We start from the raw sequence: 62352 nt of genomic DNA, 5'->3' as shown, positions 1-62352 counted from the left end.
CTGGCCACAGGTGCCCACCAAGTTGCTCCAGCACTCCCCAGCAGGATGGGGTGGGAGAAAATAAGATGCAAAAAGCCCATAGATCAACATAAAGACAGTTGAATAAAGCAGAGACTGCGTATGGAAGCCAAGGAAAACAGATTTACTCTCTGTTTGCCATCAGCAGGCAATGTCCAGCCAGTTCCCGGGAAGCAGTACACATAGCAGTTGCTCTGGAAGACAAATGTCATAACAAATGCCTTCCCTCCCCACCCTTGCCTCTCCTTTTTCTTGGCCTTTGTTGCTGTGCAGAAAATATTTGTGCAGAAAAATTGCTTACAGAATATCCCTTTGGATAGTTTGGGTCAGCTGTCCTGGCTGTGTCCTGTCCCAAGATCTCGCCCACCCTCAGCCCACTGGTGAGAGGGGGATGCTGGAGGTACAGCTGTGATGCTGTCCCAGCAAACACCAACGTGTTACCAACTCCTTTACAGCTACCAGTACAGAGCACAGCACTGAGGGCTGCTCTGGGGAGAACTTATTTCACCTCAGCCAGACCCAAGGGGCCAAAAGGCATACAAACTTGGGGAGGTAGCAATTGAAACAGCCACTAGATTATTCAGAACAAGTAGGCAAACTGTGCGTAAGAAAGCCAGCAACTCCTGTTGTATCCACAGGCCCATCAGCACAGGAATTCAGTGTCAGCTGCTTGGTGCCATAAGACTGCTTTAGGGAGCATTGGATTCCAAAACTCAAGATGCTCTGTGCAAAGCACAGTCAAACAGAGGCTCTGGTAACCTGAACATGGGAATTACTCCTCTTCATCCTGTAGAAGTGAGAGCTGTAAAATGTAATGACAGCAATATGAAGTAAACATTAACTATTCCAGCAGTGATTATTATTGCAAACACCAAGATATTTATCTAATTATGGTCATTGTGTGAACAGAATTACATCTCTTATCAGATCTCTGGACATGCCTTTCTACCTTCATCTGGAATTGAGATTATTGGGGTGTTTTGTAGTAGCTTTGAACGCTTTCTCCAAAATCTCACATTACCAACACCTGCTATGACAGTCATGAGGACAGACAAAAGAGTCCCAGCAGCTCATAAGGAGTTTACTTCCAAAAACCACATTAGTACAGGTCAGTGGTTCAGCAACCAGAAGCCACCAATCTAAATTCATTGCAGAGGACTGAATGGCTTTCCTTATATAATAGATACGTATATAATATTTGGTTACCCTTTAGAAATGCTTTTGTACTTGTGGCTATTAAAATGATTAAACCTTGTCCAAATGATAAATGCTTTTTTCTTCTTTTAAAAATATTGCTTATTAGAGTGTCCAAAGGGGGCAAAAAAAGATGGTGAAGTGTCTGGAAGCCTTATGAGGAGTGACTGAGGTCACCTGGTCAGCCTGGAGGACACAGAGGGGAGACCTCATTGGGATCTTCAGCATTGTCACAAGGGAAGCAGAAGCACAGCCACTGATCTTTTCTCTCTGGTGACCAGTGACAGGAGTTGAGGAAGCAACAAGAAGCTGAGTCAGGAGAGCTGTAGGTTAGGTAGGAGAAGGTTTTTCACCCAGAGAGTGGTTGAGCACTGGAACAGCCTCCCCGGGGAAGTGTCACAGCACCAAGCCTGAGGAAGCGTTTGGACAATGCTCTTGGGCACATGGTGTGACTCTTGGGGTGTTCTGTGCAGAGCCAGGAGCTGGACTGGAGGATTCTGATGAGTCCCTTCCCACTCAGCATATTCTATGATTCTGTATTTGGTCTGAGCTGTCTCAACACAGGTTAAGGGTTGATTTTGTGTCCAAATCCTTCAGAACTCGGGAGCCTTCAGTTCATGATGAATGTGGGGATCTTCTTAATGTTGTGGGGTACTGAAATGTTTGGAAAAAGACCATACAAGACTTTTTTTTTATCAGAAATGGTGTGGCCAGCAGGACTAGAGCAGCGACCACCCCCCTCTGCTCACACTGGTGAGGTTGCACAGTGAATCCTGTGCTCAGTTTTGGGCCCTTCACAGCAAGAAGGGCATTGCAGAAGTGTGTCCAGAGAAGGGCAGTGGAGTCGATCAAGGGCAGGGGAGCATAAGTCTTGTAAGGAGCATCTGCGGGAGTGTTCAGCCTGGAGAAAAGGAGGCCCAGGAGGGACATTATTGCTTTCTACAAATGCCCCAAAGGAGGGTGTATCCAGGTGGGAGTTGGTATCTTCTCCCATGAACAAGTGATAGGGTGATAGGAAACGGCCTGAACTTGCACCAGAGGAGGTTTAGATTGGATATCAGGAAAAATTTCTTCACGGACCGCGTTGTCAGTCACTGGCACAGGCTGCACGGGGAACTGGTGGCGTCACCATTGCAGGAGAGATTTAAATAAAAGACGTTAACATGGCCCTTGGGGACTTGGCTTAGTTGTGTACTTAGCAGTTCTACATTAAAGGGTGGACTTGAAGCTCTCAGACGCCTTTCCCAACCATCCCAGTGGGGGATTTCCCAGTCCCAGCACTGTTTCTGTGATGCAGTGTCTCAGCGAGGGCGGCCATGGCGGCCGGGCCGTCCCCGCGTCGCCACGGCAACGCACACAGCCTCGGCGCGCGCGCCCTCCCCCGGCCGCGGGCGGCGCTCTCGCGAGAGTTGTCGCGGCGCGGCGCGGCCAGGCCGAGGCGGTCGGGGCCCGTTTCAAACCGGCGGTCGCTGGGCCGCGGCCCGGCACGAGATGGCGGAGAGCGACAGGGCGGAGGCGGCCGCGCCGCGCCGAGCCGAGGAGGCGGCCGGACAGGCGCCCCAGCCCCCGCCGCAGCAGCAACAGCAGCAGCCGGCACCGCAACAACAGACGCCGCAACAGCCGCCGCAGGATGAGGAGGCGGCGGCGGCGGCCGCGGCACCCGGTAGCGGCGCGGGCAGCGCAAATGGCGTCAAAATGTGTGTGAGGGCAGGGCCGGGAGCGCGGCGAGGGCAGCGCGGCCGGGGGGGCGGCGGGAGGAGGCGGCCGGACCCCCCCCGCCCCCGTGGCTCCTCCTCCACGGGGCCGGGGCTCGGCGGGGCCCGGGCTCGGGGCGGGCGGCGGTTCTCGGGCAGCGGCGGCTCCGAGCCGGGCCGGGCCGGGCCGGGCTGAGCCGGGCTGTGCGGGGCCGCCCCGCGGGCAGGGCCGGACTCCCAGCCCCGGGCACCTGGCGGACCGGTTCCCACGGGATACTCCTCCGGAGTGTTCCCCATCGCTTCTGGTGCCGTTTCCGCTTCTTGCCGAAACGGTGTTATTTGTAAAGCCGTTGAACTAGTCTTTGCTTACGTGAGAATGGTAAGACAGCCCCTATAGTAGTTTACTTTCTGAAAACAAACCACGCACATGTGCACGAAGTTTACTTGGAAACTAACATTTTCATACACGGAGTACGTAAAATTGTGCCTTGTATAGTAGGTCTAAAAGGAACTTAATACAAGGGAGCTGGAACTACCAGCTCTCTGGAACAATACCATGAATAACTTCGGGTGCGTGGTTGTTCTTGATGTCAGGCTTTGAAGGTTGTCACTCTTTACATGAATTAAGTTATGGCCTCACATCGATGGAATTTCAATATCTCTTCCAATCTCATTTAGATCTTGGAGGGAAAATACATTTACAGTAGAGTTACAGTACATCAAAGCTGTTGGTGTCTGTGAAGTTTTGACATGTTCTAAGCAGCCCTGCTCTGATACTGTTGTGTTTAAAAAAATGCATGTGAGATCATCTTCAATATAAAGCTGGAGGAATAAAGATGTACTTCATGCCTTTACTTGACTCCCTGTAAAATTTAGTTTAGTTTACAAGCTATAAATTCCACTTTACTGTAAAATAGAATTTGTGGATTTGATTTTTTCCCCCTTGTCTGGCCCTCAGCTTCTAAACTGCACAGATTAGAATTGAATTTTCACAGGATGATTATCACCCTTTTGCCCCTTTTAGGTGTATAAATTTTTATTGCCTTTTGAGGTTGCTACTGTTGAAATGAAGTATTTTCTCTGTATCCTTTATGTCAACAATATCTTCTTTTCCCTCCAAAACCTCACAGGCAAATGAAAAATCCCAGTCATTTGTAGGCTCTGTGGTAGAAATCACAACTTGAAGTTTGAAAGTAATGGGGGGTTCTTGGTAACAGAGATACAAATCTTATTCTTTCACATATGTTTTTTAATTTTCCCCCAAACGGGTGTACAAAGGATTAAGCTGTGAGTCTGTAGGCGAAATGTGTTACTTAAAATATATATATATTTCACTGAGCTGGTTTGCTTAGCATTCATTAAACTGGACAGGAATCCTGCCTCAGTTTGAACACTTCCCTGAGTGTTTTGTATTGGGCCGTGGAACTGTTGAGCACAACAAAGCTAAAGTGATCTGTGTGCTTTGGAATCACATGCTGTGAACTTCTTCCATTTCTGTCTGTGCTTATCTTATTGTGGACACCTATGAGGAGAGGAGTAGAAGTTTGTTTTAAAAAAATCAAGTTTTAGGACTTTCATGTTGATGGATCTTGTGCTTATTATTTTTAGGCTTCTAGTTTTGCATGTGGAAAGCTTGTCTTTTGTCTTCAAAACTTTATAGAAAGTTCAAAAGCTTTTTTTTTTTTTTTTTTTTTTTTTTTTTTTTTTTTTTTTTTTTTTTTCCCAAAAGGTATAATTGGTCTGTCAAATCAATGAGCATATGCACTTTTTTTTTTAAGAACTAGTTGTACACATCTTTTCTCCAGTCCAAGGAATGGTGGTGGTCTGTGATTTCACAGGCAAATATTAGTGTATGAAGTGTGTAGCTCATACAAAAGGTAAAGATAAGAAATTACTATTGTTTTTCTCCCATGAAAAATGTCAGTTCATAATTTCTGAGTCTGTCTTTTCTGTGGTCTGTGGGTGACTAATGTGACATTGCTTTGAATGTATTATTTGATTGAAATTATTTTTAATATTCAGAGAGGAGGTAAGAGTTGTAAAAGGATCTCTGCCTCTGGCCTGTTCACTGGCCTGTGTTGGTTTTGGCAGATGAGTTTTGCAAGAAGGATTGTTTCTTTAATTAATCCTCAATTTTCAGCAGCCTGGCTGTGATTCCCAGAGCAAGTGCAGTGTTGCTTTGTTTCCCAGATTTAGAAGTTTATGCCAGGCTTGTATCTTCTGTGCTCTCTACTGATCTGTACAGCCAGGTCTTGCAGAGCCTGGATTCCATATTTGGAGACCTGTCTCATCCTGTGCTCTACACTGAGCACCAAGGGGCTGTTTCATAATCCTTTAAGCAGGAAAGAGCTTAAAAGGCTGAAGAGAATCCATTGCTCTAATCTTAAAACTTAAGGAAGAACTCAGATTTTTACTGGGAGTCTCGCTGGGCAGGAGTTAGTTTTGCATTTGCAGATGGGGTTGGATTGGAAGGAACTGATCTGAGTGGAAGACGTGATACTCTGCTCTTTGCCTCCTCCCCGAATCCCTCCAGTTCCCGCATTGTTCCCTCCATTTCGGTTCATTACACAGCCACACAAGAGTTGTGTTCTCACACAGACGGGGTGGTGTGGAGGAGGGATGAGATGCCGAGGGAGGGACGTTGGAGGATGCTTGAACCAGATAACATGTTGTTGACTTGAGATGTTTTAAATTTTACAAATACTTGCCCCAGGGGAGTATCCATGCATTTCCCAGTTGCTAATCCACTCTTAATCCACATGTAAATGCAAGGACTGTGAAGTTAATACCATATGAGTATTTCAGAATTGGGGAAAAAGTCATGGGAGAAATACGGATGTATTTGAATGTTCTCCTCCCTGAGAAGTGTCCAGGCTTGAGTAGATAATACATTTGACTTCATAAAAAGCTCCTTGTGCTTTTGGGTGCAGGACTGCCACTTATTGTTTTGTTAAACAGTGTAGAGAGCTGAAAATTTATCAGTTAGTCAAAATCACTGGTTTTGCCATATGTTGTGGCTGTAAAACTGAAATCCTGAAACCTTCCGAAGTGTCTAAATGAAAGAAAATGAAACCTTCTGAAATGTGGGAAATATAGTAAAGATTGTGATGTAATTTAAGAAGGAGGATTTACAATCATTCACTTCTGTCAGTCATGTAGGACATCACCTTCTAATTGTTCTAACTCAAGATGCTAATTCTGGCTTTTTAAATTACATGTTTCTGCAAAAGTACTTTTTAAGTTTCTCTTTAAGCAGACAGTGATGTGTAGTTAAAGATGTTAAGTAGCATCTGTTTAGTGGATCACATTTGTGTGGCTTTATTCAGTGGATTCTTTCAGTTCAGCAGTTCTCCTTTTTAAAAGTAACAATTCCAGCACCTTGAGCCTCTCTGTTAGCACGCTAAATGACCTTGTGATTGTAACAATATCAGGAGTGCTGAAGAGTTACAGATATTTCTCCTAATTCTGTAAAAGGTGTATTGTATTACTAAAGTTGAGATTTGGACTGCCTTAAAAGAGAAGCAGCCAATTTTCTTGCATTTTCATCTAAAAAATAAAAATATTTTAAAAGGAGAATTTTGGTGCTATTGGTGAAGTTTTGAAAGACCAAGGGCCAGGCATCTGTTTTGTTGTTTTTAATGGATAATACCTAGTTACTTAATTAATCTTATATTCATAGCATGGCTTAATATAGCTGTTTCCTATGCACTTAGCAAGTTTTCAAGTTCTATTGGTGTTAAGCAGTGAAACTGAAAAAATATTTGTTGTTCTTAGTTGAATTTTAATTTCTGTCTAACAATAGTCTGGCACAAATTGTGAATAAAAATTATTTATGGGGTAGATAAAACATAATTTGATATAAACCCTATTTGAGTTGATTTTGATATATTATTATTTCATTGAATGAAGTATCCTGAGCTGTTTCAGCTCTCAAGCTTAGACTGTTTCTACTCCCACTTCTGTGGTGAATATCCTGTAGCTTGTCCAAGTGAAGTGTGAAAATTTCCAAAGCACCAAGGCATGGGCACTGTAGCTGATTTTTTACTCTTTGTGTTTTGGTCTTTGTAGTAGTTTCATAGTTCCATCTTTCTGAGTCTTGACAGACAGGATGTGCTGGCACAGGTTGCACAGAGTTGTGGATGCCCCATCCCTGGAGGTGTTAAAAGTTGGATGGAGCCCTGAGTGAGGTGATCTAGTGAAAGGTGTTCCTGCCCATGGCAGGGGGCTTGGAATTAGGTGATCTTTAAGGTCCTTTCCAACCCAAACCATTCTATGATGAAATGGAATGTAAGTGAATTAGTAAGATGTACTTTCTTAATATTGTAACAATTTTTTGTTCTTGATAAAACAGTGTATTTCAGAATTACTCTGGTACCATGAATTTATTTTCCCTAATTTGAAAAGCAGCAGTTGACATCCCAGGAATTCCAATAGCATAGGAAATACTCAGTTATATAGGTAGGAAGTGGGATAGTCTAATGATCCAACACAAGACTAATAGTGTTTTTGTTTGGATTTTTGTTTTTTATGTAGGGATAATGATGAGACAGCAAAAGAAGGGAAAGCACCTGTGAAAGAGAAGTTGGTTGCAAAAGCAAAGGCAATCCCTTCTCTTGGAAACAAGAACAGATTCCACCCCTATGCAAAGGAGAAGAATGCCAGCTCTGGAGACAAGAAGGCTGTTAATCGCAATAGAGTCTTTATTAGCAACATCCCTTATGACATGAAATGGCAAGCTATTAAAGACCTGATGAGAGAGAAAGGTAACTTACTCCTTGTAATACACTTCACACACAGACTGGTAGGGCTTAAATGCCACTGATGTGTCCTTTGAGCCACACAGATTTGATTTGACTTTTTTTGTTTTGGCCTTTACTTGGTGCATCTATCTCCCTTCCCCCTCTTTCATCCGAGACAATTGCATTGCAGGGTAGGCTGGGTAAATGAAGTGCTCACAATCTTCTGCCATTCTGGTGTGACAGTAGAGAGTACATGCATGACCTCATGAGTTCTTAAAGAGATTGTGTTTTGTCTAGTTGTAGTTCTCGTAGATTTTTTTTTTCTCTAAGGGCTATTGTATTTAAGCAACACATGAAGTGTGTTAACTTGAATAATAAGGGATGTCTTTCAAAAGTTGTTTTGTATTTCTTTGGTGGAATCTGGCTGTGGCATTAACTTTGTTTGCATTGTCACTACTGCCATGACTTTGTCTGGAACTTTGTATTAAAAGCTTGTTACTATTGTTGCAGTTCTGATAGAGAAATCTGACTACCCCAAAATTTTTATTTTATATTTGGGGTAAAATAATGATATTATATAGATTTTGTAAAAAGTTAGTTCTGTGTTTTCCTTGAAAATTTGATTCTTCGAAAGTAATGCAAAGCACACTTGGCTTTTAGGCTGTGAAAAATGCCAGACCCCCCTTCTGTAACTGCTGGTTTATCTGTTGTAAGGTGACGTGACTATTTGATTGGTTTATTTACTTAAACTTCCTACTTTAGAAAGTGAGTCGCTTGCTGTGAAATATTTGATGTGTAAATTTGGTTATTACTGAAGGCAAACTTTTGATTGAAGATATTCAGGTAGAAAGTCACCTTAAAACAGGTGTTGTGAGTAGGATGATAAATGTAACACTTTTCAGTGAACGTTGACGTTTCATTTGTTAGGTTAAGGGACTGTGTATATCTGAATTTGTTCACCAACTATATCATACTGGCCAAAATATGATCTGTAGTATGAATTAGGTTAAATATAGTTGTTTGTTTTTAGCTTTTGAGAATGTGGCTGCTGCATATTTCTGAAAACTAGCTAAATTATATAGCCATTGACAGGAGGTATGCTGGTCTGGTTTTGATTGTTGGTGAATAATAGGTGATTCTCTGTAGACTTGTGCACAGGGGCACAGTAAAGAAAGATACTGGTGTTTAAATGCATTGTCTCTTGGTATTTTCCCTTTGTATGTCTTATGTAGTTGGTGAGGTTACATACGTGGAGCTGTTTAAGGATGCTGAAGGAAAATCAAGGGTAAGTGCCGTGGGCAACAATCTGCTAGAGGTTTAAAAGTTCCTCAGCAGTTTTATTTTTGTATAATACCTGTACCAGTTATTGGAAAGTAAGTTTCATTTTTACACTGATTATCATTAAGGTAGCCTTGAGGATTCTGTATTAGAAGTAGTCTGACACCTTCATGCAACTCACAGTAGCTGGTTGTAAGGGACAAAGTACTTCTGTAAATGTTACCAAATGGCATTTACTTAATTCTTTTTAGCCAACAGTTTTGTCTTGATACAAATCTGTTTCATGTAAAGGATGTTCAATAAACCAATAATTTTATTTAAATTTTGTTAGTGTAGTATGCTCATCTTGGGGCTAATAAGTATAAAATGTTAGCTAAGAGTATACTGAATGAAGTGCCTGATTTCACAGCTTTGCAGGATTGGTATTTTAAACACTGGCTTAATGTATTTACTTTCTTAATATTAAATGGATGGAGATGGTTGATAGCCAACAGAGTGCCTGCAATGAGGCACTGATAGTGAAGATTGTTAAAGTTTTGATTGTTAAAGATTGTTAAAGTCTTTTTAATAATAGTCAAAAGTTTGGCCAATAGCAGCTCCAGACCTGCAGTGAGAATGTGAGAAATGCAGGTTTGAGTCTTAATGAGGTTGTATCAATTGTGGTAAATTACTTTCTTTAACACTTGTTAAAACTAAAACATGCTGTCAGCTTTGCTATACTTAAAGAAATCCTCAACTCTTTGCTTTATTAGAAGGATGCTGGTGCAGTCATTAAGGTTATTTTCTTATTAGGTAATTTCTCAATTATGCTGTAGTACTGAAGAGGTATGCAGACTGCTTTTTCCTTGTAGTGGTGTACTTGATGTAGGTAGATTTGAATTTTGTAGTTAGTGGACAGCTTTTAATGACATGATGAGTGTCTTGATTGGTTTTTGGTTATGTTTTGGGGTTATTTTCTTTCCACCCTTTCCCTCCCACCTCCTCGTCCCAGTTGTCCTTACATGGATCTGTGTGGCATTTTTCCAATTCCGGTTTGACTCAAAGAGTGTAAGAGACAATGTATTCTCTTGCATTTGAATGGTATGTATGCTGAGAAAGTAGGGGAAATTCTGATTGGCTACCACTAAAGAGCATATATTATGGATTTTGAAGCTGAAAATAACTTGTATAGTTATTTAACAGTGAGCTGGGATCTTTAACTGGAATCTTCATTGCTCTGTCATATGTGCTGACTGATTTCTTGTTTTTTTTGCTTGTTTTCTCTTTACATATGATGACAAATCTCGTGGATATAGGGTTGTGGGTAAGTTTCTTTTTTTATGTGTGTAGAAGCACACTGCTATCCAAACATGTTATTAGCTTTGTCATATTAAACTTTATTTTAATACTCTAAATGTTTTGATCTCTTTCTAAGTGTGGTTGAATTCAAAGATGAAGAATTTGTTAAGAAGGCATTAGACACTATGAACAAGTATGATCTTAGTGGAAGACCCCTGAATATTAAAGAGGTATGTTTATTGCTGCTGTTTTGAATTTGAAATAGTGAAGATACTAAAGCTACTGAGATGACCATACAGGCTTTTGAGACTCTTAAAGGTGTAATTCCCAGTTTCATCTTTATGAAATTTTCTTAATGGGCTGAACTGCCTGTTGGCTTGCAGAAGGTTGGATACTATGCCGAGGAAACTGTCAAAAAGCATGTCCTAAAGTCAAAATAATCTAATGCTGGTTTTTGTTAAAACAACTTTACTTCATATTCTTACCTTAGTGCCATCAGGTCTTTTCCAACCTAAGTAATTCTATGTTTCCATTACTTACCTGCTTCAGAATATGACACAGAATGAGCTGATTATTAGACTACCTACATATGTGCAAAAACAGGGCTGGAAATAGAGAAGTTGTGCTGTCTGGAAAGTGAAATAATGTCAACATTTCTACTGTAGTGCTGTATATATGATGGTATCTGATTCAGTTCTTCCTGTCCTGTTACAATTTTTATAATTCTATTAATAAATAATACAAACCCACCACCTAATTAAAATAATTCAGTTCTTGGAGGAAAGTGCTAGACTGGCAGTCCTTTAGCTTGAAATCTTTTCTACTTGTCCATAGGGTAGGTAGGTACAGCACGTGAAGTGGCAGTGCACGTTTCCTCAACAAGTGCTTTGCCAATATGCCTCAACCCTCATCTGAAAGGACCCACCTCTAGAGGTGAGGGAATTAGGTCTCCATGCTACTGAATAGTTCATGATCCCTCTGGCGTGAACAAGTGTATTTATTAGCTGATAATTGTGATGGGCTTATGCAGAATTTCAAATGGTTCCATTTTGTTTGTTGCCAGTCCAGTTGTTGATAGTTAAGTGGCTTTGTCTGTGCCCATGTTTCAGGATCCTGAAGGGGAACATGCTCGTAGGGCACTACAGCGAGGAGGAGGGCAGTTTCCAGGAGGACATGGACCTGATGCAGCACCTGGAATGATGAATTTACCACCTTCTATTCTCAATAATCCAAACATTCCTCCTGAGGTTATCAGTAATTTGCAAGCAGGCAGGCTTGGAACCACGATTTTTGTTGCCAATGTAAGCTTAAAACTGTATTTTATAACTTATGTTTGATCTTTGTAAGACATCCTATACCTGTGTAGTTCAGTTTTAATATAAAGAGGAGGTTGGAAATAGTTCACAGTTAGTATATTCAGTTGAAAATGTTGGGTAAGTGTTCAGATTTTGGACATGGAAAGATAAATTAAACTCTTGAGGCTAACATGCACTTCCAATTATTGCAGTCATCTGTTGATTCAAAAATATTTTATACATTTTTTCACTATTTACTATGCATTTCTTTTTTATTAAATATATACTTCAGTTTATCTTGCTAGTTACTTTAGACTAACACAATAAAGTTGCAACAAATAACAGCAGTTCAGGTTCTTTATTAGCACAAATGACTATGGTATTTATACAAGGTCTTGTGGAGTTCCAGCTGCTCTTCTCAAGAACCAACCCAATGTTAGTATGTTAAGTAAAGTAAAATAAAATAAATTGTTGACTTTTTGGACTTCGACACAGTGTGTGTATATTACAAAATCTCAACTATTTACAATTATCAAGCATTTTGTCAATGAAGAGTTAACAGCAACACAGAAAATATCTTCCAAATCTAATGGCAGAATAGAGATGTGCACTGAAATCACTGATGTGTTTCTGTGTTGAAGCTTGACTTCAAAGTTGGCTGGAAGAAACTGAAGGAGGTATTCAGCATTGCTGGAACTGTGAAGCGTGCAGACATCAAAGAAGATAAAGATGGCAAGAGTCGAGGAATGGGAACAGTTACCTTTGAACAAGCAATTGAAGCTGTTCAAGCAATATGTATCCTTGGTTTTGAAAAACAATTGATCAAATTATTGATCAAATATAATTGATTAAATAATTAATCAAATATATTGATTAGTCTTTAACGGTTCTGACAGCGTAGTTTTGCAAATGGTGCTTATGTGCCTTGTAGCTATGATATAGGGACTAGATTGCAATACTGTGCAGATTACACTTGTAATCACTGAATTTACTACTAAATTCTAAAATTTAAAATCCTTGTGATGTTGAACAAAATTAAAATACCTGGCAGTGTGACAATTGTGAAACTAACTTTAATGTACCTAACAGCTTGTATTGCATCTTCTGGCCCTTGAATTGAGTTTCTAAAGATAAGGTAGGGAAGGATAAGTCTCATAGTAATTGTTCAGAAATATAAGTTATTACATTGATTCTTCAGAAACAGTTAAATTGCCTTCTTAAAATTCCTTGACTTGCATTTCTTCAGCTATGTTCAATGGACAATTCCTATTTGATAGACCCATGCATGTAAAAATGGTAAATTGCTTTCGTTTGTTTCGACTTTATATGTCTCTGCCAAAACATTCAAAAGATCATAGCATAACATCCTTGTTTTTTATCAGGATGACAAATCAGTTCCTCATGAAGACTTCCGTGTTGTGGACAGCAAAAACTCACAGTTACCTCGTGAGTGCACTGTTTCCTAGTCCTTGCACTTAGTAAATGGTGATCTATGTTTTGGAACAGTTTAGTAATGCTTTTGCTTGCTGTGGTGTCTGTGATACAGAGGAAGGTCTCTCTTCTGATCATACTTTTTTTTGTTGTTTTTGAAGGTGGTCTTGGTGGTATTGGTATGGGACTTGGACCAGGTGGACAGCCCATTAGTGCAACACAGCTGAGCATGGGTGGTGGAATGGGGAGCATGGGTCCAGGAGGTAAATCCATATTCTTCATTTTTAAGTTGTACAGAGCTGGTTTAAGAATTTTAAAGTTTGAAATCGTGTGTTTGGAAAAATGACAGACTTGACAAAGCAAACCTTGTGTAGTGTGCTTTTGAGATTTTGACTCTCTCTGACTTTCAAAAAATCCATTAGGGTGTACTAAGTGTTGTTTATCTTTTTGATTTAAAGGTATGGGAATAGACGGCCCAGGATTTGGTGGAATGAGTAGAATGGGAGGCGGTACGTGCAATGAACTTTTTTGCATTAAATATTTCTTTAATACTGTATAGAAAACACTTCTCCTTTTTTACAGGACTTCCTGGATTTCGTGGAATGGAAGGGATGCCTAACATGGGAGGATTTGGAGTCAACCGAATGGGAGGTAGTTGAACACCGTTCCTGTACACTCAGTAGTTTGCTAATATTTATTTATTAAAAGCTCTCCATTTCGGGGTGGGTGATATAACTAAGTTCAGAGGAAGTAGTTGCACGACTGAAGACCTAGGAGCTGGCAGGAGAGTTAAGTGTGCAATAGGTGCCTCTGACTTGTCCATTGTACTCACTTCTATTTAAACAAGCAGCTATGAAACCAGTGTTGTAGGAGCATTAACTTAGATGTAAATAACAGAATATTCCTGTTTTTTTGCTTTATTCTTTACAGAAATGTTCCGTGGTGGAATGGGAGCAAACATGGAAAGAGAATTTAGTCGTAGTGACATGGCATTGAACCGTGGCTTTGGAGAGTCTTTTGGAAGGATGGGTATGGTAACTGTTAAATTTTCTGTGACATAGTATTGGAAGAATTTCGCTAGAAGAAGAGGAGACTTGATTCACTTGGTCATCTTCTGTCCCTTTTCCCTTAGTCATTACTGTAAGGATGTAATCTGAGTGCTCATTACACCTACCACTTAAGATAGAAGTTCAGGTATGGAAGGTTTTTTTCCCCTCTGTAAAATATAAATGGAATGACAATTTGAGGAAAGCATTTACCTTCATACTGTTTATTTTGTGGGGTATTAAATCTTTGGGATGTTGAAGTATATGCTTTTGATAATCCTGAACAAGCTGTCCACGTACAGCCTTTGTAACTTCCATGAGCCTGTTTTGCAAATGCATGGTGTAATACTGTTTTTACTGCAAAACAGATAGCATTGGATGGGAGTGTTGAATTTTGGTGCCCTCAGTTTTTATCCTACCTTCTGAACTTATACAGCTCAGAATGGTATTTATTGGCCTCTTCTGTAACTGAGCCAGCATTATTTTGTTTCTAGATGATGTCTTGTTGGCCGTGGGGTTCCCTCAAATGAGCTACTCTTCCATCTTCAGAAGTGTGGAAGAGCTCAACAGTAGAGCCTTCTTGACCTTGGTTACTATGCTGTTACCTGGATCAATCAGCCCTTAGGCTGGAAAAGATCTGAGTCCACCCTTTAACCCAACACTGCCAAGTCCACCACTGAACCCAGTCACCAAGAGCCACGTGCACACATCCTTTAAATCCCTTCAGGGATGGTGACTCCACCACTTTGTTGGTCAGCCTGTTTGTATGATTGACTACTCCTCAAGTGAAGCATTTTTTCCTAATTTCCAATCTAAACCTCCCTGGGTTAACTTGAGGTTGTTTCCTCTTGTTCTATTGCTTGTTACTTGGTAGAAGAGATTGACCCCCACCATATCTCTGCAACCTCCTTTTGTGTAGTTATAGAAAGCAGAAAGGTCTTCCCTGAGTCTCCTCCTCTCCAGGCTGAGCACCTCAGCTCCCTCAGCCATTCTTCACAAGGCTTGTGATCCAGAGCCTTGATCAGCTTTGTTGCTCTTTTCTGGACACACTCCAACACATCTCTCTCCCTTGTTGTAAGGGGCCTGAAATTGAACACAAAATGCATTATAGGAAAAAGCTGCTCTTCTTTCCTGTTTCTTGTACTTTTCCATTCCATTAATTCACCTCCCTGAAAGAGAACTGCTAAGAGCCTAAGGTTCATCTGCTCTAAAAGTTGATTTTTTAAAAAATTTTTTTTTTAAAAAAAATATTAGTTGAGGCAAGTCATAGCAAAAGGTAACTGTTGTGTGCTTCTCTTCAATACTCATAGTTGTGTAGAACTGGTGAGAACATAATCAGCTCGTCCTTTGAGCTAGTCTTGATGCCTTGGAATGAATGTGTTAGAAATCAAGTGTATGCTTGCACTCTGGCTAATTGCATAAACATCTGTTCCTGAGTGAAAATGCAAGGCCACTTCAGTTATAAATGTTTTTGCAAGTAGTAGGCTTCTGAGTCTTCTTGTTTAGAAATCTGTGAACAAGGCCACTGTGAGAAACTGATGTGGGTGTCTTTCATTCAGTAGATCCAGCAAGCTTCAATTTACAATCTGTCAGGGATCTGACCATTTAAATAGTGTCCTGAGAACCAAGATTAGAGATTCTCATCTTAACCTTGAATAATGGAAGGAAATTGTAGGAACTTTTAATAGATACTGTGTTTGATCAGGGAAGGCCCTAATGTACTCCTGTTACAATATTTAGGTTAATGGTATCTTAAAAAGAAATACTGTGAAGGCATTTGGTTTTAGTAACCTTGAAATCAAGGAAGGTGTAGGGTTTGATTGGGCTGTAGTATCAGAGTGGAATTGAGGATGTTTGATTTGCAGCAGAATTGTTGACTTTTTATACTATCAAGTTCATAGAAGATGAAGCCTTGAGTTTTGAGGTTGTTCTTCCTGATGTGGGAAATGGCCCATTTAGTTTTACCATGTTTGTGCTGCTGGCAGGCTGTCAGAGAGGAGAAAAGCTAGAAAGAAATCAGAGTAGCTTAAATTCTCTAGTAGAATAGGAGAAACTAATTTTACTTAGTAGATATTCCTATTTAGTTTGTATAGTAAAGGCACACGTTAAAGTGCCCTTATAGAAAAATACTGCCAGGTAACATTGAGAACGGTGCACTTCATTAGTGTGTGGTTTGTTTTTTTCACTAACTGGTGGTTTCAGTGTATGTCACTTCATTATTTCTCTCTGTTTAGGTGGTGCAATGATTGGTGTTTTTGCAGGAGGAATGGGAGCACCTAGCATGGGCCCAGTAAGATCTGGAATGAGTAGGTTAACTTGTTTCAATAGAACATAACTGCATAGGCAATGTAACAATACAGTGTATGCCTACTTGTATCAGAGGAACTTGCTATAGTGTAGTGTCTTGCTGTTGAGGGAAGTAGAACTCTGTTGCATGTGACAAGTTTTAACAGTTTTTAAAGCTGTTTTGTTGAGGTCAAAGTTCAGAGGAAAACTAGCTAATATAGTCTTTCCCTTAATCTTAGATTTGGAATAGTTTCAACTTCTAGTTTGGAGAGAGAAGTGATTAAAGTAAACTTGTGTTTCAGAAAAAAAGGCAGAGTTAGAGTAAACTTCATGAAGCTGAACCTTAGTAATTTGTCAATCAGCCTTGAATTTCAGATTATCACCCAGTTTAATTTTGTGCAAAGCTCCAATACTGAGTTTGTATTGCAGCAACTCTGGGTTCCTCAGGTTAGAGCAGATGACAAACTAAAATCTTGCTAGTGCCAATCTTAGGAGCTTCAAGAGAGGGTCCCTCATGAATGATCTTGATAGTTTTACTGTACATTAATTTTTAATTATGAATCCAGAAATATTACCATATTAAATGCTATTGCTCTTAGTTCCTTATATAAAATAAATTAATATAATTTATTCCATGTATGTACTTCTTATTGGGGTTTAAACCATGACACATAGGAAAGTTAATGCTCTTTACAGTACTTGCAGTAACTTTTTTCGTTCTTGGCAAAAAGAAAAGCCTTCTGTAGAAGATTTTGTAATTAGGTGTTGGTATGGCTGCATGAAATAAAGCTGAATATAAATGCAGGAAGCCGAATAAACAGTAATGCATCTGGTCAAATTATCTGTATCTAAGTATTGCCACAGTTATTTATTTGATCTTTTTGGTAAAGGGTATTATGTTTTTCTCAGTTAAAGAAGACAGACTTTAAATCTGAATTCTTGTGTTCAACATTTTGCTATATTAGATGGCATGACTAATAGCTTGATGCAGTTTGGTTTTACTCTTGTTTTAGAACTGACACTCTGTATCTTGTAATACTTTGTCTATACTAGCCATGCTCCTCGATGAATCACTGTGCATGTATAAAAGTTACGGTTTATATTACAGCAGTTTTAATGAAGTTATCCTTCTCCTGACATAAGAATTTTAATTTTCTACCAAATACTTGTGTGTTTGTTACTAAAAGGAGATTTTATTTTATCCTCCATTTCTTCCTTTTGTGTAGGTGGTGGAATGGGTGGTATGAACAACATGGCAGGAGGAATGGGGATGGATCGGATGGGCTCTGGCTTTGATCGAATGGGACCGGCCATGGGTGGAGGCCTGGACAGGAACATGGACATCGACCGAGGATTTGTGCCTGGCCCCATGGGAAGTGGCATGAGAGAGAGATTAGGCTCTAAAGGCAACCAGATATTTGTGAGAAATGTAAGCAAGTAAATATATAGAAACCACAAGTTTATTTTGTGTGTATGTTTGATGACACACTCTTATTCTCATTTAATATTTTGTTATCAATAATACTTTTTTATTCTAGCTTCCTTTTGACTTGACCTGGCAGAAGCTAAAGGAGAAATTCAGTCAATGTGGTATGTATATGAATTTTACCCCTGTTCATCTCCATTGATTTCATGTGTTACGTGGTGTTTATTAGATAACAACAGGAAGACTGTTGTCTGACTCTGAAGAAGAATCTGGCTAGCTTAATATTTTTTTTATTTCACCCAGCTTTCTTGGGTTATATAAATAATTTTTAGGCATGGCAGAACACAAGACTAAGGTACATTGTGGGCTATGTTGGTTCTGAGTGCTCACTTGGTATGAACTTTAACCTATTCCGTTAATAAAATTACTTTTTGAATTTTTTTCTTTTTTGACATATTCTCTGGCCTGTAAAAGTATATAATGTAGTGTGTCCTATGAGATAAATATGTGCAGGAGCCAGGGTCTGTCCAGGTCATGCATTACTTCAGAAATGGTGCTGCATCAAATCAGAGTTGGTAATTTTGCCAGCGTAGTGTTACAGGTTTTCTTACACATATAGATGATCCTGATTAGTGTATTTGCAGGCTGTAATGGTTCCCCTTTATCTTAAGAAATAAAGGTTTGCTACAAATATTCAATAATCATTTTTATCTCATTCAGAAAAGTTGGTCTTTTCATGGAAATAAGTGAAAAATAAAGCTTGGGTTTAGAAATACATGATGTGTTTTGAAAACACATTTTTCAGAACAGAGAGCTTTAACTGAATTACAGGATGGCTTCTCCTTTTGGATAGACAGAAAAGATAAATAATTTAAAATATACTACTGATGCCTAAGACATCATAGAGCTGTTTACAGATGTGATATAAATTAGACCTCGCAGTTCAACTGTGAAAAGTTACAAGGTGTTGAATTTTTTTTTTTTCTGTAGATGGAAGATATAGTGCAACAGGTTCTTTCATTTTTTAAGTCTTAACCTCCTGGGCAAGTTTCAGATAGTTCAAAAATTTCTTTTCATTATCTCTGTCAGCTAATTGATGTAATAATTATGGTTCAATTGCTTTTAAGAATTACAAGCAACAGATTGTGTTCATGTCAGTATAGTAAGGAAATACAAAGACTGTTTTCCAGTGTTCAGTTTCTTTCAGTGAAAGGCCAGCCTTACGTGATATTTAAAAATAAAAGGCTGTGTATTTCAGGGAAAGTTTTTTGTTCCTAGTGACATTCAGGGGCTCAGGAGGGGTGTGCTACAACATACCAGAAGCAAAATCTCATTAGCTCCAGGGAACTGGACATTCTCAGAGGTACCCAGAGATCTTTTTAAAAATATTTCCTTGTGAGTTGAGTGTCCAACTTCAAGGAAGCTCAGCAGGAATTGAACAGTGGCCTGCTACATTTCTACCACTCCCACCCTGGTAACTTTATTATTTTAAAGGCTTTAATTTTGCTCTGCAACTTCTTAACAAAATTGCATGCTTGTGACTATTGCTTGGTATGTGTTTGTGATGAACATGGTGGACTGGATTAAGCTACAGTTCCATTAATGCTATCAATACACTTCTGTCAGTATGAAACAAAAACCTTTCCCTGAGTCTTACATGGCACTTTGTTTCAAACTCGAGATCAAATACAGGCATACTTCAGGAAAGATTTGAGATAGCAGATCTGGATTTGGATTCTTTCCTGTTTTGTCCTATGTCACCTTGCCTGAATGTACCACCAGTCTGAAAGTGTCGATTTCATATGTTCCTCTAGATTATGCTTAAATTTTTCTTTTATAATTTCTGATTTCTATAAGTCATTAGTACACTGAGGACTTGAAATAACTGCTGTTTAACTTATTTATTCAGGTCATGTAATGTTTGCAGAAATAAAAATGGAGAATGGAAAATCAAAGGGCTGTGGAACAGTCAGATTTGACTCACCAGAATCTGCTGAAAAGGCCTGTAGGATAATGAACGGCATAAAAATCAGTGGCAGAGAAATTGATGTCCGCTTGGATCGCAATGCATAATTTAAAACTGTGTGTTCAGGAACATTCCTATGTCTGTTTAGCTTCTCTATCTTAGTCATTTTTAGTAACATTGTATGCTTACGAAAGCTGTAAAAAGGAACTTTTAAATCCCACCAGCCTTTAACAGTATAGTGTTTAATATACTGTGATACTTGTTAACTGAATCTTACTATGTTTGGTTTTTAAAGACAATTTGCCTGATTTTTGTTGTTTTTTTAGAGGCACTGAGCACCTGCAGGTCCCTATGGACCGTGGATGCTTTGGATGCTCAGTACCTTTGGAAAATTAGGCCAAGTGTCTCCAGTCATTCAGTTTAAATGAATGGTTATACTGTTTTTAATAAAATAAGCCATTTTCTCTGTTAATCTCCAGATTGCATAGTGGGATTTATTTAGTGTTTTCTGATCTTTTTTTCCCCCTCCAGTGTGTATCAACATTGTAATGTAAAAAGTAGATGTCTTTTTCAGAATTTTGGTTTTATATGTGCGTTGTAGTCATACTGTAATTCTTGACTCTAAAAGAAAGGGCTCCAATTAGGCTGTGATGTTTTTGTTCTACTTAATATTACTTTAATGACATGACTTAGTTCTGTATATAAGATTTAGAGCCCAGTGGGAGTTTGGAGTTGGTTTTTTTAATTTTATTTTGACTAAATGAAGAAACTGATCTTTTTCTCCTGCTTTTATTTTTTTTCATCAGCATAATCACTGATTAAAACTAGTTACCACAGACCCTTGTAGGATTGTTTCCTATGATGCCAAGTTCATATAAAATTGATAATACAGTAAATACTAAGTACAGGACAAGACAAATTGTTCCCAATTTTTTATCTATTTTCCAGCCATTCAGGTGAACTGCTAGAAAAATAAAACCAACAGAACAGATGAGAGAAATGGCTGTGTATGTCAGACCACTGCTGCTCACTTCTATGGGTCCTGATGTAGTTATGAAGGCAGTTTTTATAAACCAGGGTATTCCCAAACAGAGCATATCAAATACATTGGATCCTACAATGTTAGACATAGCCATATCTCCATTTCCTGTAAAAGAAAAAAATACAAATAAGTTGGCTTAATTGTATTGCATGAAATTGCCAAACTGTTTTGGAGGAACAGACTGCCAGCCCCAGTTTCTCACAGAGCTCCCTTTTCAGATTTTGCATGGAAAGAACTATTGCCACAGTTCTACAGAACATGGATACCACAACCATAAAAAGTCTCCCTAAATCACCAGCATCTGCATAGTTGCACTTAAAAGTAAGCTAGACAGGCTACTACTATACAGTCCAGTTATGTTTAAAATACCGAGACCTACAGTTGTGTTCTGCAGTAAAACGCTAATATTTAATCAACAACAAATAAACCAATCTAGAATACTTCTCTGAGGTACTCTGAGAAGTTTTTAAATATCTGAGCCACAAATTTTTCAGGTAAGCTATTTATTTATTTTTAGTAAACTTAAGCTCTAGAATCTGGAGTACAAATTTTGAGGTTACTCCTTGAAAATGTTGACTAGGATTTTTTCTTTTTGTAGCACCTTTTAAACACATCCATTGGCATGAGCCCAAATACTAAACTCTTTACCTTTTCGAGCCACCAGCACACTTGCAACTGTATCTGGTACACTTGTTCCTGCTGCAAGTAATGTGAGACCCATTACTGACTCTGGGATTCCCAGTGTTTCACCTGCAGTTGAGAAATAACAGTAGAAAATGCAGGTGCAGTTTTAGTTAGGGTTCATCCAAAGAGAGTGCTTTGGACTTTCTTTGCTGGAGAAAAATGAGTAGTCATACAGTTATTTCAAATGGAATATGTCAGCTAACTTAACTACATGTGAGATGACTGAACCACAAAGCAGTTAAGGAGTAACAAATTCCTTTCCTTGTTCTTCAAGTCTGCAGTGGTCAAGACAATAGCAATTACAGTTGTTTGTTTTGTTTTTTTTTTTTTTTCTTGCAGATAAAGTAGAAGTTTAAATAACAAATTACTACCTTTTTTTTCCTCGACTTCTAGGAAATACTGTAGTTTCTCTTACAGTTTTGGGCATCTCCTTGTTAGTGTTCAAAAGTCTTATGAAGCAATAACTCTTACAATTATTCTTTATAAACCCCTCAGGGGGAAGGGGAAAAGCACATGAATTTTCTAGGGGAGGACAGTCATTAAGATATGAGAATACTGTCTCAACTACATGCCTTTACCATTTCACTCCAATTAGAAAGTGATTTGGAAGAATCAAAGTGCAGAATTTTTATATAACTTTTAAGTACAAGTAACCCCTTAGAAGTGTGAGTTCCTTTAGGGAAATACTCATTTAAATTTAAAAAAAGTTCTAAACTGTTATTAGAAGGGCAGCTTATTTTTTTCCTAATCTCTATTTTTCTTAGCCCCAAATGTCCTGTAACCATATTAATTTCTAACTTAAAATACAGAGATTCTTCAAAACTGTTTTAGCAGTACCATTGTACCATTCAGAAGCATCAATACTAGAGGTATCAAATACCTCTAGTCAAGCTACAAAGTAATTAATTTTTCTTAAACTGTTTTGTTCACTAAAAAGTATCTTAATATTTTTTATTGTTGAAATCTGAGTTCTTACTTGAAATATTTTGACACATTTAATAAGAACAATTTTATTTAAATAAGAGACAGTATGTTAAGCTAGGTCAGCAGTGCATGTCAATTACTTACCAGCTTAGTCTAGAGCAGCCCAGTAAATTTATGTTTGAAACTGTTGGTTTCAGAGGGGCTAACATGATCCTGTTGCAGAATTTGTATTCTCTTTATCCTTCCATCACTTCTAACAGATTTGTAGGATGAGGGACCAACAAATCAGCTTTTATAAACTATCCAGGCTGGAAAATAATGGTTCAAACCAAGGTGAAATATGAATGAACCAGCTTTATGTACCCAACATTAGTTTCTAGCCTCTGAAGGTTGTAAGACAGAATATAAACTCAGGAGAAACTAATTTTTCTTTGTAGTAGATAGATTTATCTTCTATTTAATGTGTAATGGTTTATTGTTTTTTTCCTGGCAACTGACCATAAAGACAGAATAGTCTTATTTTTCTAGACTTGTGTTAATTTTGTGTATCAGTAGCAATGTGTTGCTGTAAGTAGTTGAATTTTCTCTGCCAGCAACAGAAAGATGTACTAAGTTAGGTTTGTTTTTTACCATTCCAGTTTAGTGGCCAGCTGTGATACCTTTGTGACATTCTGATAGGCTGATTATGCAATGATAGAACCTTTGAGTCAACCTTCATGAGAGCCTGGACTTGAATATATTGTGTGTTTAACTTGTAGTGTTTTAATGTGTAAATAGAATATAATTTACCTAGAAGTAGTGGGCCAAAGACCCCAGTACTACCTGTGATGACTTAAAAGTGAACTAATACACTCTCTGAATCTCCACTGTAATTTCATATAAATTAATGCTTTGTCTTGTAGAACAGCAATAATGTTGACTTGAATCCTGTTTCAAAGGCTTTAGCATCCAGACAGTGAACTCTTGCTCTTTAGGTACAAGGGGTTAACATGGTGGGTATAATATCCAGCAATCTATTAGTAATTTCTCAAAGGTTTACTGAATGTGTAGGTCTGTTTCTGCACTGAACAAGGAGTTATTCATATCTGAACTAGTAGAATGCTTGAGTAGGATTAGTGAGCTATAATGTGAAAATGGCAGGCTTTGAAAAATTTCTGTAGAGTTTTAGTTTTGTTTTGCTTGTTCTTAAAATTTAAACTGGATGTCTTTCAAGCTGACTGGAGAAACAATGAAATGAGGAGACCTTTAATACCTCAAAGTACTTTTAGGAAAAGGTTTTTACATACAAATTCATACCCCTTCTCTCACTTAAATGCAATTCTTTTACTACCCCATCTTATGATGCAGATTTTTAAGAAGTCCATATATACACACTCCAAGAATGTTTAATAAACACATATGAGAAGTTTTTTGGCAGTTAATTTAATGCCAGATCTCTTACTATAACAATTGTGAAAAACACAGGTGTAGAAATTACTGATTTTTTCAAAAACTTTGACCTCTAATTCCAGTCTTAGTGGATTTCATGTTTTCAGCATGACAAGTTTATTGCTGTGTGTCTAATTGTTTTGCTTAATGAAGCAGTTTAGTTTAGTTCTTAAAAATAGACTGGGTTTTTTTGTTGATACATGAAGCTCTCATTTATGTGATGGTAAGCAGTGTGAAGCAGCTAAACTCCGAAGTGTTCCATCATTGGATAGAAGAGGGTGGCAAACTAAGCAGTCAGACATAAATTTCTGTTTTTCTTTGTTGTGTGTTTTTACAGCACAGTCTTGAGTTGCTAAACTGACTTTTTAAAGGGAAACCTCACAAGTTTTTCAGTGCTTATTGACTAGAATAGCAGCACCACTTTAGGAACCTACCTGCTATTGTTACCATCCACACAAGAACATAAGTTATTGCAGAAATCCATGCTGCTGAAATTAAAAATGTCACCATGAACCAGTTCCTCCAAAACTGTCTTCTGCAATCTGGTATAGTTAAATAGAGTAGTGTGATAATAGGAAGGGATAACACCCACAAAATTCTCTTCATATCTGCTTCAGGCATGGTGAAGACATTCGGATGATCTGTTGAAGAAAAAATAACTTAAATTGTAGCATTAAGTTTGAATCCATAACATACAGTATATTACTGTCCTTTACTTGTGAGAATACTAAAAAGGTGAAAAATACTTCTTCCTCAAGTTTCAACTGTAGTATGACCCAGTACCTACATATCTCTGGGTAAAATTCTGAAATCTAGTTACTTCTGGGGAGAGATTCTGCTTGCACACAAGAAAGACATGTTTTCACAATGAGAATAATCACCAGTAAAATAATCTCTCCAGGAAGTGGTGATTCCCAAATGTTGGACTCTTCTAAGATTCAGCTGAACAGGTGCTGGCCCATCAGGGAACATGCTTTTGCCAGGAAAGGTTGGACCAGATGATCCTTGAGATCCCTTTCCAACCTGGTATTGTATGATTAAAGTGTTTTTTATTACATCAGCAGAGGAGAACTAAGGTGGATGAAAAATGAGTTTCTTTATAAGGGTTTACCCATAACATTTACCAAGAGTAAGTACCAGCTGCTCTTTTTTGCCCAAGAGGAAACATGACCTGTGGCCACATCACAGCTATCCCTTTAATTCTGATATTATGCATATTTTGGGCTATGAACCTGCCACTGTCATAAGGAAACAGTGTATATCAGTACAGTATCTGTGTGGCTTTCAGGTGATACTGCATTTTACGAGCAGTGTCACCGAGAAGTTTCAAATACACTCCACAAAGACAGAAGTTCTGCTACAACACAAATGAACAACTATCCTTGCATTCCTCTAGCAACTAACTTCATATGAAAACTATCACTGACTTTGCTTTGTGTTATATTCCAAGTTACAGTAATGATCTATTTCAATACTAGGCTGGAGTTCTTTTGTGAGCAAAATCTTAATACAATCTGCTCTTGATCAGAATTGATGCAGACAGGCATGGGGAGTGGGAGAGAGAGCTGTAATAACGCCTGTACCTTCAGAAATCTCATCGAGCCCGTGTAAGCTTGTTGAAAGCTGAGAGTAGTCCAGCTCATCCTGAAAAATTCCACTGTCTGTTCTTGACTGTTGACGAATTAGAGGTCCACTCTCATCCCTCCATCCAACCAGTGGCTGTTGCTCTGCATTCTCCTCCATAGCTTTTGTAAAACATGTACAGCAGGGACTGAACTTTTTCATGAGGTATTGGTTGATTTTAATGTCAAAACATAGTACCAGAATATAACACCCATATATCAATAATAGGGATGCACTTTCATACCTAGAATGAAAAACAAGTTTTATATAATGTGTATAAAAGAACCCAATTGTTGGCATAGGGGGAGAGAGAAAATTTGCATGAATAGCGAAAGGAGAACACACAAAACCATCTATTTGCAGTTGTATGGCTACTGTCATGGAAGTTTGTGAGTGTCCCCATGTCTTTCAGCAGTTTGATTAACTCTCCTCCCCTGCAGAATCTTGTTTGTGTATTGTATAGCTGCATGTTTTTTCAGGGGATCTTACTGATTGAATATTTTCCTGATGTTTGCAAAATTCAATCTTCTGTGATGCTTAAATTACAAACTTCAAGAGACTTAATGCTGGACCTGACTGTCTTGTTGAGGTAACAGGAGTTTCAGTGTTGATGGAGGAGTTAAGATGTCAGAAACTCATGATCTCCTTCTGGCAGACAAATACTTTTCTGAACAATGCTGCTATGAAAGGAAAGGCTCACAAGGAGCAAATGCTGAACACTAATTGCTATGCCAGAACAGTTGTGATAGAAATTGTGAAGTCTGTACAGACAAACCTATGCAGATCAAACTTCATAAATATGCAGAGTTTGAATGTTTAGGTAATAATCTTCACAAGCATTGTGACTTTTAAAGTTTTTTAAAGCCAACAGGATGTTTATTTCTGTTAGTGAATGGCAGTTCAGGCTACTTGAAGTTTGGGGCTTGGGGATTTTCATCTGTTTTTCCAAACGCTGTCTCACAAATCTCCAGTCACCAGGAATCCAACACTACTTGTGCTCTTACCAGTAAATTCTGTTGTCAGCTATCATCGCGAGCACCGCTGCCGCACTGATGGTGTATGCCAGACAGTCTCTGAACAGCGGCCAACAGGAGAGCCTCGAAACCTGCAGATCAGTCATGTACTTTTCTTAAACCTCTCTGTAATACTTTCACTAAGTGCTGTAAATGCTGCATCAATATGTTGTTTCTATATTATGTAAAAATTAAAGATTCTTAGGAATGACTTAAGTAAGATATTTAACAAGTTAGTGTTTTTAAAAACTTTCATAGCAAGTTATCTTAAAACTGATTACATGCTGGTTTTGCTACTAAATAATAAACTTGGCAGTTGTCATAGTAAGTCTCTCTTGGCTTTTGTTGGCAAATGAGAAAGGTAACTATTTGGCTCTTAGGAGCAGAACTATCAAAGCTGATACATACCACACTGGAAAACAGTCCACACGCTGCAGAAATACCAAGAAGATTATATATTGCTGATCCAAGGATGGTGCTGACGCCGATATCTCCCTTTGTCACAAAAGCTCCTGTAAGGAAAATGACTCTGGTATGTTCCATTCGAGGAAAAGAATTTCAAGTTTATAAGGAGTCAAAACACATCTCTTACCTAGAAAAGCAGTTACAAGCTCTGGAGCAGAGCTTCCAGCAGCCATAAAAGTTGCTCCAGCAACATCCTGTGAAAGGCCAAGGCCTGAGGATAAAACAAAAAGAATTGCTTAAAAAAAAATTTGATACTTCAGTAGCCTTTACTCTCATTGGTATATAATGCCAGCTACTTCTACAGTTTAATAGAATAAAGTTTATTTTCATACAGTCAGTGCATTTATATGAGATTCATAAAATAATATATTGAAAATTAGCCTGATCTATTGGACTAGTTTATTTCTAACTTCAGAAATTACTTTAAATCTCTTGTAAAATTGGCATTTGTATGTAGGATTTAACTGTGTTTCCTGTTGGTAATAATTGTTGGAAATTCCATGGACTGTAGTGTGGTATTGTTACATGATCCATATCAAGTCTGTCTGTTTTCCAGGGAAATCTGTACTACTGTGTCTTCACATACCAGAAACATTAGTTAAATTCAAACCAGTGCTGTGATCTTAAAATCAAATTTTCATTTTGTATGGACAGTATAAGAGCCTGTGTCTTGCTTAAAAGAAATGAGATTTTTGTTCTGCAAATTGACTTTTTGAAATGTAACTCTTTGGATCAAGTCCTGCACACAAATTACAGGGACGTATGGCTGACCATGGCAAGTCTGACAAATGCTTACTTATCATTAATGAACAAAACACCAGCTCTTACAGCAGTGTTTAAGCTTACATTTGCTCTAAGTGTTCTGATTTGGAGAGGGTTTTTCAGTTCAGGGATGAGTTTCCCTAGGGAATTTTGTTAATTCTTGGCAGTGAAAAGCTGGACTCCCTGCCAAGACCATCTCTTTACTTCAGTGGTCTGCTGAAGCCAGGGGAATTGTTGCAGGTTGATTAGATTTCTTAAAACCGTGATAACCACAGAATTCCTTTGCCTCCTGTATCATACCTTTAATATGTTAGCAGTAGCTCATCCAGATACTTGTTCACTACTTTCAAAGAAAAACCCGAGGAAGAGTTTTGGTTTCACACATCACCATCCCTCCTTTTTTTTTGTTTTCTTTTACTAGTAGTTACCTGGACACAGTACTGTGCAACTCAAAGTTATATTGTCAGTTTAGTTAATACTGTAAAATCTTAAGTCTTTAGTAAAATCTTAAGATTTTCCTCCAGGCAGAAAGAAAGTAGATATTAAATTAATACTTGTGGAGTGTAATCAGTAGGTTTTTTTCAATAAAGTATTGATCCTGTGTATCAAATTAAATATTGTACGGACACATCTGTGCATGGAAAGTGAAACTTGTTCAGTTTTCTTTCAGAGCACTCTAACTTTGAATCTTGTTAAAAGAGAAAGTTTTATGCCAAGCTGCTCAGATTTACAGGAAAAAGATCGGGATGTCACTTACATTCACTGATGATCTCTAGGGAAGGTAGGAAGTAATCGTCACACACAATGGACACGGCCAAAAACATGTACAGTATAATTATGAAGTAGATAACGATTCCTCCATCCTTCCTCTCCTGCGGTGTGAAGAATCCTTCAGGAAACTCCGATGAAGACGAGAGGACGCAACGCGTCCCATTTTCTGAAAATCGAGTGCAAAAGTGTTAAACATGCTGACACCTTCCCATTCCTCGGGCCGCGGGATGTCTGCGGGTTCGAGCTCCGCTGGCTTTGGCACGGCAAGGACCGCTGCAGGGATGCCACCGGAGCGCCGCACACCTGCGGCGGGGCAGAGGCGCCCGCGGGACGGGCTGTGCAGCGCTCGAGCGGCCCCCGGTGCCCTCCCGGTGTCCCCGGTCCCCTGGCGGTGTCCCCGTACCCGCGGGCTCCCCGGGGCGCTGTCCCCGCGCTCCCCAGGCCGCCAGCGCCGCCAGCACCACCAGTGCCGCGCGCCGCCGCGCGCCCGCCCGCATCGCCCGGCCCTGAGCGCGGGCGGCTCTGAGGGAGGGACAGGGGGCCGCTCCCGGCCAGGGCGGCTCTGAGGGAGGGACCGGGGGCCGCTCCCGGCCAGGGCGGCTCTGAGGGAGGGACGGACAGAGGGTTGCTCTCAGCAAGGGCGCCTCGGACGGAGGGCTGCCCCCAGCAAAGGCGGCTCCGAGCGAAGGTGTCGCGTGGGGCCGCGCCTCCTCCGCCCTCCTCCACCGCCCCTCAGGGGCCCGCCCCATGGCGCAGGGGTCCCGCTGCCCCTGTCAGGACTGCCCCTGTCAGCGCCGCCCCGCTCGCCGCCGGCAGGGAGGGCCGGGGGTCTGCGGGCAGCGCCTCCAGGCCCGAGCCGCGTCCGAGGGGCCCCCAGGGAGCCGCGCCCCGGCCCGAGCCCCGTCCTGTGTTTGGGGGAGAAGGTTTTGGCCTTGGTGCAAGGTGCTGACCGTGACACCCAGGTGCTGTGTGGTGTTTCGGGATGGAGAAGGGTGAATTTAAGCTTACTCCTCGGTACCTTTTTTCTGCTGTGACAATTTCTGCTCATTCGCACCGATTCCCGGGATTTCCGTGCCGGGCTGTGTGAGCACCGGGCTCGCCCTTCACCGGGGCAGATGGGCATGGCTCTAGGGCATGGTGAATGGTTTGCTGGAGCAAAGCTGAGACCCACCCAGAGTTCCTCCCTTCAGACCCAGTTCACTGAACTCCTTTGTCTGGTGACCTTTCCACAATGAAGTCATGTGTATAACAGGAGATTAAAGAGTAAAATGCAATCTTTAACCTTCGTACAGTCATCACCCCTGCCCCTTCCCCAGTCTGTGGTTTCTCACAACGAAGAGAGTTGTGTTTCCCTTGTATCGTTTGCAGACATCTCTCCAGAAACATTTACAACCCCGTGATACCACATGGAGTTTTGGGGTATCCGTTTTATTACTTGTTGTTTGTGAGGTGCTGGCAGGGCTGATGCTCAATTTGTGAGCAAGAAGTTCAAATGGGAACACATTGTTTTGCTTCATTGCATGTAATCCCTCTAAACTCCTCAAGTTCCTTGCATCCGTGGTGTTTGGCTAATATGTGATCAACTCCTTTCTAGGGTACAGGAGATAAGGTGAAAAACAGGGTATTTTCCTTTTGTGTTGAATCAAACAATCATACAGCCACTATTATAGTAGGAACAATGAGAGAAATTCCCTGGAACAACAAGTTCTGCAGCAATTGCTGTTGCCCATTTCTGATTCCTCTGTGGCCCAGCATGCTTTTTACTAGAGCAAGAATTATTTTAATAGTCAAGATTCTTAGGGGTGTCAACTAACTTTCACAAATGAGTTCTGTGTGCTCTCTGAAAATCAGATTGCAGCAGAGAAGTTGCTGCACCTCTTGCTTTACAGGAAAAGATAGATAATTTTGGTCTGGAAAGATTTAAGGATTTTCTTCTGAATCACACTTCCACCAGAGAAAACAGTAAAAAATTCTCTGTCTAAATTACTGGTGGTTCTTTCCTTACACAGGTCAACAGGAAGGGTTTTGTTATCAAGGTAAGTGTCTTCCTTGCCACTGCTTCTCTTCCTTGAAATGTGTCACTGGCTTATTCTTAAAACTCCAGCACACTTTTCTAGTACCAGCTGCTTCATTTAATAGTAGTTATTTTTTGCTGGTGTGCTCTTTTTTCAAATTGTTTTAAAGTACTTAATAAGCCTGCTGTTCTGATGGGAACGAGCTCTCTGGTACAGCAACATGTTCGCTCCGTGGTTAGGAAAGCTCACTCATGTGATTTCAGGATTTGGAGGTCTTGCTCTGCTCTGCTTTTGCTCTGTGTTCAAGCTCTAATTCCTTTCTATAGGCACCCCCTCTCCATGCATAGCTGGAGCAAAGCCAGAGCTTTGATTTTACTGAAGACTTAAGTCTGCTTAGTTTACTGAGAAGTCATTGAGGGAGGGTGCTGCGCTTGCAAGAACACCCCTGGAGACAACAACCAACAGAAAAAAAAAGCCCCTGGTGACCCAGCATGAGGAACCACGTGCTGCCTGTCTGCATGCTTGACCCAGCACAGAAACACGGGCGGCCAGAGGGGGCTTTGGCCTCTGCATTGCTGCCTGCCAGCTCTGGGCTCTCGCAGTGAGAGCATTCTGTGGAGCTGAGGTCGGTCAAATATTAGTGCAGATTCAGTGCGTGCTGCTGCATTTTTTGGCTGCTGTTAAGGTAAAGTTCTACTCTCTGACAGTAAAAATAATAAGTAAATAAAATTTTCAGAGCTTCTGAAGGAGAGAGATGGGTGACTGTTTGCTAGTCAGATTGCTAACACTAATGCTCCACACGCTGAAAGGCTGCTGTGGCTGCCTGATCACAGCCCTCAGAAAGGGTAAGGGAGCATCAAACTGCAACAGCTGCAGCTCCTTTCCCAGTGATCATAATCCGGTGTGAACTGGCTACAATGAGTCTGGATGTCCAACACCGCTGAGGACAGGGAGTTCCTTTGCTGCCCAACCCAGCAAAAGGAGGTTGGGCTGTCCGGAAGTGTGACTCCAGCTGTGTGCAATTTAGGGGGCAGGTGGGAGAGAAAGTGTTAATTGGGATCAGCTGTTGTATCTCTGCAAAACAGGTACTCATTTTCTTCTGAGGAGAGTGGGACTTCAGTACAATGCCAAGGAGTTTTTCTATAAGCAGGCAGTTTGCTTAGGATTATTTGAAAGTTTTTTTTCTTCTACTTTTTTCACAATTTGAGCAGACAGACCTTGGATAGTGAGGGAGAAAAGCAGGTGAGTTTATCAGAACTTAAAGGGGAGCATTAGTCCTTTTGGTAGGATCAGTTCTTAGATAAAAGAGATATGGGGATGGCATGATGAATTCATGACTAGTTTAAAACAGCAACAAAAAGTATTACTGTGTGGTGTAGGGTCTAGTCTTTTTGGGAGAAGGAAAGGATCCTTGTAAGGAATCTGTGGTTAACTTACATATAGGTGGTTATACCTGTGTAGGAATCCTGAGTTTATCTGGCTTCCTTAATTATGATTCCACTCTTGTAACTTAAGCTGCAACCTACTGTTTTAATCACAGTGATTAAAACAGATCAGTGACTGTGTTATCTTTGCCTTGTGGTTTTGGTTTTTGGGATTTGTTTGTTTGTTTGGTTGGTTTTTTTGTAGAAGTCTGTATAAAAATATTCTGGTCTGGGTTTGGATGAGGGTGCTTAGACAGCTCCAGGGCTGGTGTGAGGGCAGCTTGGTGTTGTCTGTCCCTCAGTGTTATGGCTCCTGCCCCAGGATACAGAACCTGTGCACAGCTGTGCTTTTCTTGCCTGTGCACGTGCACACCACTTATGCTTCCAGTCATAAGGCCTAATGTGCTGGGAAACAAAATAAGTGAAGAAGTTTTCATCTTCAAAACATACCCCAAACCTCAATGTTGTTGTGATAATCTGGTGTTATCCCTGTTTGGCAGAAAAGAAGTTGAGGATGGACAGGGGACTGACTAACTGACTGCACCAGGGCCATTCAGAAGGTCAGTTTCCACACTCCTTTTCTTCTGTTTGTGCAGCTCCTGGGGCATCTCTGGAGTGTAAAATGGTGGCCTTTAATAGAGCTGGTAGAATAAAATCTCTTACCCTGAGGTGCTCAGATACTGCCCTAAGGTGATGAGATAAATACTGTTGCAAAGTTAAAATGAGACTCTTCAATGTAACTCCATTATTCTTCATTTAAAAGATAAATATACCGTCACTGTCAGATCAGATATTCCCCTTTGTCAGCGTTTCATGGCTCACTTCCTGGGTCTAGGTAGATTGATGATGGCTGTTTAATATTCTTTCCTTCATAACCACCAATTTGAGAGTTGCCAACTCTCATGATGGCTGCTGTTTTTCTTAAAGCATCAGCTTGATGTACATTAGCCACACAAGAATCAGAGCTTGCTTTCTTTTTTGTTCAAATAAATAGTTGTAAGGAAAGCTTGAAAATAGGAATCCGAGTATCTAATGCTGGAGGCAAATAAGCACAAGACAATATTATTTTCAAGATAATCTCATGACTTAAGAAAGGGGTGGTAGTTTCATTCATGGTTTTAGAACAACGTCAAAGGGAAGGATTTGATTTCTGACCCTTAGCTCCAAGATCCAAATGCTCTTGCTAGGAATATCTCTGAAGACCACTGGAAGATACAACTCAACTGGCAATTGCTGGTGACAACCAGGAAAGCTGCTGAACTGAGGAATGATTTGTAGTAGTCGGTACAGGCTGGTGTGAAATTGATTTGAGGTCTCTTGGCCTTTGTGTTCTGACCTTGCACATGTGATGAATAGTTTTTGTTGACTCTAAGCTGTGAAGTTGTGAACATTCTATGTTTTAGGTGGTCCATAATTAGACTTCAGTATTAATTATATGTCAGCTAAATACAGGGAGCCTCCAGTTTCCCAGCAGTGCTGCCTGTCTGCCTACAGAAGAATTTCAGTCACCAGGAGTGAGCAACATGGTTATTTTTGGCATGTGGCCCATGGAGGCACTCAGATGACATAATCAAGGGGAGGTAGGTGAGGGTGGGGAGCTGTTGAGGCTGCTCTTCTGTGCAGATTGCAGTTGTGGAATATTTTCCATGTATGCTGTGTAGTAAGTCATCCCCTGTGACAGTGTGCCTCATAGCCAGATAAAGGTGTATCTTATGGGTACCTACAATGTTAAAAAAGCTAAAAACTCCTTAGCAGAATGTTGGTGCTTGGTGGCTCTAAAGTGAATTCAAGTTGAAGAGAATGCCTGCTTGAAGAAGGGTCTAGTATTTTTAGTTAAAGAAAAGTGAATCTGTTCATTTTGGTGCCTGGGGATTTCTATTTTCCCAGCAATTCAAGTGTGCAAAATTGCACCTTCCATCTTGAGGCCAAAGACCTTCATCGGCTGCCTACGTGGTAAAGTTCTACAGCAGTTCTCATGGTCTTAGCTTGCTCACCAGGTGGTTTGTTCATCTATTTAGGACATGGAAGGAATCTCTCAAACTGAAAATGAGACATGTCTCAGATGAAATATTTTTGAGATTTAAGTTGGTAAGAACTTCTCTACTATTATTTGAGTGCTCCTCCATGTTAACTGCTTTCCTTTGGTTAGAAGTTCTCATTAAGACAATTGGAATGTATTGTGAATGTCAGTGTTTGTGGTATGACACTGAATTGTTTCATCATGAAACTGATGGTAGTTAACTAGATTGATCACAACAGAAAATCTTGCCACAAAGGCTTGCTACACTTTATATATAAAAACTTATATATACCAAGAGAGTAGGGTTATTGCTAGCCAGTAATAATGCTGTAGAGGAGCAGCTTTGTATAGTTCTTGTTTTGTGTCTCAATAGTGCCCTTAGAACATCTTAAGGCTGTGTAGCTCAAAAGATTGCATACTGTCTAAAAAGATTTCCAATAGAGCCAGCCTGCTTCAAGTGTGTTTGAATGAAGAATGGCCAAAGAATGGAGCAAAATGAGGAGGCTTGTGAGGGGCATCCTATGGATAATAGTAATATTGCACCATGATCACTTCAGGTTGCTCGGTTCCATCCCTTCAGGAGTTTATGAATAGCCCAAATACACATCCACTTCTATTTCTACACTGTTATGTCAAGGAGTCAGGTAAATACACCACAACATGTAAATGGGAGTAGAGACTGGCAATGAGTGAGTCACAGATTTCTTTGCTACCACCTTGGGTGGGTTTTTTCTTGTTTGGTGTTTTGTTTTCCTCCCCTCCTTCAACTTATTCAAAGTCTTGTTTCTGTGAACAAAAGAGAAACAGCAAAAAACTCCTTCCTTGCCTGCAATTTCTAAGCTTCTCTTTACTGCCAATTTTGTGCACCAAGGAGTTCTGGTCTCTCAGTGACTTTTGCTTCCACTTGCTTTCTTTCCTCTTCTGTTGACACAAATGCTTCAACCAATTGTTGTGCTTGTACATACACTGGAGTATAAGCTTGTTTTTTCCACTCTTCAAAGCCTATGTTTGCTCTGATATTTTTTACTTCAGTTCTTGCTCTGGCTGTCTTGCAGCTTGGCTTCATCTACTACCTTCTGTCCTTTCAGTGTAGTTCTCTTGAAGCATTTTGGAGAGCAAGATGCATCTTGAAGGCTGTGTGTCACATCCTCTGTGGTCTCAGTGCATCTGCTGGGTTTGTTGAAGTTTTGGTGTTTTTCGTTGCATTGCTAATGAAACAGTCTAGCTGCTCTGGCAACTTTCAGCTGACCTTGAATTTACAAGTGCTTAGGAATTTATACTCTACATAAATAAAATGGAAATTATTATTCTTATGATTAAAATATTATTCTTATGGTTATTGCCTGCAAGTTCTGTAATCTCAGCGATCTCTCAGGAGATAAAACAAACTCTCAGTACATAAGTGTCTGTATAAACAACATCAAATCATGTTTTCTCCAATGCAATTGCTTCTTTTCATGTATTCCTGTAACTGAACAAGCATTAGAAAAATAATTATTATTGACATACTAGAAAAGGGACACATTTAATTCTATCTTATAGGCTACCAAGTTGTTTCACCAGGTGACATCAGCATGTACTAACATTATTTAAAATGTAATAGATGTTGTTGATTTGAGGATGTTTCTCTGTTTCAGAAATGGATTGCTACAAGGCAGTGTGTTGCAAAATTCTAGTGGCCCGTGTTGGATTATGTTACTGTGCATCAGTTGAGAGGAGACTTCTTTCATTTTAAAAGACCTTCAGTTTTTGGTGCAGTAACTGTGGTGCTAAACCTGTGTTACTTTGTGTGTGTTCTGAGATGTCCTGTAAATTCTTTCTTTCTCCCTTCACTCCTGTGCAGCCTTAGGGGTGAGGCTGACAGAAAAAAAAAAAAAATCAGCTTTTTTGCTTTTTAGATGTGCTTTTGCTGAGGAAGTGAAAATAAGTGGAGAGCAGTTTTCTCAGGAGCTGGGGCAGAAACCTTTGTTGCAGCCTGGCTGGACAGTGAAGCATAAGCCTGTTCTGCAATGAAGGGGGATGTTTGGGGCATCAAACTGAAGAGAACAACCTTCTGGTAAAACAAACATGAACGGCTGTATGCCAAAAAGATGGTCTAGATAGATAGCTCTGTGAACCTGGAGTTTATGAAAACTGGCTGAAATTCAGCTGGAACTTCTTGGTAAATAAGTTCTCCCAGTTTATATTTTGGGTAGAGTTCATGTAAATTATATCCAGACTAATATACAAGTTCTACATATGTGCAGGTCCCTGCCTTTCCTCTGGAAATGCTGTAATCTTTACATGAGGACAAAGGCACAAAATCAATTCTGTGCTTCTGCAGAAGAGATGACAGAGCTATTACTGCTCAAACTGAGCAGACAACTAAAAGACAGAATTATTGCAGTCTCTGAGAGTGTCTCTTTAGGGAGCTTTGGTGCAGCCCCCCACTGCTTCCTCATGAGATACCACCAGAAATGCAGTTTGTGTTTTGCAAAGGACTGAGTGTCTCTAAAGCTGACATAAACTTCTGCTGAGTTACTACTGATTCCTTCGCAAGGCTAACTTTAAAAAGCTCCACTGTGAAGTGGAGAATATTTAAAACCTCATGCATTTAATAGTAATTCTGTCATAGCTGTATATGCTGGAGCATGTTTTCAATGTTCTAAGGCAACCTTTAAGTTTCTATCAGACCTTAAAAAGATGAACATATTGATGCCTTAATTGCTAGCGCAGAATATATAGATAATATTGTGTCTTTCACAAGAATCGTGTTCTGCTGACAGAACTGATGTGATAGAACTGAAACTTCTTCCCTCAGGATACAACAATTATTATATCCTTCTGTTGCTAAAATGGAAATCTCATATTCTCACATATCCTGAAATTTAAAAGCTTCTAGCTTATGCATCTGTTCCCTGGACACTAGAAACATCATTTCATCGTAGTAATTTGTCACTGATCAACATAATCAACAACCATGGAAACAATGTGCGCAGTATATGCAAGTTTATATAAGTATATGCAAGTTTCCTGTACATGCTTACATTTTCCTTGTAAGCAGGGGATGGAAATGGCAGCCAGGTCTCCCACTGGTGTTCTTTCTGCTATTCAAGAAAGCCGTTTCTAGTACTGACTAGTTTACTCATAACTTTTTACAAACAACTATGACTTACCTTTTGATTTTTGGATGCTCCCATCCATTGCCAAAGATTTCTCAGCTAGAGTTTGCCTGAATGAATAGCTGATTCAGCTTAACAGACTGAAAGCCACCATCTGGGACTAAATTACGGTGGGGATATAAGTAAATCAGCTAGAAATTGAATAGATACTCTGTTAGTAACATCTATGTGAATCCAGTGGATCTGCTTTCAGATGCTTTGGCTCTTATCTGTTGTGCCCACCCTTGACCCTCTTCACACTCAATTTGAATGAGAGCAGCTGGCTCGGAGGGTTTTGTAAATGCTGAGCTAATATTTTGCTTTCTTAAGTCTGTTGCTGCTGGATTTCACCTGCTACGCTGAGGCATTTGTAGTTAAATGTAGTTAAATCTCCACCCTTTTTTCCCATTTCTTTGAAGAGGAGCAGTCATGAGAGCTTCAGCTTTGCGAACTGTCTCCACACTTTTGGCTGGAAATACTTCTTGGTTTTTTTAGTGTTTGAAGAACTTGGGCAGGATTAAGACTGTGTGAAGCTTTATACTTTTCTGGTGTTTATGCCCACTGAAGCCAAGTCAAAATCACTTGGAATAAGGAATGGCTTTAGATGGGTTCTTGGCTTTTCCTGTGAATTTGCCTTGGAACCAAAACTGTCATTTTCTAGTTAGAAGAAACTGATTTTCTTTTAAAAAAAAAAAAAAAAAATCTTTATGATGCTTATTTTGATTCTATGGGAGAGGGCTGTATTTATGTCCTGTCTAATGAGCTGGTGCTCTTGGTAAGATACCTAGCAAAATCTCTAAACTTTAAGACAGGACAAACGATTGGCAATAGAGGACTTAAGGCTTTTAAAATCTCTTCTTAAAAAAAAAAATAAAACACTTTCTAATTTAAATATTCTTTCAGTGTTGAAGTAATAAAGAAAATTATGCAAACATAAAGAGACTTTTAAAATATTTAATTTAATCATCCCTGAGATATTGAATACTGAATCTGCTTAATGGGATTTTCTGCTGTCCAAGAATTTGAAAGTGTTATAAATGCCAGTCGTCTTCCATAATTGTGGTATTTGACCTTTGGATGCTCAGGAGTATCCACAGCTTTCCCCCTGCTGCTCTGAAATGGGTCCTGCTATGGTTGCTAGTCTCACAGAGTGTCTTGGTTACTATAAGGTTCCACTTCTGATGAAGATATTAATGTTTCAGCAATTGAGGTGAGCGTTTAAGTTATTCACATTATTTGAGGGGTTTTGATTTTTTTTTTTTTTTAATAATCTGTTTCTACTCTCCTCCTTGTTTGTAGCAAAACAACACTATGGGTAGGATCTTGTTTGCAGCAAAAAAATTGTTCTTGTGAGCTGTTAGCATCTGTTAGAGCCATGAGGCCATTTCTGTGCAAATCAGCTTACTGCTGTAAAGTTGTGCCAATTCTGACCAAACCACAAAGGGATTATTAAATATTCTAAAAGGTTTCAGTGAATTCCTACATCCCTCTTTACCATGCTCTTAGCTTCCCAGGTTCTAAATGTTAAAAGCCAGCCACAGGTCAGATCCAGTAGCTCTAAAGCACTTTGGCAGTCCTCTTGGAACAGATGTAGCACTTAGGGAAGAGAGAGTACAGTTGCAAACTTGCACAAACAAAAATGTTCTTGCTTTTGACTTCCAGCAAAGCTTAGAACACTTCCCCCTCTCTCCTCACTCACACGTCCCTCACTTTGTTAAAGCTCTGCATTTGGGAGTATTACAGATTCTTCTGTCTGAACTAAAAAATAGAAATCTGCCTGTGCCTGCACCCAGATCTGGGACCAAGCAGACTGTGATTCTTGGCTGATGGAAATACAAATCCCAGTGTCTGGAAAATCCAGATCTAAATACAGCCCTGAAGACCTATCAGTGCAAGATCCGTAGCATTGGAGTGCTATGGGGGACGGGAGGAGAAAATGTCATTCCGTAGCTGTTAAAAACTAATGGAAAATGCTGTAGAAGGAATTTAAAAAACCTCAGACAATACTCTAAGGTATTTCCTGAACCTACACTGAAACAAAATAGTTTAATGCTTAGTCTGTCAGCCTTCTTGTGCTGGCAGGACTATGAAGACAACAAAGTAAATCCATATACTTAGAATCTCTAAGGAACAAGCAGAACTACACAAAACCATGTTGTGTCCAGTTTCACTCATCCACTCGCTGACTTGGTATCTTCCTGGTGTTTGACTTTTGATTTTAGTAAGAGAATGGTGCCTCTTAGTTGTCCTTGATACACAGCAAGAGGATCCATTGGCGTGTTTGGATTTGCATAACCCATTGTGGCCAGCCAGCCCCCTCTGCATGCAGCCTTCTCTCTGGTTAGTGCTGGCCTTACACCCTGTAAATGCCTCTCTTGAGCTGCAGTTCCATGGTTATGGCATGTTTTGCTTGGGCAGTATATTTAGCAAATTGTGTACTCAAATGATTATGTTAGACTGAGTGGTTGACATCTAGTACACAAATAATTATGACACTAAACTTACTATGTATGAGCTGGAGCCATAGCTGATTCCAGTGACAGATGGAAAACTCCACTGAACCTTTTATTGGCCATATGCCATTTCTGAGTGTTGGCCAACAACAAGATTTGTTGCTAATATATAATGATTTAAACAGTAAAAAGAGCAGCTGCACTTTGATTTTCAGTGCCTTTACTACAGGTTTTCCTGGAGCTTTTGAATATCTACTGCTGCTTTCTAATGCAAAGCTGTCACTTCTATTCTGTGAGAAGAGACTTTATCTTCCCAGCACTATCTGTGGTAGAATTTCATATTTTAATACTTATAACTAAAGCTCTCCTCTGCCTTTTATTGCATTATTAAGTTGACAGCATAAAAATCTCCTGCAACATGGAACTGGAAATGGCTTGTAAGAAACTGGCCCTGTTGTGAGGTACTGCAACAGAGCTTTTTCTAGGCTGTCAGTAAGTCTTTCGTGGCCTGTCTGAGGGAGAGCAGCATTCCTCCAGCTGTTCAGAGAAGACAACTTTCAAAGCATAGTTCACTGAGAAGAACTGCATGTCTTGTTCACCATTATCACTGGGCCAGTGTTTGCAAATGTGTGTGTGGATATAAACTGTAAGTGCTACCTATGCAGAACATGTTAGTGTTCCTACTACTGCTGGTGGAGCAGGAAACCTGCTGCCATGCCATGTTTTGACCTTTGTTTCCCCTAAAGAGGGTTCAGCTGCCTTGTTGTTTGTCAGTCTGCTCATTCCAGTATTCATCCAGAGAAAGACAAGATAGGAATCTGGAAAACAGAACTGTTCTGGCATTTGGCCCAGAAGCAGAAAGCATGGTAAGAGAGGCACATGGCAAGGAAGTGTATTCCAATAGAACGTTTTTGGTGGGTTTTTTGGTGAAAAAACCACTTTATTTTACAAAAAATGTATTATGAATGCTTGATTCCAAATAAAATTAACTAAACATTTGACCATCCTGAGCATCATCAATCTGCACTGCATTGAGAAGAACTCTAGGGGTTTTACGGTGTATTTGGCTGATCCTGTGGGTCAGCTAGAAATTATGTTGCTTCTGTGCCATGGAAGGCATGAAGTTGTGATTGCATTAAATGACTTTCATTGTTTAAGGCAAGCAGGTAGGGAAGAGGGTGGTTTACACCTGTATGCTTCTTGCACCTCCTTGGAAATCAGTGACAGATGAGATTAATGTTTCTGATGGGCTGTATGGAGACAGTTACATAGCTGTGTACCTGTGACCGTGGTTTGTTTCCTGACCAGCTCATGGGATGTGCTGTGGCTTGGGCTGGCATGAGGGCAGTATTTCACATGGGCTGGGCTGTACCTGAGCTCTGCTCTGCATGGCTGGGCTGCCTCTGACTCTCAGGCCTGGTTGCTGATGTTCCATTATGATGCTGCCTGTAGTGCTGATATGATCCTGCATGTATCAGACTCTCTCTCCATCTGCCTTGGTGCCTTGTCTCCTGTGGCTGGAGCAGTTTTGCCCAGTAGGATTTATCTATGCAAAGCCTAAAATGCTAATTTATTTCTTCACTCAATAGTAAAAAATAAGGGCCTTTCTGCATTTACTGCTTTGTTGTCTGTTCTTTGTGGTGTTTGCATGCCAGCTAACTCTGGGTCTGACAGGTTGGATTGGTTGCTGATGGCTGCATCCTCTGAAAGTGTCAATGTATTGGCCCTGCTCATCTCTTTCTTCAATGGACCAATGTGTTTGTTTACTTATTTATCTTGTATCTCTTCCCTTAGCTCTGGAAAAAACACCTAACTGCTGGCTGCAGGCAGGTTGTCTCTTCACAGCTAATAGCTTCTCTCTTGTAGTATGAATGTTTGTTGGCTTGCTCCTTATCTAGCTCATAGTTTTTCTTTCCTGTCAGATTCCTCCTACACCCCTCTTTGATCTTACCTGCAGAAACCTATCTGTCTCAAACAGTCAAGCTGAGCTATGCAAAATGTTCATAAAGTAATACAGTTATTTCTCACTTTGTCACGTCTTGTGAAGTGTTGGACCCATGTGAAACCCATATCAGCCATAGGGATGGAAAACAGTGTGATTTTTATTTGTATTGGAATTGAGAAAAAATAGACATCTAATTCTGAGTGGCTGTGTTATCAATATGAAATGGTACCTACTGGAGAATAATTTTTGAGTGATGTGGATGCCTTGTGCATCATCTCTGAGCTGTGAATCAGTGTCCCCATACATGTTTTTACCTTGCATAGCTGGTGCCTGACACCCTGAGCATCCGTGCAACCGTGGCCAGACATCCTCTTTAATTTCTGTGTTTTTACACTTTTTTTTGATGCTACCTTATTTGCTTCTTTTGAACTGGGATTTTTTTGTTTGTGTTTGTATTGTTTTTCTTTTTGCTAGAGTTAAGAGCATCTTTTATCCAGGTGTTTTTGGTTGGTTGCAAACTGTTGAAAGTAAAGCACTTTTGCATTCCTTATGTTGTGCAGTTCCCTAATGCCCATTACTGTCACAGGCTACATCACCTGCCCTCTTTGTAGGATTTGTTGGCTTCAATATGTGATAGTTTAAAAACTAGTTAAATTAGGTGGTATCATTTGCTATAACAAAATATATACCAGCTTACCCTTTGAGAGTTTAAAGGCTACAGCTATTTTTCAGATAACGTATGTCCACATATATTATCCAAAACTGAGGGAGAAGAGGGTAATTCTAAAAGCTGTTGGGAAGATTGGTGAAGGTTGTTTCCTCCCTCCCCAAGTTGTCATTATGTACTTCCCATTGATGTTTATAGGCAGTTGTGTGTGCAGTCAGTCAGGAAAGAATCAGATAACAGAAAATGATTATAGAAGCAATAAAGCTCTACAGTTTACTTTTTCCCTCAATAAATTGGTTCGTACTTCATATAAAAAATGAAATTATTTTTCTATCTGACAAGTGTACTGTGGGTAGTGTTTAGCAACATTTCCTTGTGATGTTATTTCATAGCAAGACCGGTGATTTACAAGTTCAAGATAAGAGTCCTTGGCACCATCACTGCAGTGTTTGAAGCAATTAAAAATGTGATGATTCTTGAGGTGACACGTACAAAAATGAAAACTCTTCACTAGAAAGTAGGACTTGCTGGTGTCAGCTGGTGATTAGTATTTGTTGTCTTAAAAGCCCAAGGTTATTGCAATCTTGTCTGGTTTAACGCAGCAAGCTCTGTGTGATGGGCACGACATGCTTGGCTGAGTGCTGTGGCTGCAATTTCTGTTCGGCTGGTACTCATGCAGAATTGAGCCTGTTAAGATCTTCAGCCAGATCTGGTTGAGCAGTCATCCCAAGCATGTCTTTAAAATCCAGGGGTGGGAGTAGAGACTTCCAACAGGTAGAGCAACAGTGTATGGTTAATTTTTTGTGACTGTTATTAGTGTACTTGGATTTTCACAAGATGGGAATAGTTTTCTGTATTGAAGATTTGTGATGACTTGGAGGGGGATGAAAAATAATTCCTACTGCTCTACAGTAGGAATTATAAAATAATTCCTACTGCTCTACAGTTCTACATCCACTGTGATTTCTAGGGTTTGTGCTATTAGTGGCCTTCACTTGGCAGTTGAATGGTGGGAAGTGGGTTTCTGAAGCAGTGCTGTGTGGTAGCCACTTGGTGTTTGCTCCAGGGACACATGTCTTATTGTGTTTACTCCTGAGCGGGTTTGTTTCTCCCTTGCCTTTCAGTAGCTCACCCCACCGTTTCCTTGTCTGTTTTATTCCACAAGTGCTGCACAGATCTGTGCTGTGTGCCTGTGTCTGCAGGTGGAAACTTCACAGGTGTCTGGAGACAGTGACACTGCAAAGCACAGAGAGCAGTGTGATAAACAAATGGACATTGCTGTCTCTGCTAGTGCTGGCAGGATGAGTTTAGCAGGTTTCTCCCATATCTATACCCTTTAAAAAAAGGACAGCATCAATGTTCTGTGTAGGAGTAAAAATATTCAAAATGTTCTAAAGATTAGTGTTACTTGAGAAGTCATTTTCTTGATTATACTGTACATGGCGAACAAAACAGGAGCAAATGATCAAGTGTTTTCTAATAGCTGAGACAGGAGATGGCATCTGTTGCAGTCCGTGTGGATTTATTAATGGAGTGACCCTGTCTCCCTAGAGCTTGCTTCTGTCACATGTTACCTCATTCTGTGTTCCCTATTGGAGTACATGCAAATATGGTGTGCAAATGATACTTAATTATTGTTAACAATTTTAAGGAAAGACTTATGTTCTTAATTCCATACCAGTGTTGATGAGAGATGTATCTATACAGATAAAAAAATATTAGATCTTTCATGCATTTGAGTACCTTACTTTGATTTTCTCTTGTTGCACTGAATGTGATATGTAATTAAAATATTGAATGAGAGAAAATTTTACAAACCAAATCCTGGTGACCTTTTAGTTCCCAATCTCAAAGCTGTCAAGAAAAATCCAGATGCTTTGGAGTCATATCCAAATGCAGATAAATCTCAGGTGCAAGAGGAGTGGGTATTAATCAGCAGCTGTGCTTATCAACATTTTTACTTATTCTGCCTCTAACTGAACTGATAGGTCCTGTGTGTTTGCAGCTGATTTTGTATTGAGTTCTGAAGGAACATAATCTACTCTGGTAATAAAATACTTAAGCTGCTAGGTCATTGTGGATCTAGCAATTTACCTATGTGTGTAAATGATACTACCATAATACTCTGAGATAGAGACAACCATGGCCAGAAACTCTTAAATATTTTGTTCTCAGGAAATTAGCTTGTTTGAGCAGACTGTGGGGTTGTGCATGTGAAACAGATGATGTTTTTCTGAGGTTTCTGTCTGCTTCAGATGTATCTCTGCCATTACATACCCAAATATGCAGTGAGGACATTTGGTGAATTTAAGAGCTCTCAGAAAGCAAATGTTCCATCATAACTAATATTCTTCTCCTGCTGGTGACAATACCTCAGGATATCAAAATGGCAAAAATGAAAGCAAAACAGCATTTATTTGGCCACCAGTGTGAAGCATCTATGTGAAAGAAATTAGAACTCATGCCTGCTTAAATCTTTTCTTTATATTTTTGATTTGTACAACTTTATGATCTCTTTCCTCTGTTGACCTTGAAAACACTGGTTATTTATTAGCATAATATGATTACATTCCTTTCTGCAGGGTTTAAGATGAAAATTGAAACCATGCAATAATTTGACTAAAAGCTGCTAGAGCATTCAGCCAGCTGTCGAAATTTTAAGAGAAACCATATTAAGCAAAACCAAGCTGTAGCTGTCTAACTGATACCTGAACACAGTCAGCATAGCTACCTGGGCAGGAGGCACTTGGCTGGTTTAATTTGCTGGCTACAGATATGAAATATTAGCAAAATGCAATTTGGCGACAGCTTACACACTGTGGGCCATGGGCTCTTCTCAGTCCACATGTGCAGCTTGTATTATAGCCAAATTAGATGCATTTATAATTAATTGTCTCCCTCCCTCTCTCTCACACACATTCAGTTCTGTACAGTCTGTATTTGTGACTTAGATGGACCAGGGCTTTGTTAATTACATATCCAGGAAAGCATTGCTTGCTATTCTTATTGATCCCTCACTGATATAAGTGGCTAAGAACTGACTAAAAACTCGTGGCAGAAATAGCAGCAACAGTACTCCTACCTGAAATGTGACTCTAGTTTGTTTAAAAGGTGGGTTTTACCTTTGGGGACGTAAAAAAATTTCTGCTTTGGATGTGGATGACTAAGTGTTGCTAATTCCCATTTGGCCACTGCAGTGGATATGTGCCAGAACTTCCTTAATACCCTCTCTTGGTCCTAAAGGTAATTAATTTTGTAATGCAGAAGCAGTCATTAGTATTGGTGAGTAACTATTTTGCTTTATTTTTCTTTATTTGTTTTCTTTTGTAATGAAAGTTGTAATGGCTGTTGATATCTTCAAATCTATCAAAACTATTATATTCTCAGAATTTTGCTTTGAAAGTATATGCAGCCTTGGTGAGTTGCATATTACAGAATTATCTTCTTTGGTTTCTGTTGCCTGCAGAATGTGAATTGATATTTACAGTAGACATAAGGACAAGTTTCTTCTTTTGTAAGGTTGGATCTTTTGTAAGATCAATGGGCTCCTTGCATGGTGGGTTGGTGCCAAATGTTTCAGTTATTGTAGAAGCTGTGCAGTATTGGTAATTATTGGTAATGGTCATGCCTGACTCTTGTCAGGGTTGAAGTTGGGCCTCGTCATGATTGCCTTGTTGCTTGGCCTGGTGACTTTTGGCTGGTTTCGTTTTATTCCCGTTATTCCAGAGAGGATATGTATTTTTGAGCCTTTTGCTAAACTTTTGACAACATTGACTCAAGTTTTGAGATAGAAGAAGGTTATTTTAACTCAAGCCTTGACAGTTGACAATCACTGTGATTTTGATTACTGTCCTTGATGACTTGAGACTTCCATTGCCCCATCAGGAAGACAGTACTGCATTTGCAGTTTTATTAAGCAGGACTGCCTGGGAGGATGTTTCTGGCATGGGAAAAATTTTTGTCCTTAGAATTTTCCTAGGAAGCTTGTATTACTCCATGGAGCCATCTTTTATTTTAGGTAGCCAAAAGATGAGTACTGCCTTTCTCATATATCATTTTCATTCTTCCACCCACCTTTAAGCCTCCCTTCTGGCAGAGGACTTTGCTCAGCCTTTAACAAGATAGTCTTAATTAAGTTGCCTGCAATTTCACTAGCAGTGAGAAAAGTATTATTTTAAAGTATTGATTTAAAGTTTTATTCATTGGTTTGCTGCAAACAATGTCTTACTGAGATAACTATTTTCTGAATTTATTTGGTTAGTGTGCAATCAATTGCTGAGGTGCTATGTAATTAGCAAGGACTAAACTAAGTACATCAAGCTTATGCCAAGCTGTCAAGTACTTAGTGAAAATTAATTCAGCTAGACAAAGGAGAATATTCCTAAAAGGTGTGGAAAATAACCATGGGAAGCGGTCTGTATGTCCCCAGCAGCAGTCCTCTTCCATGTCTAGGAAGACAACCTTGGAAGATGTTTAGTGCTTTTTACTAATGATAGACTTGCAGATCTGCCTTCAAGTAAATTTCCTCCTCTCATCCAAGCTGCTTCTTGAACCCTAAATTTCTCTGATTTTGTTAAATACTTCTCTTTCATGGGATGGTTGAATTCAACTTCCTCTGTGGTCTGAAGTTCACACTGCTAGGTCTCATCAAACCCTCTGCTGTTTGCTCAAACAAGGCTGACTACCTTGGCGTCTGTGTGCCCAAACAAACAGCTGCAGCAATTTAGATGTCATTGCCCTTCAGTAATTTCTTACTGTCCCTCTGTTAGAGGTTGCCTTCCTGCAACAGAATTGGTGTAGGGGTATGCAGCCACTCCATTTCACAATCTAGCACCTTAGCACAATTCCCTTTTAGTTCACACAGGGGTATATGTGGTGTTTCGAGAACTCTAGTGTTAGAACAAAGGGTTGGAACAGTGAGGTCCATCTTAAGGCACCTCCAGTCCCTGCCCCATGAGATGCTGCCCATGTCCTGTGCTGTTTGTGGAGAAACAATCACTATCATGGTAAGTCACTTGGGAGATGCTGTGCTGCTTCAGATATGCAAGGCTATTTAGCACTTTGGGTACCCAAAGAAAGCACAGCTTTTGCACTGGAGACAAATTATAGTCCTTTCTGCACAATACTCAAAGAATGCTTCCAGAAACGCTCACTGAAATATGATACTGACAAAATTCTGCCTGCTCAGAAGCTTGTTGATTTAACAATAACCTTGATCACCATCCAGTGTGCATTTGTGTGGTCCCTTGGATTCTCCTACCTGGCATGATGTGAGATTCACAAGATTCTTCCAGCTTTGGATTTTGTGAAAGCGGGATTCTGGCTGATTTCTGTACTTCAGTAATTCATAAAATGGCGGGGAAATTGGAAGGATGGTGACAAATGCATGTGTTTATCTGTGATTAAAACAGTATACATATTCTGGAAGTTCTCTAACTAGAAGGCTAGGATTGTGTGAGTTTTGTAATTCCCCTCCTACATCTGTGCATTTGCCCTCCAAGAGCAGTCTGCTAACAGGGTGCAGTAGGCTGCATCTTAAACTAGTACCACAGCAAGCATAGCTGCTGACTGAAGGTAAGGTTGTGCAGCATTATTTTTCAAGCCTGGCACTTTTGACAAGAGAGAGAGTTTCATAATTCAACTCAGTTTTTCAAGGCAAAAGCTTCTTACCCATGGGCTGTGTGTGGTCTACCAGGGTAATTAATCTGGCTAGCTTCCCAGGGTAACTTGGGAGAGGCCTGTAGGCAAAAGAAGTGACTCTTTTAGCTGGGGTAGGCTGCTCCTAACTACTTCTGTTCTGCTGTCCTTCCCCCTTGTCATGGTATTGTGTGTGAGCAGGGTATTTGTTTGTGATGGGGCTCTGCATGTCATGAGTGCCATGTTTTAGCTATGCTAAACTGGATGGGTTAGCTCGGAGCCTTTTGGTCTTCTGACCACTTGCAAGCAAGTGGCTTAAACAGGATGTGCATCAGTTCTCCAAAATTGCAAGAAAATAATGAAAATATAACTGATTTAAATATATTTTGTCTACCAATAAGGAGTAGGAAATTTATTCAGATGAGCAAAATTACCTGTAAGGGATGTGTGTTTTCTCTAACAGCAACACATCTGCTCAGACATGCAGAAACACCTTCCAGGTACAGGCAGAATCTAAGCCCAACCGAGTGCTGTCTTCCCATGGTAACTCTGGTGGTATTTCCCTAAGTGTGCCAGTTCTCAAAGAATAGTTTTACTTCATTTACCCCCTTAATCTTCTAGACTTTGTAGATAATGAAGGCTGTTCCCTGGGAAGGGTGTTAAGCTACTTCACGCTTCCCCAGGTATAGGTGTTCTCCCTTCTCCAAATTCATAGTAATGATGGTAATTCCTTAAGTTGGACAAAACAAGCTTGGGCAAAGGAATTGTGTCTTTCTCAATAGTGAGGGAATTGTGCAGCTAGGGAAAAGGTCACAATTAATCAGAGATGTGATCTTAAATGACCTGTTCCTAACTGTCATGAAGTTCTGCAAACTGCCTCTCTTTCTAAATTACCTGAAGTGGAGGCTAAAAGCTATATACCTTGAAGATTTGGTCACAAATCAGTAACATTGGCTGGTTTAACCCATGCAATTCCACCCTGCTCCTGTACCCCATACCTGAATGAAATGATTCCTGCTCCCTGTTTCAGCTCCTACCAGAGTCTTAGGGACAGTTTGCAGTCAGTACTTGCTCTGCTCTCTCTAGAGGCTGTGATCCTAAAGCTGACAGGTTCCTCTGAGCAGATTCTGTGTGGTGCAGACCCTTTGTATGTGGATCTGTACCATGTCCTGAACAAAGACTCCCCCACCTTGTGTCCCAAAATCTCCCCCACTTCCTCTGAATACTCTGTCACCAGCTTGTCAGCTGCTTGTTATGGACTGTTCAGCTCATGCAACTCCAGATCACTGCTTACTCAGAATTGAAGTGGTTATAATTTGATCAGGTTTCCTTCATGAGTATGTTAATACTTTATTTGTGATTGAGAGTGTTTGCAGAGCGGCTCTATTTAATGATTTGATATTGAAAGGTAATTCAGGTTAATATTTTTCAGCAGGTGTTGTTCCATCCTTCCTGCCCTGTATTCTTGGTGAGGATTTTAAATCTTGCAGTTTGGGAAATGCCTGAAACCATGAACCGCAGCTTGGGATAGCAAAAAAGCAAAAAAGGCTTAAGAGAGTAGTGAGAAAATGGTTCTGCTAACCCCATATTCACCTCCCAATATTGGATGAATTGCACGTCTGTAGACCCATCTGGCACTGCAGGGGAATAATATCCTTTATGACAAAGACATTTTACTTAAGCTTTTCTTCCAGCTCTAGTCCAGAAGGAGGAAATTGATTTAGCCTGTGATGTTAGAAACCAAAATCAAGAAGTGTTGAGACAGAGGGCAAGCTGCACTGTGACACCTTCTGTGCATTCAGACTAGAAACTGGATCCGTTCCCTATTGCAGTGATCTCCCCTTCTCATCTGCTGCTCCCTTCTTATCCAGACACATGCAAAGTCACATGTACTATGCTGACAGCACTGCAACTGTTCTCCTGGAATCAAAGGACTCCTCATATGAGCTTGTCTGTTCTGGCTGTAAATGCCAGCCTGCAGAGGACAAAGCCTTGGACTTTTTTTATCTCAAAAGGAAACCTTTTGAGGAAAAATATTTTTGCTGGGAGTGTTTGGGGAACAATATCCCAAGGGAAAATACTTTTTTCTTCTGCTGATGCCAGTCTGAATTACTTCTTCAGCTGGAAGCAGAATCTATGAAGCTGGTATTTCTGAATGAAAGGACAAGAACTTTTGTGATGTTTTAGTTCCTTTGGCTCACATGGGGAAGTGGGACACAGTAAATATATTGTGTGTGTCTGATATGTTTCATAAAGTACCAGAGGCTCTAGCCCATTCCTAAGTAGAAGATTAGGGTTTAAAAACCTATATTTTTGAAGTTCTATTTGATGGTTATTTCTTTGAGAGACACCCTTGTGTTACTGCATTTGTGAATACGGTGTATCTCCCTGGCCAACAACTTTTCTTCCTTCTGATGCAGTGGTTGGAATCTTCTGGGTGGCAGGAGGGCTGCACAGCCAACAGTCATGTCTGGACTGAACTTTTAGATGAAGAGTCCTGTTTCAATTTCATTTTGATCATTTGGGTTTCTGTAGCTCAAGTAATCTTTTCAGTAACCAACAGCCTCAGTGTTCATGAGCATAATGCATCAGCTCTTCTTTCTGGGGAGCAGCAGGCTTGCCAGTGCTAGTCTCAACTTTGATAGAAGCATGTTTTTTTGGGAGCTTCATATGAACCAGAATATCTTGCAACATTAGGTTGATTAGGGATACTGTCATTTTAAAAAATGAGAACTTCTGGTGAGGTCACTCCCATTTTACTGTTTGGGAATAGCTAGGAAGTTACTTTTTTTTTCCCTCCATTTTTCATTTTTTTCTTCTAAATTGAAAGCAGCTTTTAATTTTAAAGCTCTTTTTGTGCATGTACACCATATAACCAAAGTGAAAATCAGACATTTAGACTGAGTTGTAATAATTTTATGGGAAGTTGTTTCATAAATTTCCATGCAGACTTGGCAGAAAGCTGGAGCTGAAAGCTCAGAAGCTTTCATGAAACCAAACCTCTGTACTTCATACACCTTTCATGCCTGCCCCTGCAGTGTTTCCACCTAGATGAGTGAAGTACTCTGCAGTGAGGTTACATGTGCAGAGCAGCAAAGGATTCAGCCTGGTGTGAGGTGTCTGGTCCTCTCCATATGAGCACCAGTACTCTCATTGGTGTGATGCTGAAATTTGGCAGTGATGATTAGCTGACAATATGATTGTTGCTTGTTGATGACTGTCAATTTTTGTGGCTGTCATGCTCAGAATACGAAGTATTCTGTGATTATTTTAAACAATTGTATGAAATGAAGTTTGAGAAATCCCTAACTGATATAGGCTCATTCAAATCATCTGTCAGAGCAGTGCTACAAATGTACCACAAGAGAGCTCACCTAAAAGAGGAACTTGATGTTCTATGCTAAGGTCTGAAGTTTTCTCTCTTAAAGCTTGAACTTAGCTTGTGGAAGTTGTTTCACACTGTATGCCAATGGAACTCATTCCATGACTTTTATGGGAACTGCATTGGTGGGTAAGTCTTAATACTTGTATTTATCTTTTTCTTTTTTTTTTTCTTCTTTTGTCTGAAGAAGAAATCTCATGGTTTTTTCTTTGTTGTTGTAGCTTCTCCCAAAATTGTGGGGCAACAAAATACACATACACACAAAAGCGAATGTGATCCTTCATGCCTGTTGTCACAAATACTCCCTTGAAAAATCATAATGGTAAGGATGAAGATTGGTACATTTGTTAGGAGAATCAGCTTGCTAGCAGGACAACATGATGTGGAACCTCCTCCTTGTCAAGGCTGGTAGTTCACATGCAATTGCACATTTATACTCTCTGAGGGATTAAAAGAAATACCCTTGAAAGGCCAAGATGCCCATTATGAAGCTATCAGGCTGGAAAGCTTCCATTAGATTAATATGAGCCTGGTCAATTTTTCAAACATACATTTAAAAAGAGCAATGCTTGATACTTTGTTTTCAACCATTTATTAAATGATCCTTTCAGATACAAACTATGTACTGAAACAGAATTTGTAAGTCATTTAATTCAGGATTTTTTTAGTAATTGTAGAAGTGATTAAGACTGGTTCTCAAACATTTTTCACTTCCTTCCTTTCTCCTTGCCCTGTTTTCCTTATTTGAATCTTGTAAACACAGTGGTAGGTGCCCAATCGATCCACTGTTGCAGAACCCTAGGAGATGGTGGCAGGATGGAGGTTGCTGTGGTCAATAGGACTGGCTGGGAGAGAAGGTGCCTGGTTGCAGAATGTTGTTACACACTTCTGATTCCCTGTTTCTGGGGGGTCTTGGCTGAGCCTCTCAATCACTTCCTTCATTTTCCAGTTTTTCTTTAACCCAGGACTGTGGAGCAGGGCCAGCTGGTGGGGCAGGCAGCCGTTGTGTCACACGAGACCAGCAGGAACTGGAGTGCCACCACCAAGGGTGGACAAAGCAGTAAAGGGGCTTGGGATGGTGCCTTCCTCTCTCGATGCTCCCTGTATTTCCTGCATTTGTTTGCATTTGTGGCTGATTCCTCTCTGGGCTTGGCTCTGCTGCCTCCTTCCAGATACAGCCCAGCCCTGCAGCCTCTGTTCCAGCGCGGTGATTTGTGCGGCCCCTGAGCTGAGCAGGGCTGGGGACGTGGGCTGACCTCCCTCTGCGCCTTCCATCGCAGAGCACGGGGACGTGGAAAATAACCCCACAGTGGCAAATCATGTCTGCAGCAAAACAGCCTTTGCTCTCACAATTGCCCTTATTTTGGCATTATTGGATTAGGGGAAAAAAACCCAACCCTGTCATAGATTGGAATAGGGTGTTAAAGACGTGAAAAGTGGAAAATGATGCTTCAGGTGACACTGACAAAGGGCATTCAGAGCCTTAACACAACTTTTAGACTGGTTAGTGGGTTACTTTGTTCTTTGTATTCTTTTCAGCTTGTAAAAGTGCTACAGAGATTGAACTATCACAATTTTTTTTTCTTGCACTGTTCACCAATTAATATAAACACTTTAAAGATGAACCAGGAGCATTACTTTGTCTAAGAAAATTGGCAACATAAGAAGTTTTGATGAAATTTTCCTTACACGTTTAGAATAGCAATAAGCAGCAGAATTTCATCCTGTTTTAATGGCTTGGATGTGGCTGCCTGGAAATTCAAACCCCTGGGAAAATCTCACACTGCAAAATGTGTTTTCATTTGGTGTCAGACCCCTCTTCTCTCCAACCCTCTCCCCATCTATAAGGTTTTTCACTGAATGGAAAGTAATTTTTGAGATGTTCAGTATTTTCATTTTAGGAATGTAAAATCAAAAATATAATCTTAACAGTTTGGAACAACTGAAAATCATATCACTGGAAAAAACCCATAAAAATTTATTGCTTCAGTACTCATCAAGGGAGTTAAGTCATTGAACTATTCTTGCAAAATATTTAGACTTCTGATAAAACTACATTTCCCACAGAGAATGTAGTTTTGGCTTACTTTGGCTTTCTAAGATTAGTGCTAGCCAGCAGCAATCCTATTAACTTTGCTTAAGATCTGGGGTCGAGTTTAAAGCAAAAGCTTCAGTGTGTTTACATGTTTTCTCATTTCTGAGAATGCTATTTTATGCAACTTCAGGGACCTTATCAGCAAGAAAGAATAGAGAAACTGAAGCAAACTTGGGCTGCTGACTGTAGTGATATATAAAACAGTGACAAGAACAAAATTACACATTGATAGTATTGGCAAGTGGGATTTTTAATTGTTGTAGTAGCTAAAATTCATGGTTTTATACATCATGATAATTGAAACCAGTTATTAATTTGGCACTCAGAGTGATAAAGAGAAAGAAAATTGATCTCTAATAGCAAAAAACCCAGTCTTGGATGTCAGTTAGTGGTAGTATTTTTTTTACCCCTGGTGTAAGTCACAGATTCTTTTCCATTAATTCTGTAATCTTAAATTTTATTGCTAGCATATTTTTATGCCTTCATCTTCTTTTAATTTGAAGACTTGGAGCAATATTTTACTGTCTATAAATGAGTGTTTGTTTCAAAAATGCCCTGATGTAAAATGCTGAGAGGGTTAGCTTTGGCTTTTTTCTTTACCTACCGTATACTTTTTCTGACATGTTAGATTAACTTTCAGCCGCAGGCCAATCTGTCAAAGAAACAGGGAATGTCTCCTGCTATGACAGATTTGCCAGAGGCTGAGGTTTGAAACAAGCTGGGTATTGCTTCTTACACAAAAGTAATTTCTCCCTACTGAAGAGAGCTATCACTGAATCAGCTGAACAGAGCCTCTGACTTGCATTACTAGGTTCTGATCAGAAAATCTGCAACAGGCATTTTTTCTAATAAACTTATATGCCACAAAGGAGCTCTGTCAGTATGACTGCAGGAGAACTTTCAGCAATATAGGGTCAAAATAATTTCCTCAAGGATATCAGGAATCCAATATATATTTTAAAAACTTTCCCTGGTTGACTTCAGTATTGTTATCGTGTTGGATGAATATACTGCTGCAGAGATAGACCCATAGGTCAAGCTTTAGCATAGAGACAGGACCTGCAGTATCATCCTGGCATCTGCTCCAAAAATAACCACCCCACTCCTTAAACCTGACTCAATTTACTGTGTGAGCTGAACAAAACTGAGCTCTTTGTGCCCCACTTCTCCTGCCTTGGCTGAGGCGCTCAAAGCTGCTGTTCATCCTGAATGTCCCCTTGCAGCAGAGCTTCTGCCAAGGTGGTGTTGATAGGCAGCTCTCAAAGCAGGTCCAGGTGTGTAGCAAAGCCTGGGATGTTTGCAGAAGTGGCTGAACAGGAGTGTCTGTGACAGGCAGCCCTGAGAAGGGATCTGGGCAATCCCAGAGCAGCCACGGCTGCCAGGCACCTCGTGGGCTGTGAGGAACTCACACTTCATTCTGTCCAGGCTCCTTTGGAGACAGACTGGCACCTTTCTTCAGGACTGATTGGCAGAAGGTGTGTAAATGACAGAGGGAGCCTTATGAGAGAAAAGAGAGGATTAGGTTGGGATTCCTTGCTGCATCTTTTGCCTTCTGCTGCGAGCAGTGCACTCTGCAAACTGGGGAAGTGGCATAAAGCTTTTGTTTTACTAGATTCAGTACCCCTGTCATGCAAGTCAGACTCTAGGATAAGATTTAGGCTTAATGAAGGAATTAATATATATCCTCCTCAGGCAAGTGTCATAAAAAAGAACTGACTTAACCCATTAAATGGACCCCTTATGGCACTGGAATAGCTGAAGCTATACCCATTTCCATAGACTAATTTAGGTAATTATAGTGGTATTACCTTATGCCAGCCAAAGATGTGACCCAATTAAATTGGAATAACAAACCACGTTAATTTTAAGACTTTCTCCAGGAATGCTTGTCTGCCTTATTGCTTATTACTGATCACGAAGTTCATAAGCTGCTGGTTATAATTTAATTTACCCCTTATGATGTGGAATCCTTGTTTGGATTTACTTAAATACTTACTTATATATTTAAAATGTTGTGAATAGTAAATATATGTGATATCAGTTTATATTATCACAGTTCCCAGAGGCTGTAGTTTCCCCTTACAGCTGTATGAAAGCACAACATAGTTCAGAGGGCTGTGGCAAGGTGGGAAGTCTAGCTCAGCGTTGCTTCTTTAGTAAAGTCAAGGTAGAGTTCCTGAGTGCATTTTAAGAAGAAAACACTGTTCATCTGTTGAAATGTTGTGGGCTTCTGAGGAATAACAAAGCCTAGAAGTGTGCAGGTTTAAGAGTTCAAGAAATGTAAAAAAAATAAAGTTTTCACATGTACTTGAAGTTGCAGAACTGTCATGAGGGCTGCAGATCTCCTGCTGGATCTGAGGTAGGTCATGTTTGGTTTGAGGTAGTATGGCTATGCCTTAATGCAGCTAAAACTTGAGCTCACTGTGGGTACACACATACCTGCAGTCAGAGCTGAGCAGGACAAACCCTTTTGCTGACACACACATCAACCTGGAAATTGTACCCTATGTCAGACCTTCTTACTATAAAAAAATCAGCAGACAACTGGCAGGAAAAATAAGAACAAAAATACCTGAATTAAACGTACAGGTTAAATCCTTGATGCAATATTTGTACTGTGAAAATGTCTCCAGCCTTAGCAAGACTTTGAACTTGATAGTTCTCACAACACTCTTGTGACATTGCCTCAGCTCTCTGCAGTTTTAATGACTGCATGCAGAAGAGTGTTTCTAGTTACCTTTATGTTTATGCTGCCATCAGAACAAGAGAGGTGCAGCTAAACCATTAATACTGTGATTCTACCCTGTCTCTTCTGCCACAGACTGTCTGCAATCAACCTTTTAATAGTCATCATCAGAATTAAGCAACAGATATGTTATACTGACATAGTTTAGTCTAAACTCTTTGTGGTTACTTCTGCTTTATAAATAATAAATTGTTTGTGACAAATACTGATTGCTGTTGGTTGAACAGGGCACTTGATACTTTCTTGTGGACTGGAAGGCACCTTAATCATCTGTAGACAGTCAGTGTAGCTGCAACACATGTGCAGATTCTAGCACACAGTAGTGATGCCACAGTGATTTTTGTTCTTCTGGATTGTGTGTAGGAGCAAACTCTTAGCTCTTCAAACAGGCTGAGAGGACAGGATTGAAAAACCTAATAAACAGACATGATGGTGGGGGCTTTTATGCTTTTTCTGGCCATTACTCTCACTGGTATGCTGTGGAATGTTAGGAGACTAAATTGCACTTTGGAAAAAACAAGTGAACAAAGTAAATGATGTGCTGTGATACCCTTGGCTGAGCTCTTTAATAGGGTTTGTTTGCTTACTTGCTAATTTGCAAGGTCTGGTAGTTTGCAATTGGCCTTCCAGTCCTTAGCACTTGGAATTAGTGCAGTCCTATTGTATCAGAGGGACAAGCAAATCAAAGAGAAGCATCCCATTTGGGGAAGCTACAGGGAAATGGCCCGAATTTTTGGCAATTTTTAGTGTGGTACTTATAACTATTTCATTCTTGTTTAGTTCTTAGTTCATTCCCTTGCATATAAGTAACTGTCTAAAAATGAAAAGTCTCTCCTAGCCTTTAGTGAAGGTGATCTCTTGTTATTGTTACTTTAAACGCCTCCATTGTGGGCCTTTTATCATTTTTATGATGGTGTAAGTAATGTGTCATCTATGTAGCATCTGTACAAGGTTTGCTGAAAATTAAGCTGGTTTAGAGGATTATATTTCAAGTCTGTCATAGCAATTTCAGTGGTGATGTTCTTTTATTTTAAGCAAATTATTCTGAAGTTCTTATGTGTTCAGTTGATTTTTGTTTTGAGAGAGAAGAGATGGGGAATACATTCAGTTTGAAACTCAGTAAAATGATTGTCATATGAAACCTATCTGGATTTTAAAAAAGCACTAGTGGATGACACATTGTCTGTCCTATCATCAAGCTATTCCTACCTGATGCTTTGCATGAAAGGATGATCTTTTGTTATAAACAGTGATAAGAGCTCTCAGAAATTTCCAGCACTTCCCAGTTTTCCATGGACTTTCTGAAAATTTTACTGCTTTATAAAATAAAGATCTCCAAAGTTTCAATTCATAGATGCATACTGAATAAGCTAGACACACCCTGTATGTAAGAAATCAGCCCTCTGTTGCTAGAAGTCAAGAGGATTTGCTGTTTTTTTTTTCTCTGAAGAACAGGAGTAATTTGTGAAGTGATTCTCTGGACTGTGTTTAATCTCTAAGAAAAAGAATAGAATAATGCTTCCAAGAAAGAAAATCAGCAAAATCAGATGTTGTCCTTGTATTGAAATGACTGCTACCAATAACATTCTATTTCTTAGTGCACTCATGTTTTTTGCTGTCCAGAACCCTTTAATTATGGCAGGTTTTGCTTCTGAGGCTGGTGACAGACGAGGTTATTCAGTGTTTGCCGCCGATTCCCCTTTCCATCTGTTACATGATCCTCTGTTCATATAGATGCCAGATGAATACTGCTTCCTTATTTTTTGGTTTCTGTTATTCTGTAATATGCCAATGCATAGTTTCATATTTTAAATTGCTACTGTGATATAAACCAGCTTGAATATAGAAAACATTTTATTCAGGAACACTTTATTTTCTTTTATTGTTCAGCTAAGAAAGAAGAAAGTAAGGTGAATTCCTCCTTCATGTATTAAGATTAGCTGGAGAAAGTGGCAGATTCTTACCCTTCTGTTCTAAGGCTGGTTATGGGCTGATTTGCACAAGTTTTCTTGGTCTGATTCTTGATTTAATAGTTTAAGATTCTCCTTTATTCATGCTTCATGGACAGAAGTAGAGTAAGTTATACTGATACAGGTCATTTTGTGTGAGTTTAAAACTGTGAACACCTGGGAATGGAAGGGGGTGAGTTGTACTCATTGTACCACAGAATGTCTTGGTTTTAGTGGGAGTTATCTGATATACTTAACTGAGAGGTTTTTCTGTTTGTGAATGAAGTAGGCAATTTGATTACTGCCATGTGTCTTAGCCTTTTCTTATCTTTGCTTTATTATACAACCCCTATTATCACAGAACCTAAACGATCCATACTTGCTAATGGAGTGTTTGTACCTTTTGTCTGGAAGGCCACTATAAAGATGGAAAACAGGATCACTTGACTGATTAAAGGCCAAGTTTGGCCCACCTAATAGCTGTTCCTAGTTTACATATACTGAATTTAAATGCAGGAAATCAGTTGGTGATTAAAACTTTGTGCTGAGGTTCTTCTCATGGTGCCCCAGGACTGCAGGTTGCTCTATTGAGATGATTTTTCAATTTTATTAATTTATTTTAGGAAAAAAAAATCAATGTGGGCTATGCTAGTCAGAGGAGATGTTTCACAAGAGCCTGCCAGAAAAGATCAGGCTATCATGAAGCTTAAGGGGAAACTGGACTGGATCACAGTGGATGCTGCAAAGCTTTGGATTCCTCACTGGAAAGGTAATCAAGGCAGCCCAGGCATCAAGGAACAGAGAGGTTTAGTTGAAGGTGGATTTTTGAATTAAGCTGTTTTACCTATCACAGAATCATAGAATAATTCAGGTGGAAAGGGACCACTGTGGGTCACCTGGTCCAACCTCTCTGCTGAAGCAGGATTGTTTTAAACACACAGGATTGTATCCAGATAGTTCTAGAGTATCCCCATGGAGAGAGACCCCACAGTCTTTCTGAGCAGTTTGTTCCAGTGCATGGTCACTGCACAGTAAAGAAGTTCCTCTTCATATTCAAGTGGAACGTACTGTCCATCAGTTTCTGCCTGTTGCCTCTTGTCCTATTGCTTGGCAGCAGCACAGAAGAGCCTCTCTTGACACCCTCCCTCAGGTACTTGTATGGGGTCCCATCTCAGTCATCCCTTCTCAAGGCTAACAGGCCCAACTCTTTTAAGCTGTCCCAGTAAGAGAGATACTTCGGTCCCTTAATTATCTTTGTTGCCCTCTGCTGGACCTGCTTCAGGAGCTCCATGTCTCTCCTGCATTGATGAGCCCAGAACTGGACACAGCACTCCAGACCTGGCCTCACTGGCTGACTAGTTAGAGATCACAGAATATTCTGAGCTGAAAGGGATTTATAAGCATAATCAAGTCCAGCTCTTAAGTGAATGGCCTCTAAGGCCTCTAAGTGTTCTCTCTATTCTTCTAATGTCCTGATATCTCACAGGTTGGTCTGAACAGACTTTGTAGACAGCACATCTGCTGCTGCTGTTCAGAGCATGGTGCTCCTTTGACTGCAGCACAGCCAGGTTTGGAATAATTTTCTCTCTTCAAATCAAATATATTAACATTTGAAATGATATTATGCTGTATGACTCACTTAAAAAGATGAGAGGAAAAAACCATAAGTAGCTAAATAGTGTGAAACTTGTGTGTAACATCTGTGCCAGCCTTTGGGTTCTTTTTAGTTTAACCCTGATTTGCCAGCCACTGTAGGTATATTGTTTGGCTAATGTCTGATGGTGTGGAGGTGGCTAGGGAAATAGATGCCTCCCTGCTCTGTGTCTGGAGAGCATTGTCTCTCCTGTGGATTCTTAAGGAAACATTTTTGCTAGCAAAGCTACCTTCGGGTTTTGTGGTTTGGTGTTATTTTTTTTAATTTTTTTTTTTTTTTTTTTTTTTTTTTTTAATTACTTGGTTGTTAATTTGAAGGTGAACTCTAGTAATGGTCTTGGCAGGGAGATGATCTCTCTTGTTTTTCCAGATGTAGACCTATGCCTCTTTTCAAACCCTACATTATCCTAGGTAGTTTTGTTGACTGATACTTAAACTATTTAAAAGCTATTTTTACTATTCCAGGATTGTGATACTGACTCATGTGGTATTTTATGCCAGTCATGTAATCTGTAGTCACTAAATTTATTGCACTTCCCAGAATGGTCTGGTGGTGACCTTGTTCTGGAGGTTGTTGCAAATTCTAGCTAAAATTCGCAGAGTATTTCCAGATTCTGAATTTCAGGGTGGCAGTGAACTGTATTTGAGAAGACTCTGTGTTTCTACAGAGCTTGTGAATCCACAAATGTATTAAACAATACAGACTGAAAAAGATGTGAAGGAATGAAACTAAACCTTTGTTCCCCAGCCAAGGACAGTTTAACATTTGTATTAACATGTTCTAGACAATGGATAGTTCAATGTCTGAGGTCATGAATTTTTTTAAGTAGCCATACCATGTCACATTTCTTTTTGATCTGCACTTAAATTTTCATTTACTTCTATATGTTGCTGACTGAAGGCCACTAGTTTTCTACCATGAGAAATGGGTGCCGAATTAGATTTGCTTTTTTTACCCAGCTCTGAAAAGATGTGCGTTATCAAAGCAGTTGTTTGGCTCAGAATAAGAAAAGAGATAGTTCTGTAGGGAATATGCTTAGCAAAGCAATGCCATAAATAGGTCTTGTGTCAGTGTTTGCTGTAATGTCTTGATATGTGTCATCATGAATTATATATTATTTCAGATTTATCACTTCTTCCACTGATAAGGGACATTGCTTCTTTGAGTGAGTTTTCTTCATGGCTTAAAAGATTTACTGATACATTGAAGTTCCCTGTATTGGAGATTCAGATGAACTTTGGAAACTTGAGATAAGAACTATAAATCTGCTATGAACTAGGATGCCATTTCTCAAAGTGTGTATTTATTGACAGAGCTTGTACTAGCTTATTTTTCTGCTTCTCATTTGGGTGCATCAGAAGAGATTTTCTTTTCAACAGTGTGAACCAAAAATAAAAAACTAAATGTGGGTCATACAGTGTATATATATATATATATTCTGGGGTAGACAGCTTCATTTAATTTAAGCTCTTTATGCAAAATTGTCTTCACTTGAACACATTTGAAGATAAGATTGCTTGGTGGATGGCATAAGGGCAGCAGGCAGGGAAGCCACTACAAAGCTTTCATCAAAAAACCCAACTCTGTTTTTTACATGGAAGGAGACCTAGTATATCCTTGATCTAAAAATCCCACCTGCTGAAACCCAACCTGCAAGATTTAGATTGCATGGGAGAATAAATGGGATGTTATTAGTCCATGTGATCTGCCACTGGATCACCATAGGACATTGTACCTGAGGGGATACCCACGTATGTGAGACTCTTCAACAGATTTGTGCAAGGAGATTCTGAAAACTGTGAAAAACTATTTTTCTTTCCCAGGATTAGCAGGATTGTAATCAGTATAAAGCTACTGATAGTGAGATACCTGAACTTGATTTTTGAAATCCTAAACTTATAAAAAAGTCTTTAATAAAGATTGGGCTATAGAAAGGAATGAGCGAAGTAGCTGTTTTTCTCTGATCCCAGTTGAGTTGCATTTTTTGGCCTCTTTCTAACTCCTTTTATTTTATAAAATATTGACACAGAAATTGCTATTGAAATTCTGTAATAGAATTTCATAACAAGCAGCTTAGTTATAGAATCTGTCTTCTGTTCAGGTTTGCTTTCATCCCATTTTATGGTTCAGCTGAGTAAAAGATAAGACTCATATAATTTCCCCTTGGGACCTATTAGATCCAGCAGGAGATTTCTTGGTATCACTTCCCTGCCTTTTACCCAAGGGCAGATTAGGGGCTGTTTTACCCCATTTTACTGCCATGAAGTGAATAATAGTTCCACTTGCACCACTTCAGAGGTGCTTTGTATTGCTGTGATTTCATCTGCTCTGTTAGTTCTGGCCACTGAAAAATACAGCAAAATCAGGTTTTTACTTTGTTCATATTGCCAAATATAAGACAATCTAAGCCTTAAGACATGATCCCAGTACTAAGGCAGTAAGTCTCAGTCTTTTTGTCACTCCCTCTTCCCCAAGCACTGAATCATTTATCAGCTGAAATGGGCATTATGGACAAATCTATTGAAACTTGGAGTCATGTTACAAAATACAAATACACAGCAGAGAGATTTTCAATTACAATTGTGGGATAATTCAGATAAGTCATCTTGATCATAAGTCGCATTATACAGTGGGGAGGGATGAGCAGAAATCTGTTGCCTGTGACAAGGAATTCTCAAATTTAGTAGCTGACAGTATGGTATGGAGAAAAAGAATGTAGGAATACCTCACCCACCCCCAGCTTCATCCAGAGCTTAAAATCCTATGTGTTCAGTTTCTGGCTATTTATCTATGAGACTTTTAAGGACAATCAGTGCTGATTAAATATTGAAGCAATCTAAATCAGGATAGCATTGCTTCCTT

At 39.8% G+C, this 62352-nt stretch overlaps 2 protein-coding genes across 6 annotated transcripts; one reads left to right on the top strand and one right to left on the bottom strand.

The window, feature by feature from the left end:
* The first annotated feature begins 2832 nt into the window (after positions 1-2832).
* MYEF2 (myelin expression factor 2) lies at positions 2833-20123 on the top strand. 5 transcript variants are annotated; one of them, XM_083871352.1, is made up of 16 exons: positions 2833-2909; positions 7440-7669; positions 8878-8930; positions 10219-10226; positions 10338-10431; positions 11311-11502; positions 12138-12291; positions 12743-12792; positions 12879-12942; positions 13089-13190; positions 13386-13436; positions 13510-13578; positions 13858-13956; positions 17486-17688; positions 17798-17849; positions 19595-20123. In XM_083871352.1, coding segments are annotated over exons 1-16 (1587 nt in total). In that variant the 5' UTR covers positions 2833-2907; the 3' UTR covers positions 19759-20123. The 5 variants fall into 5 exon arrangements, with proteins under 5 accessions (XP_083727478.1, XP_083727476.1, XP_083727474.1 ...); XM_083871350.1 differs by lacking the exons at positions 2833-2909; positions 7440-7669; positions 8878-8930 and adding an exon at positions 16208-16279 and having other exon boundaries at positions 9011-10226; positions 13537-13581; XM_083871348.1 differs by lacking the exons at positions 2833-2909; positions 7440-7669; positions 8878-8930 and adding an exon at positions 16208-16279 and having other exon boundaries at positions 9026-10226; positions 13510-13581.
* Positions 20124-20244: 121 nt separating this feature from the next.
* Positions 20245-28474, bottom strand: SLC24A5 (solute carrier family 24 member 5). The gene is made up of 8 exons (XM_083871353.1): positions 28350-28474; positions 26958-27041; positions 26774-26877; positions 26357-26457; positions 25313-25596; positions 24164-24370; positions 21342-21443; positions 20245-20798 (listed from the first exon to the last, which is right to left on the bottom strand). Exons 1-8 carry the CDS (start codon positions 28414-28416, stop codon positions 20476-20478), a joined length of 1272 nt encoding a protein of 423 aa, XP_083727479.1. The 5' UTR covers positions 28417-28474; the 3' UTR covers positions 20245-20475.
* Between the last annotated feature and the right edge of the window lie 33878 nt (positions 28475-62352).

The sequence above is a fragment of the Zosterops lateralis genome (assembly GCF_965231275.1).
Source record: "Zosterops lateralis genome assembly, chromosome: 13".
NCBI classification, from domain to species: Eukaryota; Metazoa; Chordata; class Aves; order Passeriformes; family Zosteropidae; genus Zosterops; species Zosterops lateralis.
The sequence above is the reverse complement of the archived record's forward strand: the minus strand, read 5'-3'. Positions and strand labels throughout refer to the sequence as shown.

Coding starts and splice junctions, on each gene's coding strand:
- MYEF2 (XM_083871352.1), top strand. Junction 12,793..12,878: donor GACCCATGCATGTAAAAATG/GTAAATTGCTTT, acceptor GTTTTTTATCAG/GATGACAAATCAGTTCCTCA. Junction 13,579..13,857: donor TGGAGTCAACCGAATGGGAG/GTAGTTGAACAC, acceptor TATTCTTTACAG/AAATGTTCCGTGGTGGAATG.
- SLC24A5 (XM_083871353.1), bottom strand. CDS start 28,416: ATGTTTTTGGCCGTGTCCATTGTGTGTGACGATTACTTCCTACCTTCC. Junction 27,042..28,349: donor CCTAGAGATCATCAGTGAAT/GTAAGTGACATC, acceptor TTTTATCCTCAG/GCCTTGGCCTTTCACAGGAT. Junction 24,371..25,312: donor GCTCGATGAGATTTCTGAAG/GTACAGGCGTTA, acceptor TTTCTTCAACAG/ATCATCCGAATGTCTTCACC.